The sequence below is a fragment of the Chanos chanos genome, chromosome 1, assembly GCF_902362185.1.
Source record: "Chanos chanos chromosome 1, fChaCha1.1, whole genome shotgun sequence".
Classification (NCBI taxonomy): Eukaryota; Metazoa; Chordata; class Actinopteri; order Gonorynchiformes; family Chanidae; genus Chanos; species Chanos chanos.
The window spans coordinates 14,809,758-14,881,846 of NC_044495.1; the positions used below are offsets into that span (position 1 = coordinate 14,809,758).

At 40.0% G+C, this 72,089-nt stretch overlaps 3 protein-coding genes across 3 annotated transcripts in view; 1 reads left to right on the forward strand and 2 right to left on the reverse strand.

Moving 5' to 3' along the window:
* Positions 1–17,564: 17,564 nt before the first annotated feature.
* Positions 17,565–31,703, reverse strand: LOC115804769 (CD109 antigen-like). The gene is made up of 12 exons (XM_030765300.1): positions 31,623–31,703; positions 26,316–26,429; positions 25,859–26,065; positions 25,476–25,617; positions 24,710–24,886; positions 24,341–24,422; positions 23,992–24,220; positions 22,721–22,892; positions 21,120–21,310; positions 20,317–20,472; positions 20,086–20,151; positions 17,565–17,579 (listed from the first exon to the last, which is right to left on the reverse strand). The coding sequence occupies exons 1-12, from the start codon at positions 31,701–31,703 to the stop codon at positions 17,565–17,567; spliced, it is 1,632 nt and encodes a 543-aa protein (XP_030621160.1).
* Positions 31,704–49,061: 17,358 nt separating this feature from the next.
* Positions 49,062–50,474, forward strand: insm1b (insulinoma-associated 1b). The gene has a single exon (XM_030788380.1). It carries the CDS (start codon positions 49,062–49,064, stop codon positions 50,472–50,474), a length of 1,413 nt encoding a protein of 470 aa, XP_030644240.1.
* Positions 50,475–55,631: 5,157 nt separating this feature from the next.
* Positions 55,632–72,089, reverse strand: part of ralgapa2 (Ral GTPase activating protein catalytic subunit alpha 2) — a 90,874-nt gene continuing 74,416 nt past the window's right edge. Inside the window, exons 39-41 of the mRNA XM_030783778.1 lie at positions 61,206–61,330; positions 60,111–60,170; positions 55,632–56,958 (exon numbers count right to left, since the gene is read on the reverse strand). Coding sequence (XP_030639638.1) covers positions 56,801–56,958; positions 60,111–60,170; positions 61,206–61,330 — 343 coding nt within the window. The 3' untranslated portion in view covers positions 55,632–56,800. The remainder of the gene's footprint in view (positions 56,959–60,110; positions 60,171–61,205; positions 61,331–72,089) is intronic.

Genomic DNA, 72,089 nt, shown 5'->3' on the forward strand with positions numbered 1-72,089 from the left:
TACACTCCATGGAATCAGTGGACAGGAGTTGATTAGTTTGTTGACCTTTTGAAGCACTCAAATTTGAGCCAGATCTCCTTGGTGAGAATTCTGCTGATTGAAATCTTTTTATCCTAGACTCCAAGGCATCGAGTACAGGAGCTGCAAACCTAATCTCGTTGTACTCATGCAGTGGAAATTGTACTTGGGCAATGACAATAAAGATATTCTATTCTATTCTATTCTATTCTATTCTATTCTATTCAAAGGGCTATTTTTGTAATTTGCTGAAAAATACAATAATAAAAAAGAGCATCACAACAAAGATTTTGTATTCATGTACAGCTCAAAGTTTCCTAACAAGATTAAAATTTGACAATTCTTAGGGAGAACAGAGTCAAATCATGGATTGCTTTTTCCACCCTAAACATTAGTCAAATTGTGAAAACTGTTTTAATTATGCTGCCACATAGCTGGAAGTGTACCTTCACACTTAATTTTTCACGTTATGTCATTTTTTTCCTGGAGACGTCTGTCCTGTTGTATGACTCCTTATTCACCATCAAGTTACTTTTCCCTCTTTGGTGCTCCAGTTGCCTCTCCAGTAAAAACATACCATAACAGTATGACTCTGTGAGATGAATGGAGTTTAGCCAAACATCAACTTCTGAACTATACCGTGCTCTCTTTTTTACGTTAGAATTTTTTAACTTAGTCTTGATTGACAAGTGAATAAATAGGGATGAGTATGCCCAGTGCTCTTCTACACAGGGATGAAACTTATTTTGTGACTGTAAACCACTGATTTCCAGAAAGACACTGAAATTAGCAGCTTAGTTAGGGGTATAAATGCAATTTTGGTTAAACTGTGGTAAATATCATCTGATTTACCGATTATTATATGTTAACTACCTTAGTCACATTGTGTGCATATCTGTATTACCATATTTAATCTTACAAAAGTTGTTCAGGACATTTCTACAAATATAGTGAATCAAGGGTATATTTCAGGTTGTAACTCATACATTATTTAGAGGAATACTTTTGAATTGCCATCATCTTCAGAGAGTATGTTTTATGTAAACTTGTAATTTATTCCTTGGATATGGTATTGTTGTAATACCAGGCTAACTATTCTCAAGAGAGGGTTTGTACTGGTGACAACACTTAAAGTTCCACATGTTGAAACATTTATGCCAGAGTAAACATAGTGAGTCATGCTTAATGCAGGAGACCAAAAAAATCTAAAGGCTGAATATTACAGAGCAGGAACATTGGCATGGATCTTGAAGAACCAGCTAGGTCTCTTCCTGGAGAGCAATAGTCCTGTAGGATGTTTTTCCAATTCCAGTGTGATCTGAGATAAGGATAAAGTAATTTGTTTGTGTACAGCCTGTAACTGGCCTTCCTGGAAGTTAAACATGTATTTGTAAGTTCAGCTATTTCTCATTTAGTAAACTTGCTCTTAAACAAAATTCAGTCTGTTCCTTTAACTTAATCTTTAAGAGATTTTTCACTCTTAATTTTTTTTGGCTTTGTCCTTTATCTTTCTTGACTTTTGTATAGCAAATTTAATATCACATTACCATAATTGCATTGACATTTAGTGAATATTTAAATTATTCAGTGTTATCTTAGAAGCAACTGAAAAATTTGATAACTTTAGTGAAGCAAAACACTCCAAAGCTGAAGCACTGAAGGATACATGAAATACACACACACACACACACACACAAAGAAAAAAAAAGCCCTAGTTCATAGAGCATATGTATTACAAATACGTATTACAAACAACATCTTGTCATGACTTTCCCATAAGGCATTACTGGAAGACTCGTGTGTGGATGAGTAAGCTACATGAGTTTAAGATGAATGTTCTACTGCATGCTGGAGCTTGACCTCTGTGTGTGTGTCAGTCCCAGAGACAGACATTCCAGCATTACCAGTCTTACTCAGCTCATCACTGCTCTCCAAATAATATGGCTCCTTTAATGCTCAGCAAGTTCTGATTCATCTCTGAGCCAATGTTGAGGATGACACAATTTTTCTGACTCTAACATATGGAAGGTCCAGAAGCTATGTTATCTTGTTCAATTTTGATAACAAGATGCCATAACAACTTTAAAATAACTGCATATTTGAACAAATTTTGAAGTTACAGGGAAACTTCTATGTTCTGCCAGGCCATGGTGAAAAATAGACTGAAAATGTGGAGAGGCACAAGATCAAGACTGTACATGCATTTAGCCCTGCTGATGCCATATCCAGAAAACCTTTTTTCTCTGGCAAAACACAAGGGAGTATTTCCGAAAACTGACCCCAGTGTAGGGAGGTCCAGAGGGCAGCATATGAAAGACACAAACAAAGAAAAGAAATATCCCAGTGTGATATGACCTTAAAGGGTAATTCAGTTTGTCTGTTCCCCACTTAGACTGGATACTGTTCTCAAATCTGCAGTGACACCTAGTGGTGACACTTTTGACTATTTTGTTGGTTCAGATTCTTTAGTAATTAATGTTGCCGAAGCAAGCATGCAAGCAGTCTACTAATCCCTCTCTCTTATTTTGCATCTGCTTTCCCTGCCCTATACCCAACATAAAGTTTATGGTGTGTGTATTTTTCATGTGAATCATATAGTGCCTTAAATTATGTGAACTCTGGATGTAGCGTCTAACCATGAATCAGAGAACATTCCTCCTTAAACCTCCAACTCTGTAGATGATTATAAAACAGTCTATTTTTTTTAAGCTCATAAATATCTTATATATGCAACCATCAAATTAGTTAGCCTTATCCTCAGAACTGAGAACAGAGTGAAAAAAAGTCTATTTAAGAGACATTTCTGACAATGCCTGCACAGCTCTATTTAATTGGAGCAGATGGTATCAGCAGAGAGAATCTACAATTGCTAGACTAACTCATGTACCAACTGTCATCATACTCAGGTCTGGATTAAGATCAGAAAACAGACTGACTAACATCAGTGAGTCCTCATTCAACACTAATGACAGAGTGCCAAAACTGTTGTTGTAAAATATGTGCTATGTGTGTCCTTTAGATTTTTACCCATTGCTTCATCAAATCCAATTGTTCAGCTGGTATTTGATGCACATTAGAAGTGACATGCTGTATGAATAACATTATGAATGTTTTGAGTATCTTCACCTTCGGCGTCACCTAAAAACTTAAACCTAAAAACAAATTAATGCGAGTCTTTTAAAAAAAAAAAGGAAAATGCTTTACATAAACAAAAAAACCCAGACATTAATTTCAAACAGCTTCTAACTGTCAAATTAAATGTACTGAAATAGCAGTCTACTAATATGAAATACTCTTCTCTGAATTGTGGGCAGGGGAGATTTTGGACAGAAAATTGTTAGTGGAATTCTTTCACTGAGTTCACTCTTTACTATAACACAGGCCAGATGGAGAAATATGCAACCTTATTCGAGACTTTCTGCAATTCTGCTTCATACACATGACCCAGGAGACAGAGAGTCCCAGACTATTCCATATTGCCCGTATGCTACTGCCTAAGCACTGAAAAAAAAGGAAAAAAAAAAACATTTCATTTTCCACATAAGGCACTGAGCCCTGTCATTCAAAAAAGCAACAGAAATATGCATATCATCTGTCTTGCAAAGATGTTTCTGTGCAAACGCCAACAAGGATTCATCAGATCTCTAATGTCAGGACTAGCCAGGCTTGCCTCTCCCTCCAGCCCAAAGGACGATGACTTCCAAGTGTTCCACATGTCATCATAATCAAACTTGTATGATGCCCATAATAAACATTATTAAAAGCCACTGTAAACTCCTCAAATATTCAGCATTAGGAAAAGAGAGAGGGCATCCTCACTGAATCATACTGGTCATGAGGAATGTCTTCTAAAATAGATGCGTCAACCACAGAGGTGAATAAAAGTCAGTAAATATAACACAGTGGTCTCTAACTAGGGGGAAGGACTTGAGCTGATGTCCCAAAACTACCAGATATGTTTTTCTTCTTTCCAAGTGTGTTTGGATAGTTCCACCTCTTGATGTTCACAACAGAAAAAGACTAACTGTAGTAAATTTACAGGAAGCTGGAACAAATTTCTTAGTTTCTCTTTAACTCTTCTCAGAAGAACCTGCAAGATTGATATTCAATAAATAAACAAAACGCACAGCTGTATTTTTCTTTTCTTTTCTTTTTCGTTTTCTCTTTTTTTTTGTAAAAGGAGAGAATACAGGAGTCTGATGCTTTGGTCTGATCATAAAAGACTGGAGGTGGAAGAGATTTGAATACTTGCCAAAGAAATCAGCGTTGTGTGTAGTATGTGTTCTGTATGTATATGTAAATGTGTTTGAAGTGTGTGCTCAGTTTATGTATAAATGTGTGTGGCCATCAGCTGTACTAGGTAGGCTGGGGCTCATGTTAAGAATGATGCTTGATCAATGCATGAGAAAATAAACATTGTTTCTTAAAGACACAGCAGGGCTGATCTTTGTTGGGGGCTGTGTTTATAATTTATGCTCACCTCTAAGAGAAAACATTGTTTCCCTGACAACCACAGCTACCATGACAATTATGCTGCAGTTTTTAATAGTTTTGAACATTGAACAAACTAACTTTGTCATTTCCTAGTTAAAAAAATAAACAGAACGGCACAGTGGAATGGGTGGTCTGCACCAGTGCATGTTTGTGAGTAAAACTGTAAGTTAGTATCAGACATTGAAGAGGTCCATCTGTATTGCTTTCTGCATGGTAATTATGTACATCACAAAGGCCATTTTGCTTAAGGTTACACGTTAATTGCAATCTCAACTATGAGGGCATTTCAGGATGAGGTTGCTGCCCTGGTTAAAACATCCTTTAGAAAGTCTTACACTGAATAAACACAGTACCTTAAAGTACTAAAAATCTGTACATTGGCACTCTACAAAAAGAGAAATTTAAGACTCTCAAGTTAAGGGCAGCCATGCGTGTTCATCAATACTTGTGTATACATCTGGCGTGCACTCATAAGCTTGTAATTGTTTGTGTCTGTATGTTTGTTGTAGTTGTATCTGTCTGGTGTGTTTAGTTTTATTACAGACACTGCAGTGAGCATGCATGCATATTTATAGACCCAGGCGATGCAGTGTGACCTGAGCCTTCATGTGTTCTGATAAATTTCCTCCAACAGCTTGTAAAATGACGTGAGAAAAGAAACAGAGCTCACAGTTTGGCTGTGCTGAGCTAGCTGTTCTTTGTATTGTTTAAGGGCAAAATCTGATGACATGGAATCTGCACTTTTAATGAGCGGAAAACTAAAGCCGCCGTGCAACATTTGCAGTCTCGGGTTTTGGAAAACCTTCAGGGATCCCGCCAGTAGAGCAGGGAAAGGAAGCGCAGGCTGTGGGCTTTAGGAATGTGGTGACTGCAGATGACTTCCCGCTCTGATCCTCATAAGACTCCAGCTCATTTTCACCTTTTTAACTTGGCTTTCAACAGTGAGAAACACAACCAGATGGACACCCAGGAGAGATTACATAATGTTCCAATAAAATAAATGTGTTACTTTATTTAGTGTTTATTGCAATCACAAAGAAGGGTATTTTCCATTTTGAACTTTTATCGAGACTACTTTTAAATTAGGAGCCAGCTTTAAAGTGGATAGTTTGTAAGCATTTATAAAGTAAATGACTGCAAATTTATTGCTAGTTAGGTCATACATTTATAGTCTAATTGGGCCTAAGAGTAGCTCACCAGCTGATTGCGTTGTCTCTCTGAGTGAGAGGCATGGCCTTTACCCGGAGTTCAGGTTTGAAGTCTCAACTGTGACACATTTGCAGACTGTGGCCAGAGCACTGAAACAATACTTTTGGCCTGGGCAGGTAAACTGGCCATTGCCCACAACCTCTTACTGCCCATTTTTGGTAACACATCAGACGGCAGTGAGGTCCTGGGTATTAGCACATAACTATTTCTCACCTCCAAACATCTAATTTTGCTTGATAAAACTACACAGCTTGTAGTATAGGACAAACACATGCTGTGGAGATAACAAGTCTGGCTTCCATGATTTTAGTTTATTACTCTGACCTTCCCAAATATTTGACAATGAATCATCACCCCATCAAGCAGGTATAAAGAGATCATCCGTTCATAAACTTCCAAAAACTCAGGTCTCATTGATAAGGAGAGCACTAAAGGAATAAAACAACCTTATGTAAAGGAATGAAGTCAATATCTTATCATAAAATAAGCACACATTTCCTCCGACATATGCTGGTCCTGTAAAAATCGTTCTAGTGCAGCTCATCGTCATGCTTGTTAACCAGGGTAACATCAGATCCATAAGCATTTTGTCATGCATCATAATTACAAGCTGCCGGCTAAATTTATGCCAGCTGTGATAGCTTTCAAAGAGCCACAAACGTTAACTGTGATAATTGTGAGGACATGGTCAGCACAACTTCACCTGGCTCACCTGGCAAGACAACCTTGATGAAAAGATCATTCATTCATATATTAAAATTAAAGCCTGATACCTCAAGGTAATGTTATAGAGACATATCTGTCCACAAAGAGAACAATTTCTTCCACAGGCGCTTCAGCATAATGTGAATCAAAGGGAGTCTAAACCAGTGGCATTCATTCCACTAGTTTTGTGTCAGCTATGCAGCACACCTGATAAGCTAGCGACCCATTCTGATGAAAGCTGTTAGCTAATTTGGTACGTCCGGTGTTGTAAGAAATACTGGCAGGGCATGTGGCTGTCCAGAACTGGACTGAATCAGGCTGATGAGGTAATCGTGCAAAGTACCAGTGATAGTGGATAGTATTGATCAAGTATGAAGAAATAACATAATATTAATATAAAGAGAACCACAGCATTGGTATGACCTACTACACAGCTAGACCATTACATTATTACATTCACAGCATGGTCAAAATTCTGGTTAATGTTTGCCCACCCCCTTCAAAGATTTTAATTCCACGCTGACCTTCAGATTAGAAATGATATAATTGACTAAGCAGTCCACATGTATTGTAGATACAAGGCATAGGTAAGGGGCTGCTTTGTGAGAAGATCCACATTGGAAGCTGATCATTATACTGCACAGCAGTTCCAGTTTAATCTTTTTAGCAAAGCACTCTAATTAACCAATTACCATACCATGCAGATTTTCCATGACTCAAACTTTGTCATTCCTGAGCGAGGCTCCGGACCGTCTACTGTTGGGAAGTTTTGAGGTTGGGAGACATGTTGAGATACAGATGTGTCTGTGGAGAAGCCTCCTGAGGCCTTTGCGGATAACACACTGTATGTGTCATGCATCAGAATCTGTCTGGACAAGATAATGGCCTCTCTCTTCTTTAGATCTACAGGGCAGTGATCTGTGCGCAATACATCTTTACTCTCTCTCTCTCTCTCTCTCTCTCTCTCTCTCTCTTTTACTCAGCTAACCTTTCTTTCCTAAAAAGGTACTTTAGAGGGCAACAAAGAGAGCTACTCCTGTTTCATGAATAACACACACACACACACAAACCATTCTGCAGAGGACATGAGGACAAATCTGTTTAGGTTTCCAGTGGAAAATAGGGGAGGTTTGACTGTAAACCTCACAACAGTGGTGAGCCTCGGAGCCTCGGCATGTAGAGTAGCATATCACTGGCGCTGTTGTTACAGTGTTCAAAGGCTTTGATTCCAGGATTATAATGTTGATATATTTGTTTCAGTAAACATACAGAACACAGACATTACAGCAGTTTCCAGTTTTTACTTCTGAAAATTCAAAGAAAGGTATGGAGAAAATTGTGAGCTGTGAGTTGGCTAGTGTGCTACATTTCCAATTGTTGATTTAATTATTTTCTGGCAAACAGACTAAGACCTTTCATTTATGTCTTTATTCTATGATTAATAATCATCACATAATTTGTTCCAACAATGACTCACATCTGCCAGACAAGATGTATTTTCAATCCAACACACACAATGAATTGTGCCCCACATGTGTCCTATTGCACTGCACTGTCCATTAAAAACAATGCATTAATATCAATTCAAGAATTATATTTTAGCTTTATTCCAGCAGCAGGGGAGATCAAGCTTTTCAGGTTGTCATCACCATATTTCGATGTGTTTTCATCCATCAGGGAACTTTGTTTTAATTTCCAAAGATCCGGACACAGCTTTAGGTTTCATCTGCACATAATGGCATCTGTAGCCTGCATGTGTGTGAATATTGAGATATTGCTTGTTAACATGTCCTGTGTACTGTAGGCTTGTGTGTTTTGAGAGGCGGGGGAGGTTGTCTGAGTTCTGTGCGGCCAGGATTCATGTCAGTAGATAAATGAATAAAATGTGGTGATCAGATGTTTGAAGTGAGGCATCAAAAGGAAATTCCTCAGACCACATATTTCAGCAGAAGCCCTCAGTTCCTCAGTATGTGGTAGTTCTCTAGAGAGGATAGGGACAAGCCTCTTTCCCAAAGGCAAGAAGAAACACATGTTCCAAACTGTAAGGGGTTGAGTTCAGTAACCAGGGCCACATCAAAGACAGGGATGGACAAAGTCTGATCTAATTTCGAAGCTTTAAGATTTCATTACACACATGTTGATAAAAATGCTCTTCATGACCCCCTCTGAGGTCTGACTTCCAGGCCAAAGGTTTGGGAACCTGACAGGAGTTCTTGGAAATCTGTGGCCCAGGGCTGGAGCTATCACTTCCCTTCCAAGCCTCTTACCACGAACCAACAATTTCATATGTTACATGGTTCCAATTGTAACACTTTTCATTCATTTGCCGAAATCATCTCTCTGTGGTTGGTCCGATCACCAACCAATGTGTGGCTAGGATGACAGATGGAAATGCAACAGCAACAACAACAAAAAAAACTGACCTTCAAGATCTCGCGTCATGGCTTTGACATCGCCTTGAAAAAAATGTTGGAGCTCGCAGGATAACGAATGAACAAATGATTAGACAACTGATTAAGAAATGATAACACAGACATCATCTGTACCATCTCATGTTCTAACTAAACAAAGACTCCAAACTGTCAAATGGTCTACAACTGCTGCGAGAGAGCAAGCTCATCTCATTTCTGATTTCTTTTTCAAGTATCTGCCAAAAAGTCTGCATGCAGTCACAAGCAGATTTATGGGCCTAAGATTTTATCATGCAGAGCAAAGTCTCAGGGATGGTCTGGTGTGTAAGGAGAGGGATGAGAAATCAGAAAAGCAGTGGTTGGCTTTATTGTTTACTACGATACCCAGCCTCTGTTTTTGGAAAACTTCTGACAATAATCAAAACAGAGACAATGCCTTCAGTTTCCTTTGCATAATGAATCACTGGTTTATGTCAAATCAGTGCCCTAGATGAATTATCACATGCTAAAAAATGATCACTGGCTGTTGTCTGATCTATCTTGACACATTTTCCAAATAATTATCTTAGCGATAAGATTAGGAGATGATGACTCCATAAGATGTTGCAATACTTCAACAAATTTTCTATTCTGTGCTGTAAACTAACTTGATTATATCTTCTGAATTACCAAATCTTTTCTTGTTTTGCTGGTTCATAAAGCGGACTCTTTGGATTAAAAAAACAAAGCCATCTTCACCAACATTATGATGCAGCCATTGCTTGCCAGCGTGGTATCCTGGCCCCTCCAAGATCTATTCTGTGCATGTGATGTGGTGTTGCATCACCATTAATTGTCAGACAATACAGTGATACAAAAGTTAATGTGAGTCAGAGATTAACTTTGTGAGGAAGAGCTGTACCTGTAAACCTAACTCTTAGTTGCTCTCTCTCTCTCTCTCTCTCTCTCTCTCTCCCTTTCTTATCTCAGTCAGCCTGACTGGGGACCACAGCCTCTTTTTTTAGAAATAGACATTGTGGAAAAGTTCTGCAAATATTATGCAAATGTTGTTACCCATCACAGCTCAAAGATTTCAGGAGGATTACCGTAGAGTGTAGGACTCAAGGGAGTCATTTTTCCACTGCCATTCTGGAAGGCCTGCTGATCTGTCTGCAAAGATTCAGCCTAACCATACAGAGAGAGAGAGAGAGAGAGAGAGAGTGAATGCAGAGTCTACTGTCTGGAACCATGAATTTATTTTCACACTGCTTTTTCCTCTTAGAAATCCTGTGGTTTGGAAGTCCACATTATCATGAACATACACGTCACTGAAAAAACAGCCAGCTGGAGTTTATTTTAACAGCCCAGTCATTCATCAATCGCATATTCCTTGCTACTGCGTGTGCGTGCGTGCGTACGTGCATGTGTGCGTGCGTGCATGCATGTGCATACACACGCACACGCGCACACGCACACGCACACACGCGCACACACACACACACACACAGATACAACCACACCTCATCTGCATTTAACATACTGAGGCCAGTGTGTTTTTTCTCCCTTATCTGACAGGTTAAATTGAAAGTAGCAGCTTCTACTACTGTTGGAAGGACTCATCAAACACAGATATTTTGACATAATTCATTTGAAAAAAATGAATGTTTTCCACTCTGTGTCATCTGAATGGGTCATAGATGCCTTTCAGAGACAGGTAGATTGATTTACAGTGCCATATGGCAACTCACCTGTTTCTTATTACTGTAATTGTTCATAGCAGTACAGGAGGTGTGTGGCTGTCATCTAAATTTATATTAAAATATTTGCACAGGACCAGAAGGCAATGGAAACGCTTTCAGATTCACTACTTTCTCAGTGTGGAATTATACTAGGTCTTCAAACTATGATCTGACGGTGAACTGCATTCTGCAGCAGGGATAAATGCATTGACTGTATCACTATTCAGAACATTATACAATGTGAAAGTCAAAAGAGAAAAAAATAAAAAATAAAAAGAAATTTAAAAAAAACTAAAAAGCCCATGAATTTTGTCCATCCCTAAAAACCCTTTTAAAGTAATATGAAAAAAATATAACTTAGATTTATGGTGTAGATAATGTAATATGAATAGTACATGGCAATTTAACTTTAGTAGTATACTTGACTTAATCATTTTTTTCATCTGTGATTTAGAGGAAAATAAAAATAAATGGGCTTTACATTGGCTAAAATTCTGCTTATCTTTATGTTTTTTCTCTCTGTTATAGAATATTAATATTTATTAATTAATTAACCAATTCACTAATATTAGAGAATGTCAGTTTTCTTCTACAAAGAGTGTGCACTTCGGTTTGTCCTTTGACTACATTAATTGGTTTATTTCATTTTTCCAAATTAGTTCATTTTGTGTACCTCATCATGCTAGTGTCAAGTTCTACAGCATTTTAAAGCAAAATTAACAGCAGGTCTCCTGAAGTTTTGACTGATTAAGAGCTGGAGTTTATGTCTGGTCAGAGGAGCTATTCTAGAGAATGTTAGGCATCTGTTGAGTCACCACAATTTTATACCCAGTTAAGTCTATACCCTTCTCTGTGACATGAACAACTCTGTGTCAAGCCCAAAGTTATCCCACTAACCTGTGCGTCTCACTTTGTGGTACATCCATCATTTACAGGCTTTTGGAGAACATAGGACGGGATGCTTTTAATCTGTCCTAGTGGCTTATGGTGGCCAAGTGCATTATTATTATTACTATTCATTATTATTATTATTAGTAGTAGTAGTAGTAGTGACCTGTACATTTGCAGAGTGAGCTCAGTACTAGCACATATAGTTTGGTTATATGAACTTTGACAGTAACAATAATCAGTAGTATGTTATCTTTTCTCAGTGGAGACCTACTACCTTGCTGAAACAGAATGGAGCCGAGTCAAAAAAAAGCAGGACCTGCAGCCTGTTTCCATAGTAAAGGTACAGTTCTTATGCACATCTCGTCCGCAGTTAAGTATTTGCCCAGAATATTACATCTGCACACTCAAACAATTATCTAAAGTTTGATTAAATCCTAACTTCAGTATGCCTTTTAGTTTTCAAGGTATAGTCTAACAGTTATATCTTAACTCAAAATGATGTTAGAAATTTCAAAATGTCAGTCAGCTACTGGCCCGACTCAATCCAGAGCACTCTCTTGCTTTCCACTCAGTGTGTTAAGGCTGACTTGGACTGTTGGTGTGGAAGGAAATGAGGCTTGAAAAGAGGTCATGGTTCTTTTCTCTGCACCCCAGTATGTATTAAATGTCCAGCTCACTTGGCTGAGGGGAACAGAGGTGCTAATCAGGCCTGTGGGGTTCAACTGAGGCTGTTTTGCTTTCTCATTGCATGAGACATATTAAGTACTCATAATAATTTACAGACTCACCCTTTTCCGTCTCACTTACCGCACACACTTATCTATACGTGTTGAAACGCGTTCTTTTAGATACACACCCAGTGCACTGCTGAGACATAGAATTACTGAGTGACAAAAACTTTTGAAGATGTCTACCTAATCTCACCCATATTTTGTCTTTGACGTCACAAACAGATCAGTTTAGATTAGCATGTCTGCCTCACCTGCCGTTTAACCTGTGTGGTTATATAGTTCCTTGTGTGTGTTTGGTATACTGTATGTGTGTGGATTTATCTCTCTGAAATGATTCATGCTGGGTAAAATAGGACATTATGTAAAATGTTAGAGCTGTGTAAATTTTTATGGCTGTATGGCCTTAGGGGCGGGATGAGAGCTTTGTGAATTGTCCGTGACTCTTTCTGATGACTTTAACATGCCCTACCAAGCAAAATTCAGTAGTAACTGAAGAGAAGGTTGTCAAAACACACATTTTAATGTTTAGTTCTAGAATAATCTGTTGCTCTAATATGACTGTGACACAGAATATTAAGCTGTATCCAATGACGCTGATGTCTTAACCTGAAGTATTTATTGGCTGCTTGTGTGATGCCAGGGAAACTGAATGGTTGTGGATTTGAGCATGCAGTGACTCTGCTGATGTGTCCTTGAGCACAGTACTCAGGTCAAGGCTGCACCAAAGACATAAGACCATTAAAATGTAAAAAATGGCAAGTTGCTCTTGCTAAGAGTTTCTGATATATTTCAGATTATATTTAGTTCATTATCAATTGCAATTTAACTGGAATCTGTTCAGTACAAAGGTTCTAGAGAAAGAAAAAGATTTTAGAAAAAGAGAGAGAGAGATTATAAACAAAATCTTTCAAAGTCTCATAAGCATGCATCTTGATACAGTCATTCCAAGCAGCATAGGACATTCTGAGAGGCCCTCATTGAGCTATTGAATGTAATGGAGGAATTAGTCTGACAATCTTTAGTTAGTTACTACCAGTAACCAGGCCAATATGCTAACCACTATGTTGTGTTTTCGTGCTGGATTTATTGTGGAATATTACAGTCTTAATTATATTAAATGCACTGTGTTATCAACTGTTCAAACATTTTAAATGAACATTACATATTAATAACGCATGGCAAATTAATTCAAGTCTTTAGTGGGGGGGGGGGGGGGGTGCTTTACAATGAACATGATTCAGCACACACCTATACAGCTGTTGAGTTCACAGGCCCATGAGAAATAGAATGAAAATAGAACCAAATCTTCCATCACACTAATCAATAATCCTTACATAATTATGCAGACTTCCTCTGGACCGGGTTCACATAGTGTGGAGAATCCAAGAACACAGTGTTTCGGGGGTGAGACAGGGAAAGAGAGAGTTGGGAAACGCTGAGATCAGAGCTTGAGAAATACTCTGCGGTTTGGCAAAGCACTGAATCTTCACTGCTGTCTGGGCAAGAGCTTTGTGTATGAGAGGGATGTCTGTAAATGTTATAATCACTGTGTTTTCTTAAACTTCCTGTTCTAACCTCTGTCTAAGTTTTCCCAAGTGGGCAACAACTACTACAGTTGACCATGTACAGATCTGAGTTCAAAGTCCACAGGCCCATATATGGCTGTTGATCGTGTTATGAGCTGAGGTCACAGTCCCCACTCTGCTCCTGAATTCCTATAACACGTTACTGTTCAACTCATAGTCTTGTATTAGGTATCAGGGGTAGGATAAGGAAGAATTTGGATTGGGGATAGGATAACGATTAGTGTTGGACTTATTTTTATCTTCAGACACCATGGTCCCATTATGTTTTGTTGTTGTTGTTGTCGTTGTTGTTGTTGTTGTTGTTGTTACTGTTTTTGTTTTTTAATGATGGGGGGGGGTCCCTCTCAGCTGCAATGATTTCATAAACATGACATTCTACTACTCAGTCACCAGTAGCATAAGATATTTGGTAGGCTACATATTGCAGAAAGGATAGACCAAAATATATTGTGATATATATTATATATTGCAGAGAGGACGGGATAAAATATATTTTGTACATAAACGGGACAAATTGTGCAGTATATAGAATTAAACAAAAAGAGCTGATCAAAAGTGCAATGCCAGGTCAATTAAATAAGTAAAGGAACATTTAAAACATGTTGCAGTTGTACCTAAATATAATATGAGGATGAAGGGGATAATGACTTGAGAGAAGGGGATAACACAGACTTATTAAATTGATTTTAGCTTGAGTTTTGAACTGGATTCTCTGTTCATGATATGAACCAAGAGTCTTAGCTGTTATTTATTTCTTCAGCTCTCCTTTGTCATCAACAATTCTCACAGAGTTATCAATAATCCTTGTGTTTTTTATGTTCATAATTACTTCCTCATGTGTATAATTTTACAGATTTGGCTGTAATTACAAACATTTTCCTGTGTTAGCACATAGTTTAATTTAGCATCTGATTGCAGCTTTGTGTCCTGTTGTCTCAAGTCAAAAGTTACTTTTTTTTCTCCACAGATGACATGAATATCAAGCCTGCCATCTGGTGTGCTATGTGAGGAACTGCAGTCTGATGTAGGCACAGTGAAAGTCTCCAAGTCTCTGGGTCAGTTGCTGGTTACTGAGGGATAAAATGTATAACAAATTGCCCATTTCAAAGGGATGACTAATACAATTTATAGTTTGAATGATGTAACATTTCTTTGCCCGCATAATCAAACTTTTGTTTTATGGAAATAACCGACATGCAAAACCTTAGAAAAAAAAAAAAATCAATTTCTGCAATTGAAAAAAGGAGCAGTTCAGTGGAGAATAAAAATTCTCAGTGTGGGGTAACTCTACTCCATGTGTTACATCTTTGCAATAAACTGGATAAAATGAAATGTGACAGCCCTTTCCATTTCATCAAGAGCAGCAGAGATTCATATTAACACAGGTCTGGCATGTTTATGTTTAGTAATTATGTAGCTTGGTGTTCTTTCAGTTTAAGTGGCTTTGCTTGGGAGAAAATTACATTTTACCTGCTTTCTCCACAATGTTTATGTTCCCATGCACTCTTTATGGTCTTTTCCGTGCGTGCTGGTACAGCCGATAGAGAAACATGTTTATCTTGAGATGTATGTTTGATTACAGTGAGGTCGCTTACAGGGGAAGGAAGGAGGACAAGGAAAAGGGGGAAGGACTGTCTTCAAGCAACAACTGTCCCGTGTGCCCCGCTCCCTGCACCTGTTTCTAATCCAGTAAATGTTACTCGCTGCTGTGTCTGCTTTATGATGGAAATCCTCTCCTGTAAATCAGTGAGATGTTTCTCTAGGCAAATCTACATTTTCAGTAGAGAGTGGAAAAGAGAACATATTGAATCAGCGATATCTGTGGGGCAGTCATGCATAGTCTTTATCTTCTTTGGATAAGATTTAATTCACTATGATATTAGTGCTGCTTGAAATACTAAATCCTGAGGAAATAGATGAGGTGAAGTGATGTCATCTGTTGTAATTATGTGGACATGGTGTACTATTTCCAAACCCCCGTGTGCTGTACAGAATCAAATGAGTAAATACCTAACGTGACAGATCTATAGTATGATAGGTGTAAGATTTCTGAGAGGGTAATGTCTGCTCACAGTGAGCCCAGCCCTGTCTACTCTGTTGGTAAGCTGTCATTGTGAATTCAGATATTTGTGTATTTTATATATAGACACATCACTATATCAAATTTAACACACATCCCAAGGAATACTGATGGCTGCTCTAAGATTCATATTAAAACATCTGAATGTGGCCACCAGTGCACATATTATGGTGCAGTGCCCTCTCTTTGGCACAGCATTATGTTACCAGAAAGCCTCAGTTAAGCCATGAGCACAAGGCAGGACAAGGAGAGAAATATGATCAACTTGACCTTCAATTCCAAGAGTGCACCTGCACATAGAGTGTCTCAGAATGACTCATTTCTTCCGCTCAAGAGACTTGCTGGTAGCATGACTTCAGCTGAAGTTCTGCTAAGTACTTATAAGCCTCTCTTTTAATGAAATAAGAATGAGGTTTGTGGCTTTAATCATGTGTCTGTCATTAGCCAGACTGAAAGGTGTTTGGGATGAAACTGTTCTGTTCCTTTGTAAGCATGGTGATTTCATGCCAACATGGGGATTGCTTGCCATGCATGTGTATAATTAGTCTTTAGTCTCTCTCTCTCCCTCACACACACACACATACATACACACACACTCCATCACCACCCCCCACCACCTGTAATTCTCTATAAACACCACTGTATGCCAAAGCACAGGGAACTTTTTCTCGTAGAATAAAATCCAACGAATGTTATTAAAACTGGGATGAGCTATCTGTCTGTCTGCTTTTATTCTGACGGCAAAAACAGAGCAAGAATCAGAGAGAAATTTATGCCTGTCTTTAAGAGGTGCCATTGCTAGCACTCACAAGCACGCAACATCCAGATGCATCTGGGCCATGTAGTATATCTTACTGAACTAAACCATATTGAGCTGTTCCATGATTCATTTGCAAAGTCAGGTTTAGTGCAAGCAAAATAAATCTTCATTCGCTATTTACTGCGTCTCTTCTGCTCTGATCTAGAGCATTAAGGACATACTCAAAGCATGAGGAGTTTTTAGTTCCATTCATCCTGCGGTATGGTTTGTTTCTGCTTGTTTTCAATTACATGTGTATTTTTTTAATAGCAGATGCACCAACTTTGTTCCTTTTGACTAAGAAATTTTTGGTTTGAAATGGATTTAATCATCAGTTCTTTCTGTCTAACATCCGAGCAAATACTAATGTGCCTTGCAAGACAGATCTGATTAAAAAAAGAACACTACTTTGATAATGTAAAACTTAAACCTTAGTTTATATATTCAACATTAACTTATGAAGTCATATGAAAATAGAAATCTATCCCAAAATACATTTGAAATGCATGTACGTTTTGTTTTCTTTGTTTTTTTTTAACATGTATTGATATGTAAAATCTATATCTAATCTATATATATATATATATCCCAAAATTTCTTACATATTGCTTACATATGCTAACAGTGTATTAAGAAATAGCCTCATATATATGTTTTTTAATATTTTATGGCAGCAACAATCAATTTATGAATCGATTTTGTCAGTTAACCATGTTAAAATGTACTCTGAGTGAAGCTTGACATAATTAAATGATCCATGCAAGTGCTGTTAAAAACAGATAGGCAAACCCACAGATGGCACTGTTTCCTGAATGAATAGCTGTGGAGTAACTTGTTATATTTTCTTCCTTACAAAGTCTCCATCCATCTCCACAGAAGGTCTTTGAACTGATGTTTTGCATGACAGCTGAGTAGTAAGTTCTCACTGCCCTTCGCCCTGTGAAGAACATATAGAATTGGGCTCTCAGTTCAAAGACACAAAACAATTCAGCTGGAGTTTCATTTACAACTCCCGGAAATAATATAATATGGACTTCTGAAATCAGCTGAATGCTTAATAAAATTCAAGCAGAACATTATACTGTTTTTTCCTCTATTTAAGAGGGGTTTTTTTCCCCTCAGCTGGCTTATATGGCAAATTCAGCTTATTGCTTCATTTTGTTTCAAGGAAGGACCTGAACATTTTGGTTAATGCTCAGTTTAAGCACAGGCAGTAGGGCTAAGCAATCAATAGATATGTTTATCAGGTATGATAGTGCTGAGCTAAAGCAAAACTGTGCAGCTTTGTGGGTACCCAAGATTGGAGTGAAGAGTGTTGGATTAGAGGATGCTTACGAGGCTCGTAGTAGTCAAACACTTGAACCATAGCTTGTTGAGTATGTGCCACTTTTAGGTTTCTCACCAATGGGATATAAATGCACCTTCCTCTTGTGGACAACTGCAGATAGTTTGAAAGCATAAAAAGTCATAGAAAAGAAAACCTCTGCAAAGTATATATTCATAATTTGTATACGGATTCAAAATTTGAAAAGATAAGACACATATAAAAAAAAAAACTATGATGTATGTGTTACTTAACTGATTAAATATCCATATGAAATGCAATGGCAGATAGTTAATTCATTAGCTGAGCGCTGACATTTGGCTGAAACTATTGTGTGTGATTTTATTACATGTGGAACACAAACTCACTGAAGAGAGATACAGGAACAGTTTCCTTTGTGACTCTTCCACTTTTCTGACAAAATAGTCTGTTTCTATTCCTTTCTCAGCCAGTTTAAAACCACTGAGGATGTCCACATCCATCAACACCATTCCTGTATGAGAGATCCTCCGGTTCTCCAACAGTCTTTTAGACAAATAAGATTAGATTGCTCCTTAAATATCATATCTCTACACGTAATTGCTCTAAAATGAAATGACTGGTTATTATTTAAGTAATGATGTACTAAGTTTTACATCAGAGCTCACCCAGTGCATATAGATAGGTTCAGATGATCATGATCACTTTCATTCTCCAGTACTTCAACATCCAAAGCAAAGGATTCCTTTTCAGTGCTCATATTCTGCTGATTTGATAGCACTGAATCTTCCACGTTGTAGAATATGTTCATCTTTTATTTGAAACACAATTTATCATAATTTAAACTGGTAAAAATTTGCTTAAGGTTGAATCCTAAGATCTAGTCAAACAAATGTCAGATATGAAATACAATCAACATTAAGTTCAAATATATCACATTAGCCAAAAAGACAATTACAAAAATCTTAATACAGCAGTTTATCAATAGAGAATTGTTTCATGAGAAGGGAAATTGAAAACACTTGCGTAATCTTTCTATGTATTAATGTTGAAATGGCTAAAAGAACTTAGTACTAAGTGTAATTGGCTCAAGATGTATAGCGATGTAGAGCATAAAGTTTCCTCCAGGCTGTTTAATTTAGGAAACTACACTGTTTTCAGAAATTGGCACAAAACAGGAAGGGTCAGCTTGCTTGAGCAAATGCCAGGCCTTAATTCTGCCCTGAACACAATATCTGAGATAATGTTCTCCAGGGGAGAAAGACAGAGATCTAGATGTTCAGAGTTGGCTTAGATGAGGCAAAATTGTCAAACTGGAACTCCGAAAAAATTTCATGCTAATTTGATAGAGAACTCTGTCTTCAGCAGACTGGGAAAAAACTAAAATGTTCTATTCTTCCCAGATGACTGTGGCTGATATGTGAAAACTGTTTTCCACTTAGCTGCTGCCCCTTAATAGTGGGTGACCGGTGGAGAAATATAGAGTGACATGCAACAAATGTTAACCATGTCAAAAAATATTTCTTACAGCTGCAAATTCACAAGTTAAGAAGCATTTTTCAGAGGAACTGTAAGTGACACGCATTTGCTGCGATATGCAACAGATAACCCTGAAAAATTTAACTGGATCCCACATGGCTGATCCAGTTAAATATATCATGGCTTAACCTATCATTCCAAAGAGTTACAACAGACTCAGAGGGCTATTAATTTCCATGTAGGAATAAATGCCACTGGAGAACTAAAATTACAAAATACAAATGTACAAACTAGTTAACAACCTACTGCCAGTGGTAAGTTAGCCAGTTGAGTGTCTGTTTAGGTATATGCAAGAACCTCAAAGTGGAACTGATAAGTTTAGCTCAGTTACCAAAAGTGAGTATGTATTAACGCAGACTGTAATAAATCTTCATGTGATATTTTGTTATATTCCATACTGTCATATTCAGTATTAACTGTGTTACAGTACAATGTATTTATAACTTATGCATCAAACAAATTGAATCCATCTGTCTGCTCACCTCAGAATTTCAAATCATATTGAGGGGAGTAGATAGCGGAAGCATGCTGATGGGTTAGCAATAATTGTAACGTTAGCGCTGGTCAACATAGAAATGTATAAGGTAATTTAAACAATTACCTGAAACAGAGCGAAGCCTCTTCCCTCCACAAAAATGTCCACAGATATTTCTTTTCCAGTCTCCACCTGAAAAATATGGAATACATTTCTGTCGAAGCATGGTATATGAACTACCCTCAGTACACATGACCAAAACCGTAGCAATAAACATGGCCTCCTATCAGTTCACGGGACAATTAAAGAAAGCCTTCTTGAATGTGACATTACTTTGGGACAATGGAAGATAAATACCTCCTGACTTTGGTGGAGTAAGTAGTTAGTGGAGTTGATGGTAAAGTTTGCCTCAATGTGGGAAGTGGTGAAAGTGGCTCCAATGGTGAGATTAATGGCTTGTGAGCCACTAAAGGCTGCAAACAGAGACAAAGCCTGGAGAGCTATGACTGTGTCCTATACATGGATACAAAAGAGAACAGTTATATGCAAACCTTAGACCGACTTAAGATAATATTCACCAACAAAATATTGTTGCTGTTTTACAAAATGTTGACTTATTAGTGTCAGTTTTCATGGAATTGACACCCATTGATGGAAGCATACCTAATAACCTCAAAATACATTATTACAATTACTCACAAACTGATGATTTAATAATGGCTTTTATAAAATGCAGAAGTGGAAAGAAATTAAATGTATCTACTTTGTACTTAAGTGCTATCCTAGGGAATCTGGTCAAGAATCAACCATTTTACAACTTTCAACACCTGGTACCGTCTCCAGGGGAATAATACTTGTTTTGCTCAAGTACATTTCTCCTGATAACTTTTGTTGCTTGTAACTTTGGGACACGATACAAAGTTACTTTCTCTTGGCTGGCATAGTAAAAGGTTTCCATTGTTTAAAATCTTTTGGCGGCTCATTGTGACACCCCTGATATGAAAAGATAAGTTAACAATGGCCATTGTGTTATTTTTGTTGCTTGTCTTTGGTCTTTGTGTTTTATCATGTTTAGAAAACTAATCTTCGATGAAAGATGAGATTCGTTTCTTTCTTACAATATCACTTGTTTGGTCTCTTCATCTGTGTCTTTTTCTGACCTGTGTGGAGCCAAAGCCACCCAGATGACTTCTCTGTCTGCTGAGCCATTTCATCAAAGCAATGCCCTCTACAATGTTTGCCTGCTTGAAGAGAGTAAGGAGCACATAGGAGGCCATCTCAATGCTCGTGGACGCTGCCTGCCATGAGTCTGCCAGATCAGAGTCAGAAGTAGTCCAGGATATGACACCATCTAAAGATCATCACATCATAACACCGTGTCACTGAAAGGCACCATTGATATCTGTACCTTGTTTTATAAATCGAAAGATTCATTTTTTGCATTGGAAATAAAAGCTATGTACGATAAAGGTAGAAGAATATCTTTCAACTGAAGGGAATAATCTTAAATTCCAATTATGCTACGTTCGTGATTCTTGATGCAGTTCGCTAGGAAACGTGAATTACTATTTTACAACAGTAATTTGCGCTGACTTGGGGACGGCACCTACAGAATGTAATGATCACTTTTCAATAACGTGTAATAAATGAAAGGACTTTCGACTCTTTCTTTCTTTCTTTTTCTTATTTTTGGAGGAAGTTAATACATACAGCAAAAAACTACAGGTTGCGGGTGTAAACCAGCTGCCACACCAGGCTTTTTGTCTCGCTAGCTTCCGCACCTGACTCGGAGGGGGCGACCACAGAATATAGCTATCACTTTTCAATAATGTGTAGTAAATTGAAATAAATAATGTCTAGTTAGTGAAATCAAAGTTCTATGTTTCAAACAGAATGGGCATTGTTATCTTGTGGCCATCCACAATGATATGAATCGATCTGAAGAAACATAATGGCTGACGCACAGACATGCAACCATGTTTCCCACTCCGACATACTAACGAGCAACTTCGGGTAGAAGAAATATCTGTTTTTGATTATTTGTGCTTTCCCGAATAATGTATTCGGATTCGGGTACATCTCTACCTCCTACTACGTTTACTCAATAGGCCCTCTCAGGCAAGTCAACAGACACTGTCTGAGAGAAAGGCACAGGTAAATAGCTGTGGAGTCACTCTGTGGCAGTCAGAGGCTCTATTCTCTTGACAGAGAGAAAATTCAGCTCTCAAGAAAGATTGCAAGGACCAGGAGTAAATGTACCACCAGGTAATAATCCAATTAAAAAAAAAATGAACTGAACCGGACATCATGACCAGACAGGAAGTAAGGCCATCCAAACTGGTGTAAAGCTATCCTTATACATTCAAAATACACTAAAAATTTTATTTCAGACACAAGGATAACACATGAGGGAGAGCCAGTAAATACTCATGATTCATGTGACTGTCATCTCTTTTTTTTTTTGCTTTCTTCTATTGACGTATGTTTCCAGTATTTGGAACATTCACAACAATGGAGTCTACACACTGCAAAACTTGAAGCTGTGTGTTACAGAATTAATATGCTTGGAGGTCTCGCTTGTCATAATAATCCCAACCTCATTTTCAGAGGGGAAATTGTAACCATATTAAAAGAATCCATTTTACCTCAATTTTAAAATAATTTCCACTCATCCTTTTTACATTCTACAATATAATGTATGCACTCCAACAGCTAAAAAAAAAAAAAAAAATGCAACAGCTCTGCTTTGAATCACCATTACCTGTACTCTCTGCTACTCTCCTCAGTTCTGTGAGCGCAGTTGGTGCTCTGGGGCTGTTAGCCAGAGACAGAGCATAAGCCACCAGACACAGAGTGTAGTTACTGGAGATCCCAGACCACAGCATCTCTTCTAAAAACTCTTGCGCTTTAGATGTGCTGTCCTGAAACATGTCCTGAGAAAAGATGACAGTGAAACAGTGAGAGTGGACACTCTTCCATGATGTGCAAATGTATACGTGATTTCAAGTATGTTCTCTTAAATAATGAATTCAAAGAGTTTGAAGAAGGGTTCTTGCTACACTGTAAGATACAAAAATTAATGAAGTTGAGGCCATACTGTACAAGCAAATAGATTTATAGTGTAAAGTACCCTTATCTCTATGCACTGCTTACACCAGTGAACACAGATCTACAGGACTGGGGTTTTACAAGTGTATTCACAAAAGCACAGAGGGAACACTGGATGAAAATCCTTCATCCATTATCATTTTATGTAGAACTGATGAGTTAATACCCTTTCCATTTCTCGTTTCAAAGACAGTCCGTTGATGAAAATAGTGTACATTTTATAAAAAACCTTATAACCCACCGAGGATTAAGATTTAAAATCATTTATGGACTTTTTTTATTTCTAACATGCTTCAGCTATTTGTTCCAGCAACTGAAACACTTTAGTCATGCATTATCACTTTTTTGGGGGGAAGAAAGATGTTTTATTTTTCTAATCCCATTATACAGCCTCCAGAACATTTGCCTCAGGAATTTATGTGCTCTTGAGGAGCAGACCCTTGGCTCTTTGAGAATATAGATAATAATTACTAAGACTCTTGTGAACTTGAGTAATGGACTTCCAACAAGTTTACTATCGTGACAGTACATTCTGTTTCCAGAGAGAACATTTCTGAGAGAAGTGTTTCCAGTGATGGGGAGAAATTTCAGTCATATAATACTTCACATGAGTTCTAGATGTAGAAATTAGCACAACAAACTTTTTCTTTCTTTCTTTCTTTCTTTCTTTCTTTCTTGCATTTGCCCTTAAAGACATTTGCTAAAAACAACCCCTCGTTCTGAGTGATCAAAAGCCTGATCAAAAATAACTTTGCCCTCAATTTTCTATCCTCAAACTTTATCCCAGATCAGAGAAATTTGTTACCATTTTCCCCAGGTTCTGCCTGATTTTCTTTTTCTTCCGACTGAGAATGTTAAACATGTGTAAGTGCCAAGATAAGAACACGTGAACATTCTGTGTTTTACATTGTAAAGTTTGCTGACCTTGTGGAACTGATCCTCCAGGAGGGCAATGAGCACATATGCAGTGAGTGACACATTTCCATTCAGCCCTCCCTGTAACTGAGTGTGGATCACTGTCCCTGGTTCAGTGAAACTTCCCTGAGGGGTTTGCTGACTGACCAACCAGGACATGGCCTTGGAGATCACACCCTGGTCTATCTGCATGAATGGCCTGGCCTGCAGGAAACATCTCACAACAAATGCTGTTAACCTGTCATTAGGGAAATGGTTGCAGAAAGAAACAATTTGCGAAATTACTCGATTCATGTACAAAAATTTTTTGGACAAATTATAATTCTTAAAAGCTGCTGTTAAAATGCTGTTGGCATACCATGTGCTTCCAGAGGAGTCTCTCTCTCCAAAGGCGCTGAAGGAGCCGTCTTCTCTAAGATAAGAGAGCTCTCGTTGATATCCTGCCCAGAGACACACTGGTTGTTTTTAGCATGTGATTGGAAATCTTGTGGATTAATAGTGGTATTCATTTATGGGTTTTTTTAATCAAAACATTATAAAACACAGCATAAAACGTGTTAACTCTCAAAAGTGTCCAGTCTGTGTCTCCTGCTAGGATTGGAAAAGCAGGGTGAAGACTTAGTTCATCTGCCATCAGCTCACTTTGCTCCATATCAAGTTAACATTAGCTACATTCAAAACTTTTGTGGAAGGTGAACACCATCTGAGGCAATGTGACCACACTAACCTTCCCTTATGAATGCCAAGGCTTTTCTCTGAAGATCCTCATACGTCTGTGACAGGGTAGAGAGGTACTTCAGTAAATAAACATTTGGAGCAAAATGGATCATGTTCTGTTCTCCACACCCAGTGGGCATCTGAACAAGATTCTCCAGGCCCGCGATGGATGGACCCAGGATATCACCTGTCATGCAACACGAACAGGAAAAAATAGTCCATAAATTTGTCTAGGCATTTAAGCAATCAAACAACAGCTAGCATTTTCTATTTGTACAGAAACAGCTGACATTTCAAACCAAGATGAAAAGCATTATGTGTGTGGGGAAGAGGGAGCTAATTACTGAGCACTCAGTGTATGCTTGTCTCCAATGTTTAGATGATCTGCCAATTACATCCCTATAATATGCACACCAATATGCTCATGAAAGTGTTTAATGGGTTTTCTCACCTTGACAAATTGTCTACACACCTCTCGTGTGTTTGAACATCATTCAAACACAGATGGAAATAGACAATTAAGCAGCTGTTTAAAGTGTGTTTGTAGTAAACTGCAACAAACCAGCAAAGCCAAAAAAAAAAAACCTATCGTCGTTCAATTTCCAACATTCTTAGAGTGATGACTTCTGGCCTGTCTGTGATGCCAGCAGAGTGTACAGCATCATAAGGAGCTACAGAGTGTGTCTGAACCTTTGTGATATAAACACATGGGCTATTTTGGAGCAGACTGTTCAAACAGTGAAGTTTACAGCCTTCCAGATGGATGCCACACATACCGAACACAGACACATGAGCTCTCTGACTGTCCGGCACCAGGCCTGCTGGGAGAGAGAGCTGTATTCGTCTGCTCAGACTGCGTTCTGTCGGCGGCACTTCCAGAAACAGAGTCTGAGATATGAGCTGTGCAACGCCCTCTGGCTGCAAGAAAATCCATTGAAACTTGTGAGCATAAGGAATAAACCTACATTGCCACTATATAATGTAAAGTACTTAGACATTCTGAAACATATTACCTAAATAATCCAAATAAACAGAAAATCTGCTTTGCCATGCACCTGTCAGTGTGCACATAAGCTATAAACTTTGTGTGGTTGTGTATATATAAATACACAGAAACACACAGAGTTTGTTGAAATGTGATCCAACCATTGTGACATACCTTTACATGAATTTTTCCCACAAACTGATCAAAACCTGCCAGGGCAGTTGCCTCCACTGATACAGCAATCTCTCCGACAGTGATGGGTCTTATGGGAAAGAGAACAGTGGCACTGCTCTGACCACCAGCTAACACTGTTCGACTGTTCACGTCAATGTCTTCCACTATAAATTCAAATAGTTCACTGTGCTCCAGAACCACAAATACCTACATAAGGAGAAAAATTGGGATCTAGTCAGCTGTAGTCAGTGCAATCAGATTGGGTGCAAAACAATAATTTAGTGTGATTAAATCAATTACAGTAAATTACAAAGTTACAAAACACAGCATGACATGCACTAGAAACCAAGACCAATGATCATGAACTCTGACATTGCAAGACAGAATGGTCTAATCACTCTTTTAAAGCAATTAGTGTTATTGTGATTGTGAGGGAATCCACGCTTGACAAACTCACCTCCATGTCTTGTTGCAGATTGTTGAAAAGGACAATCTCCAGAACAATTTCTTCTCCAAGTATTATGCATGTAGGGAGCTCCAGAGACAAGGAGATAGCCTTCATCATGGTCTGCTGAATGCACAATAAACAAACTAAAAATATTGTTTGTTACCCAAGGTCATTCAAAGAACCTTCATAAGTAAGAAAGTTACCTAGAAGGACTCAAAAGGACAAAGAATAAAGGATTTATAAAAGAGCTTAAGGCTGTATTAGAACAGTTCCTGATTAAAAAGAATTCTTCAAAGAACCCCTGAAGGTACTCCAGTGGGTTATTAAACCGCACATTATTTTTTCAAAGGCTGTACAGGTAATGGGTTAGCTTTTATTATATTACATAATTATGTATCATACTTACATACACAAGATATTTCACTATCATTTTTAGAATTACGGCCATATGTACTGATGTTTCTACCTTTGAATGGTACCTATTTTACCAGCTATCTTGTTGGGCACTGAAAATAAGGAAATCTTTGATCTTGTGTATCTCTGACATAAGTTAAAACTGCAGCTGGTTCATGTGTAGTTCAGAAACACATCCTCTCATCATGTAATTTAGGAGCTAGCATTAATAATCCACAGAGTGATACATAGCATGGTGGGATGATTCGAGGCTCAGGGCTATTGGTGTTGACAGTGTCTGCAGTTTTAAGATGAACCCTCAAAAACTGGTGCATTCACTTGGCTGATTCTCTCAAGCTCTACATATGAACTTATGGACTGGAAGTATAGAATGGAGTCCTAGAGTGCCACGGAGACTTCTAAAGGGAAGGAAAGGCTTAATGGCTTAATGTGGCAGTGCTTAAAGTTATAAAAAGTACAGTGTGAGGCAGTGATTAAAGAAAGGAGGGTTAGACATGTCTGCTACCTCCCGGACAAGGCCTTTGAAGGTAACAACACAAAGTTGAGATTTACTCTGAGTCTGACTTCCCTGTGTTACTGTTAGTTCTGTTTTGATAGTTTTAGATGGTTGGTGTAAATGTCAAGAGGTCTGAACATACATTCTCAGATTTAGTGATGTGATCCAAACCCAATGCGCTTGACGTAACAAAAGCTGAAGTTTGTCTGGATGTGGTTAAGTCAGGAACTGTCCGAGTATCTCCAAACACTGTTGAATTACTGCTGTGAAAAAAATAAAGAAAACACAGAAGTTCCCTGGACTGTGCAATTATAGGTGGAACAAAATGAATTTTACATTTGAATCATGAGATCATTTGTTAAACTGACTGATGTGACCTGCACCTCACCTCAGGCTTGTGTCCGGTGGGAGGCTAGTTTCCAAGATTTCTCTCCTCTTTCTCGACTTCCATTTCTCCACTGCAGTTTCATCTCTCTTCACTGTTGGATACTGAGCATTAGGCCAAGTAACCAAGTAATCTGACCATACAAATTCAAGCATCTGAACAGTATGACACACCAGAGGTCTTGAAAGTTAAACTTGAACCCCACTCCTATTCACTAGAAATATGCACCTATCAATCTAAGCATTCCAGACATACACATCCATTACACCTGCTTGCTGGCCAGAGCGGACAGAGACAGAACTGAGCATTAGCTTTTGAAATGAACAGCATTTGCTCTTGGAAATGTGGTCTTATCAAGCAGCATTACTAAATACATAGCCTAATTCAAAAATTCTGTGAGACATTGTATTAAAAAATGTTAGATTCTTTTACCCTTGTGGACAGCTTTTTATGCAATATTTTTGCTAAGCTAAAATGGAAATCATGAATGGTTGCATTCTGGGCAATTTCAACAACCAGAGTCCACAGATTTGCAGTTGTGCCCTTTAAGAGAAGTTCTTAAAAATATTTCATTGAATTTGTGTGACTGAACCAGGACATGCAGTGAAACATCTGGTTTCTAATGTTATTCCCGTAGAGGGAAAGGCTAAAGGAGGTGTATAAGTTTGTCTTTTTCTGAGAACTGAAAAGGGCCAAAACTCCACTCCCCAGGCTTCCCATACAACACCATGGACATATGTAATACCCACAACCACCAACAGAGGGGCACCTCACCCAGACACGCAAACCCTTATGTCAAATTGGTGTGGCATCTAGGGACCTTATTCACTGAATTTATTAAAAGGGGGTATTTAGCAATTCTGTATTTGGAGTAAAAATGTGCATATACTGTATCTATAGACAAAACCTTTACCAAACCTTTACCAAACCTATACATTTTTGACATTTGCGGCATTCTCGAGGGACTTTGCTTTTTTTTTTTTTTTTTAAATGTTTATTAACATTTAATGCACATATGAGCTTCATAAGTTTACTCCACTATTTTGGGTAAAATTTCACTCATCTTTTATGAATGATGTCCCTGAGTGCTTAATTCTACAATATTGTTATTGATTATTTAATGATTTTTAGGTGTTCCATAATTCAGCTATATATTTCTTGGTTTTTTTTTTTTCTTTTTTTTTTTCTTTTTTTTTTGGCATTTTGCATTCACCACATTGAGGAATTAATACAAGTGAGCTGAAAAGAGGATTAGTATGAAGAATTTTCCCATCACTCACATGTCTTGTTTGTCCTGGCAACTACCATCTGCTGCTGTATTTTGGCATCTGTCAGCAAAATGAGATTGCATATCTGGAGGTGGAAAGATATACAATCCTCTCATTCCGGTATACTTGTAATGCAATCTAATGTAATGTAATTAATTTTAGTCATTTAGGTTGAGTGGTGTGCTAGCCACATAATCTAAGAACTGGCATGAGTACAATAACTGTAGGAAATATGTTTCTGATTATTCATATAGTGCTCAAACTCCAAGATATTTTCAAGATCATTGGAAATTATACAGGTTGAATCAGCCATATGACACAACACAAATATTTAGGTTTTCTGTAATAAAGTCTGTTCATTGGGACACTGGGTGCCTTATTGGGATCTACACCATATCACTGCGGGCTATAACATGTCATACAGTGAAACTTTGAGGGAAACTGTGCTAAACTCAAAAAAAAAAAAGAAAAAGAAAAAAGAAAAAAAAAAAACATTCAGCACCCAATCCCCAATGCTAGTGTTACAGCCTTTAAGGGACAGCAAGATTATATCAAAACAAAAGAGTTCTGGGTCGATTACAACCAGTCGGTCCACTCTCCAGTTCTGACTCACTGAAGATCTGCTGATAGGATTATGACTTTCTATAAACAATTCTTCAACATGAGAAGTAGCACGTGAAATGGTGTCACTGTCTTCAAAACAACAGCACACAAATCCTTTAGGTTGCCTCACTAACACTGTCAGAGCCCAGGAGCACAGGACAATAACATATGGAGTGCCATTGAATATTTGATACTTTAGTTTACAATTTGGGAAAATGAAATCGTTCAGTATTCATGACATGGAAATAGGCTTTGAACAGTACTTGCCCTAAAGTAACATTCTTACATATTATGCTCTCATTAAGATTGGTCAGGAGTTCCCACCTCATTTTCTGTGAAGTGAACAATACTCTCAGGACCAGGAAAACCATTGTTTGCCATTTCAGCTCCAACCATTGATCCAGATTTTGATTCTGAGTTATGAAGAGAGACATGGTCCATCGCTCTTGTCTTATGTCTCCAGCTTATAGAAACCTTTAGAGTGTATAGGATCATCGTTAACATAAATTCATTTATCTAAATATTTTATCGGTGTAGTGTACCCCGATATTATTGGTCACACATCACTGGAGTGATTTTGGGATTCAGTGTTTTACTCAGACACAGAGCCATAATGCTTGGAAATCAAACTGACAGTCTAAATATTTGCCAGTCTCCCCTACCACTACAATACTGTTGCAGTCTTTTGAGCTGGATTCATATCATAGGCAGGCGTATACAACGAGATTGAGGAGTATCCAAAAATATCACAAAAGACAGTTTCTGCAAATGTCAGTTTAGCAATTAATGAATAAGCCAGAGCATGAGACCAAATCACTGCAGCTAAGAGAGAGACACAAAACACAAAAACTGTCATGTAAATACTTCACATTTTCTCTGTAGACAGTGATGGTTGTGGCATCGCTAATGATTTCTCCATTTTGGAGAACACAGAATACAAACAGGCAGCTCTGAGGAGCCCACAACTGTGAGGGGATCAGGGACAGGGAACCCAAGGTCACCTGACCTGCATCCAGCACCTGTCCTCTGGATGTCACCTTTTAATGAAAAAACACCACAGGTCACCACAGAGAGAGAGAGAGAGATAGAGTGAGAGAGAGAGAGATATGAGAATTTGTGTCACATGCTATAGATTGTTAAGACACATAATTAGCTAGAGGCATATCAGTCAATCTAAAAAGTTTCACATGCAACATTTCCAGTATGATTTCACAAGTCAAGTAGAATACCTACCACAAAGTGGAGACGACTGAATGAGAATGTGCTTTCAATGACAAACTGAATTGGGATTCCAACCTGTAATATTTTAATAAGAATAGCCACTTAACGACTGACTGTGTTACTCCAAATACAGAGGAACATAAGAACCATGTGATGTGACTGTAAGTAATGCCTTAAAAGAGTATTGTGCAGTAATGCGGCAATGTAACGAGGAAGGTTACCTGTGCAGGTTGGCTGACAGGACTGATCTGGATGTATGTACCAGAGGAGGAAGTGTGTGTCCTTAGCACCTCCAGAGTCCCGTTTGCAGATATGAATTCAGCCTACAGATTCCATCAGAATGTTGGGTCATTCTTACTTGAAATATGAGGAACGCTCTGGCTAGCATGACTAATATTTGGTCAGGGTGTCCTGCTGAAAACATATTTGCTTTTTTTTTTTTTTTTTTTTTTTTTTATTTTACATCTTTTTTAAGTGATCAAAGTTAAGGAAACAGAATGTTTAGTATCACCACAGTACTCAAATGCTCTTGAACTGTCAGCCTCAGCTCTCCAGTTTAAACTTTATAGTGAGAGAAATGAATTGGCCCCAGTAAAGACTCAGAGAAAGGCCCAGAACTAATATTTATCAACTCATTTCTTTGGTGGAGAAATTCATCATCAGAGAAATTAGATACTGTCCCAATTAATGCAGTGTCAGAGACCCTGCTCCAGTCTCTTAGATGACTGTTTAAAATAAAATGAAAAATAGGTCACTAGAGGCTATGGTGACATTGGGTATCTTTGTATGTCTTCCATTACTGAGGATGTCAGAGAGGTTCTCTATAAGCTCATATGGCCTTAAGAAAGAGGTGAAACTGTCAGACTGTCATATAGTTATGTCATAAGATACCTGTGACATATAGAATATCCATGATCTCTGGCATTTACCTTGATAATCAGCTTGTCCACATGATCCTGGACCCTGAAGCTGAGGTGGATGTTCCCGTCCTCAGGCACAGGCAGTGTCATGGTTTGGGTGACTTTGTTAACTGTCTTCCTATTTTGTTGACTATCTAAAGTATTGTTGCTAAAGGAATTAAAGTCCTCGTATTGTTGGGCTCCAGACTTCAGTTGAGTGACTGTTATTTGAATACTGTTCCTCCTATCCACTGATGTCAGTGGGCATTTGTCAATTCTGGATATTTTCAGCTGAATGGGAATAGTTCAGGATGGTGAGGTTAGTTGGTGAGTGGCACATGGGGGATGAAAATGAAGGGATTTTATTATTTATTTCTGTCCAAGAGTATTTGTTGACTTTGTGTATGAAGAAACACTAACACATAAGCATTCAGCAAAATACTGACTTGTGAGGAGAAGTTCAGAGATGGTTTCAGCGTGTTAGGATGGTTGCTGAAAGTGAGCTGATACAGATGTGTGGCTGCATAGACTGTCACCGTTTTGCTGTTCTGGTATCCTGTAAAAAGAGACTTCCATGTGACTCATTCTCTTTATGTCTTGTCTCTCTATCAATGAAAAGAATAATTAATCTCATTTCCCTTTTCTGTATCAGTGAACTGAATCACATATGACTATCCTTAGTGTCGTATTCTACATCACTGAACAGAATTACACATGACTATTTTTATTGTTCTACCATTTATTACTCTATTGCTTAGGACCTAATAACATCTGTTTTGGAAATACAAAAACAAAAAATATATAAATCCACATAAATAAAAAGCGAAATATGGATGCGTGTGTAAAATCATGAATCATTCTTTCGATTCACATACCTGTTGAAATATCTGTTACACGAGCTGTGATACAGAGGACGAGGCTTTTCACTCCATAATGAGCTGAACCATCTGGTCCTGTTGACTGAAAATGATCTAATCCAGGAAGTTCATCTCCACTGAAGAAAAACTCAGTAGACCCATTTATCTACAAAAAAAAATTGCCTATAATTGAGTAATAATGATACCAAGCTTTATAAATTTTGACAAATGAACAAATTCTATACACCATTCACACAGAAGTGTTTGCATAAATTCTGCATTACCCATAATAAGGCCACCTCATTTTAATCATCCTAGTTTTTCACAACTGATTTCTTCATATTCATCTTGTCTGTCTGTCTGTCTGCCTGTCTGTCTGTTTACAGAGAGGAGCTCTTACCCCTTGGCTTTGATTTGTAATCCATGACTGATTAGAGAAGTTACATTCATCTGATGTGAGCACTGCCATGGTAGTCAGCATTCCTCTAACTGGTTTGCCATTACTATACCTGAAATAATGTTTGTGTTACTAACGTTGCTTTACATTTATACAAAACATAGTTTATGTGTGATAGCTGCATACCTAATATATGAGTACAAAAGTGAGATGATTCAGTATACCAACAGACTGCTGTTAACAGAACACCTGGAACATTATTGTTTTGGAAAATGAAGAGGTGAAGAGTTCAGAGAGAACTGGATTGTGATACTCACTGAGCAGTGACAGTTCCTGCGATATGTTTCCCTAAAAAGACATCACAGGGCATCTCCACTGTCACCTCAAACTCTGGCTCTCCTACAACAACAACCAGCAATGGCTGGTGAGTTTCCCTGATGAATAATGGATGAAATTAATCTATCTAAAGCCTCAGTAGACTCATATCATGTCTATTTAATCCTCATTGTCCTCATGGAAGACAAGAACTTTCTATATTTACACCTATTGTGCCAAACACAAGGAAAACAGCCAAAGGGTACAACTGTTTTCAACTTTGGCAGCTCCCAGAGGTTCACAAGGTGGCAGTTTATAAGGTCATAGACTCATGTGATAACAACTTACCGCACTGACCAATAATGAACTCTTTTATGCTTTTTAACCCCTGTGGATATAACAGAAAATCAGTGAAATAAATATCTCAAAAATGGTTGACATTGCCTACATTGGAAGATATGCTGATTCAAATATGCTGCACAGGTGTGCAGCACAGCTGCTATTCTTCAAGATCTGCACTTTGTATTCCACAGAAGTGGCACATATGTTTCTGAAATATGTGTTTGTTTTTTATGGTTACAATATTTAACAACAACAAAAAAATTTTAAAAATCAGTGAATCAGTGTATAATGATGTCTGACTTAAAAAGAGATGTATCTGATCTTACATTCATAACAGCCTCTACTTCCCATAAGCCAAGAACAGTGACTGGGGAGAGCTGAAACTCTTTTGACATGACTCCCATGCTTTCCAGGGACTCCCACTTCTGCACAACTGCTCCCTCAGGATTCTGATTTTATGGGGTCAAAAAGGAGCAGGAGAAAAGAGGTTCAACATAGTGTTTCAATGTTAAATCTATAAGGAGACACACACACACACACACACACAGAACTCACCCTGATGGCCAAGTCTATTGCGCCTCTGTGAAACCTGCCGTCTAAGTCTACAGAGAGAACTGTGATGTTCACTGTGTGCCCGGGCGTGTATCTGGATTTGTCTGTTTGGATATGCACTGAGAAGCTCTTGTCTTGAACGGTCAGAGCTGTGGTGTTACTGAACACTAGCATTCCTCCTGACAGGTATCCTCTCATTACCAGCTGACATTCCTGTTTGTGGTCTCTGGGAATGTCATAAACCTTTGGGAAAGATGGATAGAGGCATGATCTCTCGTTGAAACTGAGCACTTACACAGAATGATTGCTGGGTATAGTTTTGACCAGTGCCTGTGAAAACTGCAGAGGTAGATTTTGTTGTTGTCAAAAAGGGATTATTAAGCTGAAATGGTGCTTGTCTCTGGAGTTTACTGTCTTTATCCTTTTTTTCTTTTTTCTTAGTATGTGTTTATACTCTTAAAACTAACATGATGCATTGCTCAGTTTGAGGAAACTGAATGAAGATTAAGGGACTTACTGGTGGAAGCTCTAGTTGTCCAGTCATACCTTTGAACACAGAAGAATTTGGCTGTTTACTGATGTTATTCTCTCTCTCTCTCTCTCTCTCTCTCTCTCTCTCTCTTTTAAATGTTCAAATCCAATGTTATCACTTAGCAAATTTGGCACTGTACTGTGAGACAATGAAAGTGGCAATATTGGACACATATGGCTGTTTCTCAGGTACAAATGACATTTTCTAAACCAAATATTGTCACTGGAACATCTTGGCTATGGATTTCAGTGGCTAACATTCTGATATTCTCAGTCATACTTCTTCCCCTAATTTATCACTAGTGTAAGTTAATCATTTCTGAATTATCTGTAATTATCCTTACTCACTAATCAGAACCTCAAACTGCAATTATTAAATGCATGTTACATAATATGGCGGTAAACATCAATGGCCTGAACAGTGTAAACTGGAAAACAACAAATAAAGGGAAACTGTTACCTCCAGAAAATGTTCCCTCTGTTTGAACTAATTTGGTTTGGCCTTTAAACAGCTCAGCTATGACAGAAAGAGAAGAATTTATGAGGACAGAGACAGAGAGAGATGTGCCCATCCCCATGTATACAACATGGGCTACTGAGATAAGATAAGAGGGGCTATGTACAAGAGAGAGAGATGAAAAAAGTAAGGGAGAAAAAACAAAGAGAAAGAACAAAACATTGATCAGGTCAGAGAATCACAATGGAGTCATTACGAAGTTCACTACTGAAGCACATAACACATTCAAGCAAGGAATCTATTACAGACTTCATAAATCTAGAAAAAAAACAGCCTGGCAAACACACACACATGCACACACACGCACACACACACACACACGTACACACGCACGCACATACACACACACACACACACACACACATTCAAACAGAAAATTGTGTTACCTTGGAGCATCCTGAGCATTAATAAATGTAATCACAAAAAATAAAACAAGGATGAAGTGAACCCGCTTCATGGTACTCAAGCTGGCCCAGCACGGCTGTGTTAGTGAATATAAACCACTCCGCAGTCTTCCAGAAAACTCCGCCTTACTCGTGCCTCACAGCACCTGAGTCTTGTATAAGCCCCAGACAGATCAAATTAACTTCCTTGTTCAGATCTAAAGAAAAAAAAAATTCCCACTTTTTGTCTTTAACCAGAAGACAGTGTAGTGTTGTTAAAAACTGATTTAAATATGTTGACTGCTGTCTTAGGAAACATGAATAGCTGGATCAGTTAATCAGGATATGTTGAGATGTAATTTTGCACATTGAGTTGAACTGTAGAAAAAACAAACCTTGTCTCTTTCAATTGTTTCTTTCAAACTGAAAGGTTTGTGGTATACTTATGGTGTCCATTAAATCAAGAATAACCTACTGGATCGGGACTAGCCAACATCTTATAACATGCTTCTATAACATTTGAGAGCTTCAGTCAGCAAACCTGTTTATAAACCTACAGCCAATCAATGGCTCTTTCATCCTTGTTTTAGGCTTCAATAAAAAGCCTAAAATATTCTAACAAAATATACACATAAACAATATTCCGGTAACATCATTCAAAGCTCTTCCTTTAAATGATAAATAAAATATCTAATTCTTTTATAAATAAGCTTCTATGTTCAGCCTGCCTACTCGTATATACACCAAGATATCGTCAGAAAGCTAATTAGATGTAACAGTCCAATAATCCTAATCAGTTTATCCATATTTATTCAACTATGTAGAATCTTGGTCAGCAATTAGAATTACAATTTATGCATTGAATTAATTTTAGACATGCACATGACATTCATAGTAAATGAAGCCTCTAATTTGATAACATGACATTTGCTTTGCTGTGCCAGTAAATCCTTTTGAGTTTTGTTGAAACTGAATTGAGAAAGAGCAAGAGTGAATCAGAGAGAGAGCGAGAGAGAGGTCTCCAGGCATGATGTTATCCTTTATCTTGTCTCCTTGAGTATGTTAATCCTTCTCTCTCCACGATGAAGCGTCTGCCGGATCTCCAAACCCCTTTACAGTCCCAACTCACATTAACCCAGTGTCTGCTCAGCCTAGTGCTGATTAGAGATTACATCTCTCTCTCTCTCTCTCTCTCTCTCTCTCTCCAATGGTTCTCCCATTAATATGATGATAGTGGTGTAATATTGCATAAGCTCACAGAATGGAGACTTCCTGTTTTGTTAATTAACTTGTTCCAACTTGAATCAGATAGAGTGGTTATTAGACTTAAATGCATTAACGTGAAAGTGAGATGGAGAGACTCAAAGAGAAAAAGAGAGAAGAACAATGACGGGCATAATGACTGAGATGGTAGATGAATATACATATATATATATATATATGGTGTATATATATATACACCAATATGATATATATGAAATATAACTTCACTGGGCAGAGGAATTCTAATGCAGTGTAATGGATATCTGTTTTGATTAACTCATAAAGAATATCTTCTCTGGGGGAAAATCCTCCTCCAGTGGACCGAAAAAAAAAAAAAAAACCCTGAAAATCCAGTCTCATGCTTTCCCCTCCCACTCCCTCAGAGACAGTAATGTAATTACTCTGCTAATTATCTTCATTAGTGCAAGCAGCTGTAGACAGCTCATTGCTTGCTTTCAAGAGGCTTGTTCGTTAGAAAACAACATTTTAACCCCCCCACCCCACCCCCCAAGACACACCCTTTCAATTTTATCAGATTTAACAAATGTTTCTGTATAGCCATCTGGACACAGCCACAGCTGCAATGTACCACTAATACAGAGTGACCACCATAAATGTGTGGGAAAGGCCAGTGTCTTCATCAACTGGCAAACAAACTTGTTTCAGAAAAGGGACTGAATTGCTGAGAGGACTCTGAATTGGGTGACCAAACGCCTTTATACGCATCTTTATATTCTTATAGATATATGAAACTAATAAGGCCTGAAAAAAAGGAATACAACTCAGACAAAATCATACAGGTACGAAGATGGTGACAGTTAATTAAATACTGACAGTGAGACGACCCTGTATGTGGTGGAACATGTCCTGTAAATCTATTGTTGCTTCTCTGTTATATTTTAGCCTTAGTGGTATTTATGCATCTGAGTCCAGGACCATGTTTCTAAATCCACAAGAGGGCAGTGTCTCCCACAGACTGCACTCCTGGAGCCCAAAGACTCCTGAGCTCCAAACGCTATGGAAAAGCCATCCCTAACCTTTTGCCATAGGAACCCCATGAGAACCATAGCAGTGAGTTCAGCCTAAAAGACCAGTTTGGCATTTACTGTTTCACTGATGCCATCTTTCTATACATAAATCATAAATAATTTCCCTTTGTGCATTCACTCCATATTCCCCCATATCATCCTTTACAACGCCGTGACATTACTAGGTAGAAAAAAGCAAAACGTATTTTTCACAAGCTGGGCTGTACCTTCTGAAATTGTCTTTTTTATTGCCAGTGAGTGTTAACAGTAAGCAACCTGTGTGTATCTCTGCTCAGGCGAGCACAGGGAGGTAAATGTCACGCACGGTTTGTTTTTATTGGACGCATCCATGTGATCTGCCCTTTCTGTGCCTGGGTCCTATTGTTTAAACAGGCTCTTTTAATGTGACGTGCCAGATGGGCCCTCAAACAAGTGAGGACTTGGGCATATTTACCGCTCCATGGCTCGCGTGGAACAGGTGAGTCCCTGCACCAATCAGAAAGTGGCAGATGCTGTGTTTCAGCCTGTAAAGCTTTATTAGGTCAGTGCAATTGCAGGGAGAGAGATATTAAGAGAGAGAAGAAAGGGGATTGAAACGGATATGTGTAGCAATTTGAAAGACCAGTTGGAGGCTGGCTTTTTGCTGTTCCAGCTGACTGGAATTACTACTGTAGTATGGAACTACAGGTCACGTGGTTTAACAGTCTTCTTGGGTTTTTTTAAAGGGCAACCTGAATTCTAAACCACAGATCGGTCACCATAAAGCATATTTTTGACACGGGAAGCAAAAATATACTCACATTTTCAGTCTGTGGATTCTGGATTTTGATATACTTTTCAAATAAAGACATTGTTCCAGAGTTAAATTTTTTCTAACATGAGACACCTCTACCATGGCATCACAGCCGAAGCACGAAACATTTTGTCTCACTGTTTGTTTATCTGTCACATGTCTAGGTTGTTTGGTAGTTTCTCCACTAAATGTTTTGGCCATTTTACATGTGTTGAAAGTATTCTCCGAGACGATCCATTAAATATGCTTAAAAAAGAACTTTTCCAACAAGCCAAATTTGTAAATGGCATCACAGAAAAGAACAATAGAGAAGTGGTTGCCTTTCTCCATGCTGTATTCCACTCTCAGTATCACACAGGACGCATGTGTGTTGCATTCTCACATGCATGAGTCTGAGCACCTGGCTCTCTCTCTGTCAACACAAGATCCGATTACTGTTTACGTCCCTTTGCACACCGCCCTGGAGCTCCATTCAGGCTTACAAAATGTCTTTCAGTGATTAAAACTGAGAGCCGGTGGAGCTCCAAACACAGGGCTTTTGGCTCCACAGTCCAACTGCAGATGGGTGTGTGGAGAGTTTGTTTGGAGAATTCCTCTGTGTTCTGTATTCTCCTATGGTAAATCATAGGCATGGAATAGAGCAGGCCCAAAATAATACAGTTTAAACCAAAGCTGGTTAAATTACATTTACTTTGTGACTTGTGGCCTGTTATGTCAAAAAGGTCTTTGGAGCTCTCCTCACTCCTCTACAATGAAATAAAACAAACAAAAAAAGACCGCCCCCCCCCCCCAAAAAAAACTGTATTTTTTACTGAATTTGATTGAACAATGGTTTAAAAAACAAAAGATACTGAGCTCTGATTAACAGTGGCTCTGTGACTCTTGTACACACTTCAGATTATTATATTCAAAGGGCAAAATCATGCAGGCACTCTTTTAAGTATAATGAATTATTTGGCTTAGGGTCCATATATGAGTGTTGGGTGTTTGTCTGCAAACTGCCCCAGGGAAGAAGACAATGAAGAGCTGATTAGCTCCATGCTATATCTGGCACACTGCATCAGATTTCAGCATCTAAAATGCATTTTTTCCCAATGTGCATATGTGCCAGATAAACAAAGTCACTGATAAAGAAATCAAATTAAATGGAATAAAAAATAAGATCAGTGGTTTAAGACAATTGGCCCAATCAACCTAATCTCTCTCTCTCTCTCTCTTCCTCTTTCTCTTTCTCTCTCTCTGTTCCTCTGTCTCTCTCTTCCTCCGTCCCCCCCCCCCCCCGACACATACACACACACATACTCACACACTCACACACACACACACACACATGTGCACACACACACACACACACACACACTTAAAACAACAAAATGTTTGTGTAAATAAATAATTAGAGACATATAATCACATATATCAAACACCAGATGCTTCTGAAATGCCAAACCAGGCTGACAATTGGTCCTGCCTGGCTTAGTTGGGACTGATGAATGGTGTCACAGTTGGATGAGAGGGTCTGCATATTTCTCTTTTTCCCACTTCATTCATATTGATCAGCTGGACATAATGCTTTTGTTGTAGCTAAACTTGAGCACACTTGAAATAATTAACAAAGACTTGGTTGATCGTGGACTGCCTGAATCAGGTTATGCCCCTTTTGACTATAATTGGGGGACGTGATAGAAAGCACCGCGCATTGTGTAACTTCACTCAGTTTAGAATATGAAAACATGAATCATCTTCCATAATGAACGTCTGTAAAGGATGAGAGGAGGCAGATGTTGGTCTTACTTTTTAGTTCTGTTAATGCTGATTTTTTTTTTCAGTGCACATTTGCACAACAAATGTATGAGCGTAGAATTTCTCTGAATTTTCTAAATTTCATCTCAGATTTGTTTTATATTCCAGGATCACTTATACTGCAACAATTCTTCTGCTGTTTTCAAAGCCTCTCTAACCCTCATTTTAAATACACTCTTAAGATGCTCTGATACAACTCAAATATTCTCAAAAGTAATTTAACACTGGGAAGTTTGGTGTGTGAGTTTCATTGCATACCCATTACAGGGGAATGCTATGGGCTATTTAGATATTTTGGACTCTAAAGTACCTGCAAAAAGAGCAAACTCTCACTGTTCACACATAGTGAATTTCTCCCTAATGATATCTTGGGCTCAATTTTCAGCCAGTGCCTGGCTGAGTGTAAATGGCTGACTGATATGTTTTAGCTTATTATACTAACTGGCTGTGAAGCTGGATTCCAGAAAAGAGTTAGGGTAGAAAGCTACCTTGAGCTTCTGATACACTGCTGTTGTGTAATTTGAATGAAAGGATCAACCAACTACAACTCTCTATGCTAGCAATGATCCCAGTCCACTCAATATGTTTCTCTTTTGAACAAAAAGTGGACTGATGGAACGGTTTTCCATCATGGAAGGACAATAGCTGTGCGACAGTTTCGGGTGTTTCTTTGTGCTGCACGGATTCTTTCCCAGTCCTCAACAAATTTATCTTTCCAAGGAATACTATTTCAATACAATTTTTTCAATTTCCATTTAAAATAATTTGATATTGATTACGGAATTCCAAATGCGATTCACACGCACACTTTCCATCTTGTCCAGTGCAGCTGCCTGTGACCCCTCAGAGGTGCCTGCTGGTGTTAACCATGTGCTGGGCGTCAAAGAGGTCTGTTCTCATCAGTCACAGGGACAGCTCCCACCCCTCCTCTCCCAAAACCTAATCAACCCTGCTTCCTCCTCCCCAACACCCCCGTGACACTGACGGATGGGCTCCCCCATGAACTAGAATCTTCTCTGATACATCTCTGCTTGAGTAGGCGTCTGTCAATGTCTATAATAATAGGGAGAAGTCAGCAGTGTGGTGCTCGGGTCAAGTTTGGTCTCCCCACACAACAGCATCATCAAACACAACGGAGGCTTGAGAGACGGGAGAAATGATGGGTAGACATTAGGAGCCATGGCTTTAAATGGGAGTTTCATTCACCTGTTTATGGACTGGCATCTGTATACTGTCAGTGAAAGCAGTGGAGTCTAATAACAGGTCATCTGCTGTGACATGTCAGACAAAGGACGTCAGAATAGACCACTCAGCTGACCTTATATGTCTACTGCATAAACTATGTTATATCTTAATCTGGAATGTTTATGTTTATGAGTGAAGTGTTAAAATACAAGCAAATCGATAAACAGTTGTTTATAAAAAGATATGCACTTTACTGAACAGATGGCTGGTACTGAACAGATCCAGAAAATTGATTTGGTTGTTTTCAAAAGCTTTGTTCTAATAAAATTGGTATTCTAAAGATATTGGAGTCTTTGATTCAGTTCCATAACAAATATGTTTAATGGAAAACCAGGTTCAGCCAACACAGTTGAATTACTGGGTATCTAAAGGAAGTCCGTGTCTCTGTGTGAGGATCTATACAAGCATAGCCCTTCTCAGCATCTTTCTCTCTTTCACTCTCTCATCTCCACAAACATCTGTTCGCTCAGTGGGCAAACGGCCGACCACGCCAGAGAAATACAGCTGCAAGATTAGGCCCACCTGCCAACCTTAGATACCAAAGCACACTACACCACTGACATTTCCTCCTTGACATTTGAGCAGAGAGAGAGAATGAGAAAGAGAATAAGCGAGAGGGAGAAAGAGAGAGAGAGAGAGAAAGCGAGAGAAAGTGAGAGAGAGAGAGAGAGAGAGAGAGAGACATTTACTCTCTGCATAGGGGATCAAAGACTGTGTGGCATTAACAGAGCTGCTCTTCCGTGTTGTTTTCAACCAGAGAGGATACGACACAAGGTATAAGAAAAAGACTATGGCCATCAGACTGGTATATTTTTAAAAACGAATGCCCTATTTTCTCACCAGTTAAAGGAAGCCAAATTACCCATGATCTCTTGCAAGTCTCTCCCCTCATGAAGGAGAGTGTGAACACATGCTCTCACATACATGTGAAGCATACCACTGTATGGCATCATCAATGAGGTAATACTGACCTGATGGACATCTACATAGACACATGATCATCAGTGTTCATACTGATGACTAATGATAAGAACCTTGGCTGTGAGGCCCGCATCAGGGCCACTTATGGTCCTATGGCAACAGTGAGTGAGGTTGGCGTAGCTGGGATTGAAGCGGTGAATCCTTGATGTAGACTGCATCTCTGAACTGTGTGACAGGCGCCAGGTTGATTCAAGACAACTCGGAGAGAAAGTTGCAACTCTCTCCGTGAGTTGTTTAGATTCAATGGATACATTTAAAAACAACAACAAAAACGACGCACTAATGCACTAAAACCATATGTGGTCCTAGGAGTGGTTGTCTTACGTAGTGAGCTGTGTTGATTTCGATCTATTTGTTAAGCCTATTAGTAACTTGAGGGGAAAAAGCATTTCGAAAAAGGAGTCTACCAAATGATCAAATGTAAATGTGAACACAGCTGTAGCCAAGACAGCTTAACAACAATACACAACTGAAACAATACACTTTCGAAATTCTGTAAAATATATGAAGAACCTCCACTGTTTAACATGAGCAAACCAAGACATCATTTGTACTTTTTATGTGTTTCTGAAGTTGATCCTGAGAACCCTTAAAGATTTGGATCACTTACTAAACAGATCTTTTTTTCACTCACCGCACAGTTTTGAAATAATGTAGCACTCGCTTAATGAAATAAACGCTGCAAATTTTACTGTAGCTCCCCACTTAAGATTTTTTCTTTTTAAATAGTGAATTGGGTTTTTATATGGGCACGTGACAAAGGTTTTCAACAAACAAAGGGAAGTCAATATATTAGCAAAATGAGTTTCTTATTTGATTACCTAATCATATTCTTTGTGATTCCCTATCTGTTTTAAGATACGCTGTAACCAGCACTGATCACATAACCGCCATAGGACAGGGGGAAAAAATCAGCTCAGAAGATGCTGAGCAGAGGGGCAGAGAATGGAAATGATTAATGAAGGATGAAACGATGGAGAGTTCATAGAAACAGAGCTGACATCCCAGTGCTCTTGTCGGAGCCCAAACAGTGATGATTATGAGACTTCACAAAGCACATGATTGGGGAGGGTGTGGCTTTGTGTTGATGTAAGGACTCTGTGTTGCACCAGGAACAATGTGCATAACTGACCTCTTCAAAACAGAGGGACATATTCATTCTCTGAGTCTGGAAACTAATCAAAGTAAAATGAAACAGAATCTCATCCTTGCTGAGTTTATGCAGTCAGATCGTGCGTGTGTGTGTGTGTGTGTGTGTGTGTGTATGTTTTTAACAGCATCATCTACAGTTCAACTTAGCATCTGGTTTTATATTCTGTGGTTCTATTATGTAAACCACTCCCCTGTGCCCACAGTCTAATTAGGACTTAATTAATTTGAATCCAATCTCTCATGTCTCTGTGGCCTGAGCTGGGCCTTCTCTCCATTTACAGAGTCATATTAATGTTAGTGTGTGCGTGTGTGTGTGTGTGTGTGTGTGCATGTGTGTGCATGTGTGCGTGCGTGTGTGTATGCGTGTGGGAATAGCACTGCTGCAGATGAAAAGACTGATAAAATTAATGAAGTCTTGGCTCTGCTGCTTTTTTTTTTTTTTTGGCTACACAGAGGAGAAATGATAAGTGTGATGAACAGGCTCTGATTAACCCCATTATATGGGCTAATAAGGAAGATCATATAATCACGAAGGAAGCTGCACTGTTATTATGAGGGAATGCTAATTATTCCTGCTAATGAGCTGTGTGTCAATCTGGGAAATGCTATTGTTTGGAAAATGTGACATTCACGATTTTCAACACAAGGAATTTTATTTAAAAGAGTGCGTACGTCTGTGCGTGCATATGTGCATGTGTGCATGTGTGTGTGTGTGTGCGTGTGTGTGTGTGTGTGTGTGTGTCTGTGTGTGTGTGTGTGTGAGAGAGAGAGAGAGAGAGAGAGAGAGATGTTTGTACCAAATTGTTGCCATTCTTGTTGCTTCTCGGGCATGGAACGCTCATGTATTTGACCACATTAGTGAGGCCGCTGGAGAGAGGTATTTACACAGTGCAGAGTGAGTCAAGAGTCTGTTTTCAGAACCATGGACAGCAGCCACAATTGTGTTTTGAAGGCCAGTGCTGGAGTTCCATTTAAAAAATGTTAACCTGTTTGTAGTTTCTTACATTTACTGATCTGATTTAATCAAAGATTATGCATTTTCCATGCATTTGGGACACAGATGTTAATTTATGGGCACTGACAATCACTGGTCCATTTTGTATGCCTCAGTTTCATCCCTTGACCTGCAGATCAATGGGATCTGCAGGTCATGGGTGGATTTGTAGTGGAATCATTCAATTTTTTCTTTCTTTCTTTCTTTCTTTCTTTCTCTCTTTCTCTCTCTCTCTCTCTCTCTCTCTCTGAGCTCCTTAGCAAAGGCAGGTCCAGCAGAGAGAGGTGATTAGGTTACATGCTGTTGGGGGATTTTGGCTTCTGCTCACTTTATTATCTTTAATACAACACTCCTCCTCAATATAAAGAGCTTGGTCTGACAGAGTGTACAGCAGCAGAGAGAGAGAGAGAGAAAGAAGGTGGCACATTTTATATGAGGAACATCATTGTTCCAGGGAAAAGCAATGCCAAAGTAAAGAAAACATCTAAATTTCCTGAGCATTCCTGTTGGAGATGGACTTCTTCACAAAACTAGATGCATAAATTTATAGACAGTCAAGTACACCCTCAGTTGCCTGAGACTTTTATAGGATCCAACGAGATTAAGCCGTTAAATAGACAAAAATTGCATGTGTTTCTATACACACACACACAAAAAGGCTGAGTAAAACACCCACAAATATAGTACATTTCATGTGTCTTTGGTGCTCTTCACAAAAAGTTCTTTGCAACTCAAGATTAAGATCTGTACGTTCAAAAATCAAGCACCTTTAAACCTAAAACTATGCTTTGGTGAAATATTTCAAAATTGTTTGATAACAACATAACTGGATTTGTTGTCCACATAGCCTCTTTGATAGATTGGAGAGGGGGAGAAAAACGGGCAAAATGCTTTATCTACATTTAACTTGTCTGCTCTCATTCTGTGCTAAAGAGCAACAACAACATTTACGTCAAGTGAAATGCCTGTGAAGCGATGAGATTTTCTCATTGACTGAAAGCACATTCACACATTGCATGAAAATCGTGGCGCAGCCAGATTAGCTATGGGTAAAGGTATTCACTCAACTTTAAATGAACGCTGAACCTGATTTATGCACACACAGAGAGAACACGGTTTTAATACACTCAGAAACATGATTAACGTCCGAGAGTGGGTCCTGTCGTTTTATTTAAATTCACGATAAATTAATATAAACGAGCAGTTTAACAATAATGATTGTATCGTTTCCAATTCGTTTACAATGTTGGCTACACTGAGCGACCCGAGAGAACTTTGACAACTACTGCAAGACGTTTCATTTTCGTACCTATAGGGGCGCAGTGCATGTACAGTTCTTTTACTGAGGTCCTCTTTCGTGTGTGCAGCTTACTGTTCCGAGACACAAGAACAGGCTTCTTTCTCTTGTATCTCTGTTGGGATATGAGGGTATAAAATTAAAAGTATGTTTATTTTAGACTCATAAATTAGGTGCTAAGTATGGGTCAGTATCGACGGCACTGTTTATTATTTAATGTTGAAGCTTAGGTTATATAGCTTAAAAAACTACGAGCAGTAGGCTACTGGGACTTCCCATGTGAACAGTTGAATAGCATAATGAGTTGAATAACAACTGAATAACTAATTTAAATGTAAATAACTGGACAACACGTAATAGTCGTATGATATTTTAGTTGTAAATGTAAGTGTAGGAGTGTAAGGCTGAATATTCAACTACGAATAGACATACCGGTCTGTAGGCTAAGAGAGAGAGAGAGAGAGACAGAGAGAGAGTTTTCTTTGGGAAGAAAGCCAGCAGCTGTATGCAAATGACCCGCCACGCCGATTCTCCTGTACACCCGCTCAGAGGAGAACGCGCCAGAGCACACATATACACACACACACACACAGAGGCCAGTGCATGAAAACGCAAGGTACATCACGGTTAAATACCAACCAAGTATTTAAAATTGAATATATCACTTAATGCAAATGTCTTTGCTTTTTATTCAAGTTCAATTTCCGCTAAATCTCAACAACATGAACAACAACAACAACAACAACGACAATAACAAAAAATTCTCGTTTATTATTTGTGTTAACGGCAGACCTGCAAACAAACAACAGATCACTGTAGTGCTATGGCTATGTAATCATTTTTAAAGAGCTTAAATATTCACTGCTGCTATTTCTATTTAATCAAAATAATGCGCTATAAAACGAAAACGTCACATTAGAACAAACCCATGACAAAACCCCTCATTGCGCCTGAAATAAGTAAATCGTACCCTAAAACTTGATCGGGTAACCTCGCCTGTAGCGCAAAGATGGACAGAAGATGGTAATAAGATGAACGTTGCGTGCTAATAGAAATTGATTCAAACTGAGGTTCTTTGAGAAAGGTGTGTAGACTTTTTAATCTGTCGGTTTGGCATGGGGATCCATATAAAGTGCAAAGTTTAGAAAGGCAAATGCGCAATGCAGAGGGTAACTTCACATCAGAAATGAAAGCTTCAGTTACAATAAATTAAGAACATACTGATTTAGACAAGAAATATTGTAATATATTCTCCCTTAAAAAAGAAAGAAATACTAGGGGAGAGTCACAAATAGCCTTTTGCCTTGGTACTTGATATAAGTTATTTAGCCCTGCATAAAATGATCGGTTATTTCTTCATAACGATGATATTAGTTTTGATTTTATCAAGGCAAAGACAATGGTAACTATATTTTATTTGAAATTAATAAATAAACTTTACATTTAAATGATCGCACTCCTGTTAAGATTTGTATGATTCATTCCTTGTAAAAGGAAAACGGCCAGTTTACTCTCAAGTCTTACATGCAGGCTACCTATAGCCTAGTTGTCTCCAGATGTAAATATATGGGGACAATTTACATAAGAAGTATGTGATGCCTGATAACTGATATTCGGAGAGAAATTTAAATTATGATTTTTCGGATATTTTAAAAACACCAAATCCCATCCATTGTTACCCATTCATTGATACGTCAACACTAACATATCAATAACAAATAATAAATACACCCGCTGTGATGACAAACAATGGCTGTAATATTTTGCACGGTTGCAAATCCATGCTCGTTTGTGAGATTTATCTGCGAGTTCATCCTTTGGACTGACCCCTTCGGCTAATGCTCGCCTTTGTTGAATGCACTGATTGCGCCCAGCACGCGCCTATCTTTTGGCCAGATTGCTTGTGTGTCCTGTCTCGCGGTGTAGAGGTCAATTCGCTTTTCAGACGCAAAGAGGCCTGTGACGGTCGGGCAGACGTGGCCATTGTGTGGTAAAGATGTGAGGCTCTCCTTATTACTTATGTATGCTTCAGACAACTGAATTAGGACTCTGCTTTAACGACCGAGACACCCACGTGCCACAGTATACAGGAGGTTGCAGTGAATTGCTTATATTTTTGTAAATTATCATTGAGAATCGCAAGGTAAAAGACGTAGATGGCATTGTTCACATTAAACAATTAGATTAAGTCAGTTAAAACAGATTCATTCACATTTGTAATGTTTTGTACCCTTTTGTGGAAATCTATTTAGTATTACCATCCTATTCACAAGTATTATTTATTTACCCCCATATAAATGAACAAGCATCTCATTCCTCACACTAGGGAACTTTCAGCATTAGAGCTTACAAATTTCGAGAAGTTTCATAATGAAACAATTTACAAGAACTTCTTTTTGTTTCTATTAGAAGTCTTCTCTCGCTCTCTCTCTCTCTCTCTCTCTGTCTCTCTCTCTCCCTCTCTCAATCTACACGCGCGCACGCGCGCGCACACACACACGCACACATTTGAAATTCTGATGATTATGGGAATGAGGGACATTTCCTTTTAGCGGATCAGTGGCCCCTAAAGGTGCCCCTCATCGCCACGGCACGTGTTTCTTTCTATTGAGAGCCAGCAGACCGTTAACAGAGGAGGGTTTTGGCGTGTGCCTTGGTGAGGGAGGTGCCCCGAGAACGCATTAATATAATAAAACGCAGGTACATCTGCTTAGTTTTTTCCTCCAGAGCATCCAGCCCAATTCTTTAAACCCTCCCACAGGCAATTCCACCGGGATCTTCGCTGCGTCTGATTGGATGGGGATCCAGCGACAAGGGGCGAGAACAATAGCACCGTTGCTCTTTAAAAAGAGTGCTGCTATGCCTTGGAGGCGAAAACATTTTCCTAAAGGTTGGTGTCAAGAACTGCGATATACGGTTGGTGTCCTGGTTCCCAGTGTGTCTGTGCCAATCTCCAGCGCCCTGGATCACGTCCAAGTCCACATCCTTCTCCGCAAAGTGCCTTGTTTATATATCAGTCAACATGCCCAAAGGATTCCTGGTGAAAAGGAACAAGAAAGCGACTCACGTTTCCTATCGGATTCGTGCAGACGAAGACGAACAGGAATCGACCCCGGGATGCCAGAGTCAAAACGATGCGTCTCCACCTGTTTCCGTAGCCTCCAGCCCGGACCACGTAGCAGCGTCACCATCCAACGTAGCAGACACGCCGGTATCAATCCAGAGAGCAAATCCTGTGCAGTTTGGCAATCCAGAGACTGTGTACCAAGCTCTGTATAGCCCCACCCGGCCCATCAGCAAAGATCACGAAAGGAGATATTTCGAGAGAAGTTTTAATCTCGGCTCTCCTATTTCCGCGGAATCGTTTCCCACCCCAGCCTCCATAAGCAGTTTGGACCATTTACTGTTCGCTCCGATAGACTTGAAAATCGGTACCAGCAACAGCAACCGGGATGAAAGCACCAGCAGCGCTCCCACTCCGTCTATCAGGAACAGCACCAAAAGGCCTTCCTCCGACAACGAGCGCAAAAGTAGGCAAGGTGCCAAGAAACCTAAAGCGATAAGGAAACTTAACTTCGAAGATGAAGTAACAACATCTCCAGTGCTTGGTCTTAAAATCAAAGAAGGGCCCGTGGATCTTAAGCCAAAGCCACCCTCATCAGGAGGAAACAAGCCACTGGGAGAATTCATTTGCCAGCTTTGTAAGGAAGAGTACACAGATCCGTTCTCCTTGGCTCAGCACAAGTGCTCCAGAATAGTGAGGGTGGAGTATCGATGTCCGGAGTGCGACAAGGTGTTCAGCTGTCCGGCAAACCTAGCCTCCCACAGACGCTGGCACAAACCAAGACCACAGAATACACAGGGATTACCAACCGCACAGGCCACTAAAGCTGACAATACTAAAGTACCGTCTGTCGTGAAGTCTCTTTCTGAAGATATTAAAGATATGAGAGCTGAGCTTTCAAGTGACAGGGACACCCCAAGTCCCGGTTTGTCAGAGTCCGGATCCGAAGACGGTCTGTATGACTGCCAACACTGTGGGAAAAAGTTCAAACGCCAGGCATACCTAAGAAAACACGTTCTAGGACACCACGCTTTGCAGAACCATATTCTTGCAGACGCCTTTCAAAACTCACAGAGAATGGGGAGCCCAGACCACGTATCCTCCTCCACGGAAGACAGCCAAAGTCAGAGTCCCCTGAATCTGAGCCAGGTCGACTGCCTTCTCTGTCCGGTCTGCGGGGAGAATTTCCCCACCAGAGCCAGTCAGGACCGACACCTGCGCCTTTTGCACTCGTCCCAGGTATTCCCCTGCAAGTACTGCCCGGCTACTTTCTACAGCTCCCCGGGTCTCACCAGGCACATCAACAAATGTCACCCTACAGAAAACAGGCAGGTCATTCTGCTCCAAATGCCTGTGCGTCCCGCGTGCTGAAGAAATGTGGAAGCTGGTGGAGAGATTGAACCATACCTCTGTCATGTTAAACAGCGGCCAAATATAGCTACTAGTGAATTCGCTGCCTACAACTCAAAATGATGACAAACATAAGCATCTTCAACAAGCCAGCGTATACAATTGGCACAGATTCATGAAAGAAATGTTCTATTTTGTGAATTCCCATTCAGTTTGTCATGGGAAAAATAATAAGTAGGTGAACTGTATCTATAAAAAGATATTTTTCTAAGACTGATGCACAGGTGATAGCTTGTAGACCTAAGAAATGTTTGACTTGGTAAACTGGAAAAGCCTTCAATTCACTTGCTCGTCAGTACTCATTAGGCTTTAGCTTTAATAGCTTGTGGATTGCAGGGAAGAAAAAGTCTCTTTGTTTGGACGTAATAAAAGTCATTGCATTCCCCTTTAGCATAGCCAGAAATGCCTTTAGAGAAATAGTAGCGTACGTCAGAGCACCCGCTGTGCAACTGCCTTAAAAGAATTCATCTTAATATAATGATTGTTTTGATTTTTGAATGTCCGCACATAATCTATTTACTATCATTATATGTAATTATTGCAATATGTTTAATCGTAATATTTGTATTTATTTATTTATTCATCTATAATTGTTGCCTGTAAATTATTGTGTTGTGCGAATTATTCCGTGTGTCCTAGTGTCACATGTTGTAGCCAAATGTTTTTTGTCATAATTCTGAGTTGTCATGAATGTTGTGAATGGTCTCTAAATGTACAATCTTTTCAGCTCTTCAAAACATAAAGCTCTTATAGATGCAAATCTTTTTTTGTATAAACAGGTTATTTTCTTAAATGTTTGCTACTAGCGCTTCAAATGTATGTTCAAGCCGTGCTGTCTATCTATTGAAATAAAATATTTTCAAAAAGAAACTTCTTTTGCACTTTTACATCTCATCATCGACATAAGATCCACAAGAATTTGATCTCGCCTACTTCCAAACTTTTTCACAACTCGTCAGGACTAAATTATTATTATTATTATTATTATTATTATTATTATTATTATTATTTTAGTGGTAGTAATAGTAGTAATAGTGGCAAAAGCAACAGCAGCAGGTGGAGTAGTAGTAGTAGCACTATTGAACATCATGTGATAAAAATGTCTGATCATGCATTCCTAGAGTTACTGATATCAAATTTGGGAAACTGTTTAAGAATGAACAAGGTATTTACTTCCTCTTTACGATTATATTCTTCAAATACATAAGCTCATTTGCCCTCAGTGATGAAGCACATTTCTTGTTAAAAAGTATAAATGTATAAAGATCAAAAAAGGTTACAAAATGCTCAGTCAAAAATTAAGCCCAATCCGAATAATATCCCTCATGTGATTAAAGCATAGAAAGTGACTTACATGATCTACGATCATTACTGCCTAGAGTGCAGTACATGAAAAGCATCTGTTTACCATTAGCAGATTTCTCTTCACTGTTTGAGCACCGTGAAGTCGGCTGCTTTCAGAGCTGAACTATTGATTATAGATTTGTCATGTCATTCTGAAGTCATCCAGTGAGACCAGGACAAGTGACTCAGGCGTCTGAATCTCAGTCATAAATAAACACTGTATGTGGCAAACTGGAGCTAAGCAGCAAGGTTTTGAACCCTTAATGACCACAGAAACATAAGCAATGTTTTTACCCCCTCAATTTACTGTTAGAAAGCTCACTGGTCACATATCGTTTGGATTGTAACGCTCCATGTTTCATTTTATCACTATCAACACATTTAAGTGTCAGCTGGTGATCGCAGCTCCTGCTCCGGTCTTAATCAATGGGTCATACTCTACTCCGGGAACTGCATTTACCTCAGACAATAGCTGTAATGTTTATGGAGACTCGGGCCTCCTTATGGGTGAGTTGTTTGTTTTAACCAGAAAGTTATGTAGACTGCCCTGCTCATAAACAGAGGTGTAAAATGGAGGCACATAAAGAATACAAGTGACACATTCAAGGGAGATTCCATATTAAAATAATGATATGGTACAAAAGCACGTGGTCTGATATAATAATTTAAAATTGATTGAAATGTTGTGCAATGGTAGAGACCTACCAGGGTTACCGATTCCCAAAAAGCAAATGGTCTGATCTTTAAACCACACAGAAACAGTCAGACAAATGACATTTTTCAGAGTGAAGGAGCCTGATTAAAATTCATTGGCGCACTGTTCATGTATATGAGATCACAAAAGTCACTATGATGAATTTAGTCCTCTCCCTCTCGGTTTTTCATTCTTACACCCGTTAAATAAGATTCACATTTTCAGTCTGTGGTGATGCTTTGGAGATGCTCCATCTTGAGGTAGTGAGACTCTGCTGTGGAGTGTATGTGTGTGTCTGTGTGTGGTGGGGGTATATTAACCTCAGCCCTTCAGGCCTGCTGAAGAACAGCAGGGGGGACAGATGGGAGCAGGGTCAGGTTACCCTGCCTGCTCCCTGAGCTTCAGCTAAAAAGCAAGACAACCTCTAACCCCACTCCTTACACACACACAGACACACACACACACACACACCACCTCATATAACAGTCTCCTCCCTCTAGGATTACTGCCAGCCTGGAGATACATGGGATCTCTGCAGAACGCTCTGTCAATGAATAACGATATTACGTGTCATTTTTTAAAAGTTAAACAGTGCTCTAATTCCTTTGGATGTCTTTTATATTGAAACATGGAACTGTTCAATTTTAGGTATTTTTGGAACTTGGAATTTCTTTCTATTGAACACAAAAGGTAAAGAAAAAAAAAAAGAAAAGAAAAAAACCCACACTAATCATCACATTTGCAAAAGGACCACCAACACAAATGTATATATGAATGCCTCAGAAATAGTGAGTGAATGAAGGCTCGGACGAACTCAATTACATTTCTTACTTAAAATTGTTTAATATCAATTGCATTAATACAATTTTGAGAAAGTGGTCATTTTTCTGTGTAAAAAGAAGCTTTTGTTTTGTATGTGAAATGATGAATTATAGGATTGAACAAACACAAAAGCAACACTGAATTTTAAACAGATTTAATGAACTGCATTTTGATTTTCACATATCTAGTAAAGATAACATGATTCCTTTTTTTCATTAAAAACAGGTTTGATATGTTTGCGAAGTTTTGATGAAATCTTCAATTTTCCCCTTCCCACCAGAAAAAAAAATCTTTTACAAAGATTATATTACAAGCATTAATATATTTATATCCTTCAGAATTCACAGCCCTAAAAAAGACAAAATGTACAGAGCCAATCACAAGTCTAGGAGAAACATACAACTCTGCCACATCACTTCAGTTAGGGCCAGTGTCTGAAAGACTTCACTGGCCGGAGCTAATCGGGCACCTTATGTCCAAAAACACCACTAGCTGCTAAACATCATCCTCCAAAAAAATCTACTGGACAAAGAAATTCTTCACAAACTTCGCACAGTTCTCAGAGAAAGCGAGTAGTGGGAATTCTACTCTTGGGAAGATAAAATGGCAGATCTGAAAGTGGGGGTGATGTCACTGCTTGTGTACATTCCTTAAATATTCTTCATTCAAAGTCATCAGGATCATGCCTCCTATACTACAACTCAGTGCTTGGAGAGGAAAGGAGAGACAGCAGAATGAGGCAACAAGCAGAATGAGGCAACAGGAAAAGAGAACAGAGACATGTACAGGTAAGGCAAAATAGTGCAACATCTGCCCTGCTGCCGTGTGGGGTGGTGCTTACAGAGCCTGTGTCACCTGGTCTTCATGGAAACAAGGCTGGGTTACTAGAGGGACAGAGGTGGGCGGGGCTGTACTGGCAGCGCCAGTCTGCCAGTTACTAAGGGGAGAGAGAGAGAGAGAGAGAGAGGGTGGAGGAGGAAGAGGGAGAGCAGCGCTGGCATGGCAAAAGGTACCAAAGGGGCATGAGGAGGAGCAGGTGCACTGACAGAGCCTCTTAGCGTCCAATCAGAGTGCAGCATGTATTCAAGAGCAGAGCCCATACCAAACACCTTCAATCTGCTCGCATAAATGACCAGAGGGATGTCAAAACACTTCTTCACTTAGAGAGAAGGGTCCTTCCCTCCCTCTCTTTTCAATCTCCCTATAGCTCCCCACATCCCTCTGCCCTCTCTCTCCTTCCAGTCATGAAGAGGAGAGTTGTAAAAGCAGAGTCACTCTCTCTGTTTTTCAAGAGCACGCATCAAAACAAGAAAGAACAGGGACAAAGAACTAATTAAACAGTACTGACTTACAGCCAGATAGAGGGAGAGAATTTGGGCAGCTATTACATACAAAAGCACTTACACACACACATACCTAACACACATGCACACACACAAACATACATACATACATACATACACACACACACACACACACACACACACACACACACACACACGTGCGCGCACACACACACGTGCGCGCACACACACACACACAATCCAGTGCATTTAAGTCACCTGAGGCTTCGGTGGCTTTTTCATCTAGTCAGGTCTGACGCAGAAGAGTTTACATCACTTAATGACATTGCAGAAAGAGCGTGGCAGATAGTACTTAGTATATACAACACAAAACAAACATACAGCATCAAATTACATTTAAAGCAACATCCAACTCAGGAAAATCAGATGGAGAGAAAACCAATCAAATAGGCAATTCTTCACTCAACAGAGTGTGTTACAAAGTCAGATACACACACTCTCTCTACCTAATAGAGCACTGGTGCACAACAATTACAATCAATCAAATTCACAAACTGGACAAATGTTGGTCTGATGTATTCATTCATTTTCTTCTTTTCTACATCATGAAAGAGCAGAGCAATTAATCAGCTGGATGGAGGCTTTTCAATCTAACAAAAAAGTTGCATATATCAGCTGAAAAAAAAAGCCCCATAAAATTCATATCAGTACAAAAACGAAAACAAAAAGACACAAACAAACACAAAACCTTAAATCATTTCTATGAAGCTCAGTAGGGAAACCCTTGCTGGCTGCCAATCTAGTTGTAGTCATTCACTGAATCTACACAGACACTGGGAGTGAGGCACTACATTTACCCTCCATAAGGACGTCAAAAGACCCATTTCAAACTCTCTCTTACACTCACACACACACAGACACACAAACACACAGACAGACAGACAGACAGACAGACAGACACACACACACGCACGCACGCACGCAGACACACACAAACAGGTAAAGGTGATAATATGAATGCTTTTTTAGGTACTTGTATGGCTGTTTCCATAAAGAAATGTTTTCATACATACTGTGTGACAGAATGCATAAGATTCAAATTGTCTTTAGTCAGTGATTCACAGTCTAAACAGGAGCATGTTCCTCTATGCTACAGTCACTGGATTAAAACAAACTGAAAATTCTCTAATAAAGTCCATCTGTCTTTCCTGAATGAGAGGGTCATATTAAGGTGAGAATGGACAGACAACAGACCACAATCATCATCATTCCTATGAGCAATATTTCACGTCAGTGTCTTTGAAGAAAATGGGAGGGTGTGTGTACAAACGCATTCTTTCACAGAACACAGAAAACAGATCTTATGAGCAAAACAATGAGAACTTCAAAATGTTTTTTTTTTTCCCCCACTGTACACCTCTACTCTATGCTGTCCCAGCTGGTCTCAGTTTCAGAGATGGGATGACTGGAAGCATGATGAGCTTCACACTGAACGAATCAGACAGACAGAGACAGAGTGTATAGTTCTCACTGTTCCTTCACTGCTTTCAAGCAACTTCCCATTTTGCCATTTAGAGTTAATGAGAAAATAGAGAGACAGCTTTAAAAAAAAATGTCTGTTTTCTCTCTCTCTTTTCTCATGTAATGTGTTTTAGAGAACTGCAGTCTGAATGCTTACAGGAATCGCAGTCCACAACTGGCATAAAAAAAATCAGACATCTTTGCATTCAAGTTAAAACAATTCAACAACTTCCAGCACAATGTCTTTCATCAAGTTTCATGCGTAGTAAGTATATAAACTGATAAAGAGTTTGCTGAATACAATTAGCTGGGTGAGCACAGTGAGGCAAAGATACAGTTTTCTCTTCATGGTGTCCAAGCACCCTCTTATTTAGTGTGATAGCAATTTCACCTCTGATCAGCAAAAAATATATCAAATGGCAAACAATTTCAAATAACAACAACAATCCTTTTTTCTTAAATTAAAACAAACAAAACAACAAATAAACACAATCATTTTCCAGTTATTAGCGACAAACATAAACAGCCCCACCCAAAACAAAATCCCAGTCTTTTTAGCAGTGGACGTTCTGAGGGTGTGTGTGTGTGTGGATGTGTGGCATTCAGTTGGATGATTTGCTGATAGCGCTAGCTGATCGGCGTAGTTTTCCAGAAACGCGGTGTTTTGAGGCACGAGGCATTGTGGGAGATGGCTGCTCTGTGGAGTCGCCAGTTGCCGTGGTAACGGTGAGCTCAGTGCTCGTACTGCCGCTGAGAGACCCTAGGAAAAAGAAGAAATGTTAAAAACAAAACGTCCTATCTGCTGATCCCAGATCAGCTCGCTTCACTGACTTTTCCTCTAAAACCATTGGGATTTAACCAGCACTGATGAGCCGTCCTAGATCAGCCATTACAGCTCAGAAACACCAACCAGAAGATTCGCAATAGTGGGTACGGTTCTTGCTTACACAAGTGTAACAGTGTGGAAGCTGGGCCCAATAACAGTGCAGCATTTCCACTAGGTGTGCAAGGGGCAAAGGCAGGCCATGCAGAATAACTGATAGAACATCAGTGACAACATCAGGACAATTTATTAAAAAAAAAAAAAAAAAAAAAAAAAAAAAAAAAAGAAAGAAAGAAAGAAAGTCATGGGTTTACATGTGTAAAAGACAAGACTGTCGCTGTAAATTCTACACCAGCGTCTAAATTAACCAAGCCCATGGCTCAGACCAGATGGCACCTACTTGCCTGTTTCCTCTCTTTCTCTCTCTCTTTCTCTTTCTCATATGCTGTTTTTAGGGAAAAGCTCAGGTTTCTCCCAGCAGATGGACTAAGTGACACAGCATCCTTACACTGACAGAGGGAGGAGAATCTTTGTGCTTGAAAAGAAGGGGGGGGGGGCAGTAACCCTTCTCAGATCATCTCATCATCTGCACAGACACTGATGTTATCCTGACAAACTGTTAGACACAACACAAAATGAGGAGTTGTCATCCGGTAGCTCCTCCCCCTTTATGATTGACAACAGAGTGCAGGAATGGGTAAACTTTTACTGATTACAACCTAAACTTGTGCCTCTTCCTTTACATCTAATATATAATAATACCAAATATCTGCCACTCCACTTGACAGAGAGAGAGAGAGAGAGAGAGAGAGGGAGAGAGAGAGACAGAGACAGAGACAGAGACAGAGAGAGAGAGGGAGAAATGCAGATCTCTAATAAATCATATGGCAATTTATCATATTGAGGGTCTAAACAAACTCAACACTGTGCTACTCAAAACAAATAAATTTGGTTTAGAAATAAAGTGAATCTCATCGCAGTCGTTGGCCACAAAATAAACACACAGTCTGTCTTAATCTCTTCGTTGTCTTTCTCCATAAAACAAACAAACAAACAAAACATAAGAGTCAGTCCTCAGTAACGCAACAGCCCGGAGCACAGTTAACAGCGATAAATATAAATATACACTGCATCATGTGTGCAAAGAAAACTCTGTGTGCGAGAGAGAAAATGATAGAGACAAAAAGTGCATTTGAGATAGATGGAGAAAGAGAGTGTAAAACAAAAACACTGCCGTAAAGTGGGCTTCCTCCCTGTTGGTTTCCTGCAGCCATTCAAACAAAGCCTAAGTGACAAAGCCATTTTCCAGTAGGGCAGGTGTTAGTGTCAGATGTGGCCCCAGGCAAACAGGCGCACGCCGGATGACAAAAAAGGAAGAAAAAAAAGAAAGAAAGAAAGAAAAGATAAAGCAGAGACATGCAGGAGAGGACAGAGAGAGAGAGAGAAGTGTATATATATATATATATATATATATACATATATATATACACACACACACACACACATACATATATATATGTGTGTGTGTGTGGAGAGAGAGAGAGAGAGAAGAGGGAGAGAGAGAGAGAGAGAGAGGAGGGCTGTCTGTGGACTGTTCATGCGTTTCCCATGTACTGCTCTGGCTTTGCATATCCCATAATGATCAGCATAAACCCAAACCACACAGTCTCTGTATTCCTTTAACCAGGCTGACAGAGGTCTGATAAAGGAAGCTGGTTAGTAGAAAAAAGGAGAATTGAAGGATGAGTAGACCAGCCAGAAAGGGCAAAGGCGTTGTCTTTTTAGCGGCATACGAGCTTCAGGATAAAGGGGGAGTGGGTGCTTACCTTCATCAATAACTGTTATGACACTTTACACATTTTAATCTAAGAGAGGAGAGAAGACAACAAAGGAACAGGTAAGACACACACACACACCCCTATAAAGCACAGAGATGTGCGTGTGTGTGTGGGGAAGGGTTGTTTTCGTGTGTGAGTGTGGATATGTATGTGTATGTGTGCGGGGGGGGGGGGGGGGGGGGGGGTGTTTAGTAGGAGGGAGGGAGAAACAGGGAAAGAAAAGGGCAGGAATGGAAGGGTAGGCAGAAGGCATTTGGGGGACCTGAATGTTGTAGTGGTGTGTTAGTCATTACCTGTGTAGGGAAAAAGTGGGACATTATAAAACACGCAAACATAAACACACTCACACACATACACATACACACAGACACAGACAAGGACTCACACACACACACAGACACGCACACACGCGCACGCACACATTACTTAACAAATGTATGTTAAAAAAAAAAAGAAAAACATGGGAGGTTCAGTCAGTTTGGGCAGCTTTAGGATAGCTGAATAAACTCTTTAATTCTTGTGTCTTCAAGTTTGTGCAAGACTGTGCTATCACAATTCTACAATTTGGTGAGTATTTTAGACACACAAATGGAGCATAAGCTCACATAAAGGCCAGTGTGACAAAGCATTTTGCAGTCCAGGTCCATCTGTTTGCTCAGTTATGGCTGGGGAGAAAGAGTTCTATTTTTATGAGTGACAACATCCACAAATGTCAGAAAATATGAACAATTTTTCTGTTATAAATAAGAAAGACAGATAAGCAAGCACAAAAATCAAGAGCCAAACTGCATTCTGACAGACAGAACTCTACATCTCACCATTGTGTGCTCCATCTGTGCTCTTGCGTGGACAAATGAAATGCAAGCTATATTGCAATGGTACAGTAATGTAATTATCTCTGTACTTTATCAATACTCTATCTCAACACTGGGTTTTGCTGCCTTAAGTCAAGCCTGAATCCTGACACCCAGAACCTGACCTCTGGTGCAGAGACATTTCTGCGTGTTTCTACCATGTTTGCTTTGTATGAGTAACAGCTAAGCGGAGTCAGGTACATGACTGAAATAAACAGAGCAGCATTCTGAATGAGAGATGGCTGTGCAGAGTGTGTAGACATTACTGGGACATGGTGCTGAGGGTACATGCAGGATTTGAACCAAATTGAAGGTGTTTCACAGAAAAAAGGGAGGACAGTATTGGGGTCAACAGAGGTCACATGCCTAACATCAGAGAAATGAACAGAAGTCTTACAGTCCAACTTGGCCCAAACAGACTCCACGTCCCAAAGCCTCCCAGGCCAACGCCTCCACGCTGTCAGTGGTGTGTGAGATGTTAGTGACTCATGGAATTAGAGCTTCTCTCTCTTTCTTTCACACACACACACACACATTCACAAATAGCCAGACCAGAGGACACTGATATGTGTATGCACACACGCGCACGCACACAAACATACACACAGAGCATTGGACTTGTTAGCTGATAAAAGTTACATGTAATTGTTAGAGCAGAGGAGAGTGACAGCAAGCTAACAGTGAGACAGGCTTACAGGGAACCCCAAAATTATTTAAAATAACAGAGTCTATGTAAAGTCAGGACTATGAATAATTTATGAGTGAAATATATATTTAAGGGTATAACAGTCCTGTTGTTTATGTTGAAACAGTTGCCACAGCTAGTGGAGCACTGGTGGGTTTATGTGTAACAAGCCTTCAGCTAAACAAGAAAGAGAACAACCCTGATTCCACCTGGGCAACTAATAGCTTTATAACATATTTGTGAAGTTGAGTCTGTGTAACACACTCACACACACACACGCACACACACACACAAACACACAAACTTCATATATACAGAAATTCAAATGGCCTGTTTACTTACTTACCTATATAGAGAAATACAAGTGGCCTATTTACTTATTTACATATATAGAGAAATACAAATGGCCTTTTTACTTAAAGAAATGAGAGCTGTTTACCCCACTGATTTTAGGCAGAAGCTTTGAGCTTATCTAAGTTGTGAGGAGAAATGCTTCTCTCCTCACTCACTCACTCACTGTCCAGCCCTAATCCAGGATGATGGTTTCCTAGCAGCATAATCCACCCTGAATACTGCCCTTCTGCTGTTTCTCTGATTTCACTTGCACACACAGTAATCAGTGATGGGGCCATAGCGATCAAATGCACAATTTCTATGAATCACACCAACTAAACCGATCACAGAGGAAACTCAAAGCCTGAACCAGAGGAAGGAGGATTCTTATTTGGCCTTTTGGTGAGGAGCTGAAATGGAGAGTGATCAAAAGAGATGAGGAGGTACTGGGAGAAGATAAATAAATGGTCTTACCTGTCCCACTCATGGGGTAGTAGTTAGGGGAAGGTGAGAAGACCTGAGCAGCAAAGTCCTCAAATGTCATGACCTCTCTGTGATTCTGAATGACAGCCTCCAGATACAATGCCCGTTCCTCGTAGCTACAGCCTTCGAGTTAAGGTTAAAATAATGGAAAACACACATTCGCAAACACACACACAGAGCACTGTGCATATTCACACAAAGACAGACACGGTGCTAACACTGTGATCCTCCCATGATTCATCTTTGGACCGATTATTTTTATTTTTTCTGAAAGCACTTTCTTCAGAACTCCTCACTGAAAACTCCTTTGTTTATACTGTTGGTGAATTTTCCCTCATTCCCAGTTTAATCAAGAAAAAATGTGAGCCATCAGAAATTCCAAACAGCACAGACTACAAGCTCGCTCTGGTCTACCACAGGACAGTTACATTCAAACAGGTGAGAAGAGACCGAACAAAGGACAAAAAGAAAGTAGGCCACTCTCTGGAGGAGAAGACATGTAATGATTTTTATAGGCAAGAGGAACGCATTTCCTATCACTGCCTGTCTTTACCTGTCTTTACTTTAGTGGCAATGTTTCAACAACGCAACACAGCAATCACAGAAGCGTCTCATTAAACTGTTCCATTTGAAATAACAGAGAGACACGAGTAGAGGAAATGAGTAACATAATTAAAGCAGTCTTAAAGGAAAAAAATTCAGCTAAGCCTACGAGTGACCATCACAGAGTATCTCCTCTATTTTAGATGGGCTATTTCAGAAATAAAGTGCATGACTTGAGTTACAGTGGGCGTCGGTTAACGGCCAAAACAAACGCAGGAGCAGGTGTTCTGTGAATCTGTGTGCAAATCTGTCGCTGCAATCTGATGGGAGAGAGCCCACCCCACCCCCTCCAAAAAAACTCACACAGCACCTGGATTTGAAACGGTGCTGCAGTGGATCACTGACATACACATGCATATGTGAAATCATGTTGGAGACACGACGGTGAGGAAAACGAGTGTCTGATGAGCGAATGCATAAGAAGAGGACAAGGATCAGTATAAACAGGAGCATCTGTGTTTTGTTTTTTTTTTTGTGTGTGTGTGTGTGTGTGTGTGTGTGTATGTGTTAGGCTGTGTGTATGCTGGCGTGAACTGCTGATGAATGAGCGTGTGTGTATGAGTGTGAGTGAGAGAGCTCTAATGAATAGGTGAATGATGCAGGGCAGTGCTGTGTATTACAGTAGTCAGACACACTCACATTTGGCCTGCTGAGATTCTGAACAGTCACACTGATGCCATTGGGCTCTCATTGGGCAGGCAGCAGGGCCTGGCCATTACTAAGGCCTTTGCACTCCAGCATCATCATGCCTGTGTGAGTGTGTGTGTTTTTGTGCATGTGCATGAATGTGTGGGAATATGAGTGTCAGAGAGTGTGACTGTATGTGTGTGTGCATGTATGTATGTGTGTGTGTGTGTGTGTATGTGTGTGTGTGCCACGTGCCAGCGCAGCAGCGGCTGAAGCAGCCGTGACAAATCTCTGAGAGGGTTAGTCTGAACCCAGCACGGACAGGCACCTGAGACTGAGAGAGAGCAATCTGTTCAAATCAAACATGCACTTTGGCAACATGAAGAAAAGAGAGCAGAAAAAGAAATGTAGGCAAAGGAGCAACAACTTTCTGCTCTGCAATGGGCAGCACTCAGACAACGGCTAAACTGTAGTTTTTAAAAATTTACAAAGATCAAATATATAACTTATCAAGAAATGGAGCAACATAAACACATGTAACAAAAAGATAATCGGTGATATGTTTTATGTCAAAGTGACAGAGTTTAATTAGAAATGTGTATTAGACAAAACAAAATGGTTGTATTCTCTGGGACTCTGTAAGGATCTTAAAAGAACATTGCTGGCTTTGCTGCTGCCATGGCAACCTGGGCTGGGCCACATCACAGTCACTTCTGATTTTAAGGGGCAGACACAGAGAGAGGGTTAAGAATAAAAGGGGGAGAGAGAGAGGAAAAGAGAGAGAAGGAAGGGACAGAGCGAGAGAGAGAGAGAGAGAGAGAGAGAGAGAGAAATTATAACACTGGTCACACTAGGTCAACACTGCCATATGGAGGCCCATTATCAGGCGAGCGGAGGACTGAAGCCTGACTCTGGTACTGTGATTCCTAAAACAAATATTGACTGAGGGTCCACCGCCTTTACTCAGACTACACTCTACAATACAGGGAGAGATAGAAGACAGAAAAAGTCTTTCCCAACGTGGCATTTCTAACTAATTACTTTATAAATAGGCACTTGAGTAACAACCCCCCTTTCCCCTTCTCTAAATGTAGTGAATAGTGAGTTGTAGTGAAAATTATAGTGTACAGGCTGCTCCGCTGTGTGTGTGTGTGTGTGTGTGTGTGTGTGTGTGTGTGCGCGTGCAACACTCACAGAATCATTAACATGCAATAATGAGGTATAAATATGAGGGCATTTTTTTCTTACTATGGTTTGGTGACTTATGAAGAGAACGTATCCTAAGAAACTCCAGGAAAATGATGGAAATGCCAAAGTCCAGGGATGAGGAAAGCAGGAGTTTAAACTAATGTCTGAGAAGAACACTACAGACTTAGGCAGGCACCCACTCTCTTATTGAGCAGTACAGTCAGTTCAAACCTTTTTTTTTTGTTACGGAGAAAGATGACAACTGTTTAGTGCCCCGCCGGTTATGGCACCAGTATGGCTGTTCTGAACGATTAGAAAGCTAAAAGAAGGTCTGGGATTTCCCAAAGACCACTGTAATCTGAGTCACCCTTCCTGAAGCATTCGGGGGGAAAGAACAAAATCACTCTGCACTTCAGTCAATAAGCAATGTGTGAATAGGGGAATTTCCATGCACTCGTATGCCTCGTTCAACCTGTCTATAAAAGTTCATAAAAATATATTAATAATGAACGTCCTGTTAAAAGGCAAGAAAAAATTTCTATGAAGCGAGGAGAAAGATTTTAAAACCACTATACCGTGTATACTTATAAAATAACATTATGACCTCACCTCAGCAAAGGGCAGACTTCAGAGAGATGGACAGTGGGGAATCAAAGAAAAACACAATAGCACTGTAATGGGGGGAGAGAGAGAGAGAGAGAGAGAGAGAGAGAGAGAGAGAGAGAGAGAGAGAGAGAGAGTAACAGTAACTTAAATCCACTTACGAATGAGAACGTTGCCTAAGCATTTTGTAGAGAGGGGTTTTAACAGATAATGGGCCTTTTTCACTTTGCCGTTCCCTCTTGCCATCCCGCAGTGCACCAGGTGACAAAGACAGAGAATTAGCAAGCAGATAGACAGAGCAAAAGCCTCTGGTGACAGCAGTGACACACACAGACACAGACACAGACAGACAGGATGCACACAGTTTTTAACATGTCCCATTCATGTCTTTAAAGCTCAGCCCAGATAACCTGAGCTGACACATACATTATGTTGTCCAGGCACTGTAGAAATGGTTGTGTTGTGTGTAGAGGTATTGTGTGGGTGTGTTATAGGCAGTGGAGACGTGATGTGGGTAGCAAAGCCAAACATCGGTGGGTGTGGTGTGGGGAGCAGGGGCATTGTGTGGTCGATAATTAGAGGCATCGGTTTGTAGCCAGTTGAGGTACTGGAAGTGGTATTGTGGACAGCAGGGACGTGGTGGTCAGTAGAGACATGTTGTGGTCAGTAACGATGGTGTGTGGTGGTCAGTAGAGACGGTGTGTGGTGGTCAGTAAAGACGGTGTGTGGTGGTCAGTAGAGATGGTGTGTGGTGGTCAGTAGAGACGGTGTGTGGTGGTCAGTAGAGACGGTGTGTGGTGGTCAGTAGAGACGGTGTGTGGTGGTCAGTAGAGATGGTGTGTGGTGGTCAGTAGAGACGGTGTGTGGTGGTCAGTAGAGATGGTGTGTGGTGGTCAGTAGAGATGGTGTGTGGTGGTCAGTAGAGACGGTGTGTGGTGGTCAGTAGAGACGGTGTGTGGTGGTCAGTAGAGATATGTTGTGGTCAGTAGAGATATGTTGTGTGGTGGTCAGTAGAGATATGTTGTGGTCAGTAGAGATGGTGTGTGGTGGTCAGTAGAGATGGTGTGTGGTGGTCAGTAGAGATGGTGTGTGGTGGTCAGTAGAGACGGTGTGATGTGGTCAGTAGAGACGGTGTGTGGTGGTCAGTAGAGATGGTGTGTGGTGGTCAGTAGAGGCATGTTGTGGTCAGTAGAGACGGTGTGTGGTGGTCAGTAGAGACGGTGTGTGGTGGTCAGTAGAGATATGTTGTGGTCAGTAGAGATATGTTGTGTGGTGGTCAGTAGAGATATGTTGTGGTCAGTAGAGATGGTGTGTGGTGGTCAGTAGAGACATGTTGTGGTCAGTAGAGACGGTGTGTGGTGGTCAGTAGAGACAGTGTGATGTGGTCAGTAGAGACGGTGTGTAGTGGTCAGTAGAAATGGTGTGTGGTGGTCAGTAGAGATGGTGTGGGGTGGTCAGTAGACATATGTTGTGGTCAGTAGAGACAGTGTGTTGTGGTCAGTAGAGATGGTGTGTGGTGGTCAGTAGAGATATGTTGTGGTCAGTAGAGATGGTGTGTGGTGGTCAGTAGAGATATGTTGTGGTCAGTAGAGATGGTGTGTGGCGGTCAGTAGAGATATGTTGTGGTCAGTAGAGATGGTGTGTGGCGGTCAGTAGAGATATGTTGTGGTGAGTAGAGATGGTGTGTGGTGGTCAGTAGACATATGTTGTGGTCAGTAGAGACAGTGTGTTGTGGTCAGTAGAGATGGTGTGTGGTGGTCAGTAGAGATATGTTGTGGTCAGTAGAGACGGTGTGTGGTGGTCAGTAGAGATATGTTGTGGTCAGTAGAGATGGTGTGTGGTGGTCAGTAGAGGCATTCAGCTTGAGAAAGAAGAGGTGCTGTGTAGAGATTCTGTATTGTGGGCAATAGAGGCACTGTATTAAGGGCAGTAGAGACACTGCATTGTGCGTAGTGTGGACATCATATTGTGGACAGGAAAGGCCCTGTGTTAGAAGCACTAGAGGCACTGTGTTAGAGGCAGTAGAGGTGTTGTATTTTTGGTGTAAAGATGTTGTGTTCTTGGCAGCAGAGGTGTGATTCCTGTCACAGATCACTTCACTTCTTACTGAATTATCATACCGCCCATCATGAATTAAGCTGATGAGAGCCTATTTATCAGTTGGCATGTGTGTGTCAGAGGGGGCAAGACTAAGTGTAAATAAGTGTGTGTGTGTGTCCGTGTGGGTTAGAAAAGGAGAAGGTGAGAGACAGAATGTGTATGTGGGTGTGTGTACGTTGACCAGATGGTTGGGGGAGGTCAGTGGGGAATTGAGGGGTCAGGCCTTTTGGAGGATCAAAGCCAAGGTCAGGTGGCAGTGCCGACCATGTTCAAGGTGCATTGGGACTGACAGTGGTCTCAGATGGCCCCTCATTAGCAGTCTGCACAGGGCCCTAGACCCCCGGGAAAACCCATTGAACCTGTCACAACACACACACACACACACACACACACACACAAAAAAGAGTTTGGGCCACAGGGGAGGGTCACCACATACACCATCCATACAGGGTCAGAGGGTCAGCCACACTATGCACACAAAACTGTCATTAATATGCACACATGAAAAATACCATCACCTCCAATCACATATGAGGCACACAAAGACCAGAATAAATACTGGGATTTACATTTCAATGACACACACAAATTAAGCTATGTTAAAAACAAAACAAAAAAACCATATTTGTTTCTCTACTATGAAACACCATAGAATATTTGCAGTGTTCCTCTATTTTAGACAAAAAGACTCCAGTTTGCACCAGATAAAAAGAGTAAAACTTTCTCTAAGTAAGAAAGAATACAGACCGAACACATGTTAACATGGGCCATTTTACAGAGAATAATATGAAAATATGGGCTGCTACTGGTGCATTAGCAGGCAATAACAAAGGCAATATGGATTTGTATAGCCATCTCAGAAATCCCTGGCTTTAAGAGCAGTGTGTTTTAGTCGGCTATGGTCTAATTTAATGCATTTTTGTCTAGTTTAAAATGGTTTTGGCCAGTTAAAGTGGTTTGGTTTGGTTAGGCCACATCTGTCTGGTATAATTTGTTATGGTCTGATTCTAATCTTGGTTTGACCCAGGCTGGTGCGGTCTAATCTTGTTTGGTCCGGTTGGATGAGAGAAGTGATTAAAATAATAGGATGTGTTACAGGTGTAACCTGAGGGAAGGACTCTTGTTACTCCATGTCAACACGAGGGTTTGATTTGTCTAAATGTGTTGTTGATAAACAGAGATATTAATGGTGGGAAGCTGCTCTAGGCAAGTCTTTTCTGCTGTTACCAGCTGGTACAACCAGTTTAAGTCAAGCACCACAGGACAAGTAACTCATGACCATTTTTAGTCTGCAAATATAGTAGAATGACAGTGTCAGATAACAACATATTCTTCAGTGCCTTTTCCACACATGCATTCAACTGACGTAATGCTGTATTCCAATTATTATTTACACTGCACATATCATACAATAATGCAATTTCATATCCATAAATGAACATTAATGCAAAACCAACAATACAGCCTCTAAAATTCGCACTAGTTTATGTACTCTGAAACATTATATATATATGAAGAAAAAAAAGGCAACTGAAGAGGTGAAAAGGCTTGCTTTGGCCCTATTTGACTGTGGTCACAACAAACATAAACTCAAGGTTAACAACGTGCATTTCCATTGCCTGTACCCCCCCACCCCCCGCCCTGCCCTCGGTCTCTCTCCCTCTCTCCCTGAATAGGCTCTTGTTGTTGGAGTACGAAGTTGCAGAGGAGGAGAGCGGTTGTGCAAGCTTGACCCCCACTCCAGTCAAGCACCAGCCATTAACCTCAGCCAATCAGACTGACCTTGCAGCAGGGTGGGTTAGAAAGGGGGGGAGAGGAATCACTGGTAATTGGGTGGTTTAACACAAAAAAAGGGCTCTGGCGTTTTTAAGATTCTGTCGTAGTCAACATGCCATGCGCGTCTCCTCTCTGAGAATGGAGGATTCTGGGCGGTCATTATGGATGCCACGCGCTTCTAATGAATTTCACTTCACTGGCACTGTCCTAATGAGGTGGTAATACCAAGAGCTGCCACACACACACACACACACACACACACACACACACACAGACACAGACACACACACACACACACGCGCGTGCACATGCACACACACACACGCACGCGTGCGCACACACACACACACACACACACATACGTCATCATTGCGCTGATCATTCCAGAACCACAAAATAAGAATCAATTCCCAGAGCACTATACAAATCTAAGTAAAGTTTTAAATTCATATTCTGCACAGCAGCCATGCAGGCTGACTAAAAAAGGACCACATTTTACCAATAAAAACACTCAGGCATGACTGTCAAAGCAGGTCTGAGAAGAAAAAGAAGTGCAAATATGTGAATGTTGTGGCGGTGTTTCTGGAGAGAAGGATGAACGGAAGGCAGTGGAGTGAGAAAGGAGAAAAATGAGAGAGTGAATAGTTAGAGAGCAGAGTCTCTGTGTCCTCACAGTCTGACTGTATGTCCATCAGATAGCACACACACACAGATGCGTGCATGCGCCCCTGAGGTGGCAGGTGTTGATTGGTGGATTTGGGGGCTGCTAGTGAGAGGGTACCTGTTGTCACGGCACCGGACTGAGGCGTGAAGCTTGTCCCAGCAGAATAACCCAAAGGAGGTGTGAAGTGATTATGGGATGGGAATGAGGGAATGAGGGAGGGGAGGAGAAAGGGAGAAAGAAAGAAAAGAGGGAGGGAGGGAGGGAGAAAGAAAGAAAAGAGGGAGGGAGAAAGGGAGGGAGAGCCCAGAGATCTAGAGGGACTAGTAAAACAATGCCACTGATGTACTTGTCATTAGTCCAAGGCCCTGGCGTCTCATTAGGCAGCTTGTGCGAAGACAGAGGAGATGATTACTGGATTACTGATTGAGTGAGTGAGTGAGTGAGTGAGAGAGAGAGAGGGAGAGAGACTGAGACTAAATCTCTGCCACACAGGGCTCCACCACATCCTTCTCACCACTTACAATAGTCTTTCAGCTTGTGGAAGGTGTGTGCATGGTGTAGGGGAGTAGGATGGGGTTGGTTTCTTTCAAGCAGCTAATTAAGCCCAGTGCTGAGTGCTGGTGTGTGTGTGTGTGTGTGTACACGCTTGTATGAATGAGTGTGCGCGCGCGCGTGCGTGTGTGTGTGTGTGTGTGTGTGAAAGGGTAGAGACAGGTTAATTGAACCTTTAGGGGGATGTTCACTCCCTCTGTATCTCACCTCACCAACATCCATCTGAGAAGCAGACACTCGGATGGGGAATTATGATTGTGACATCACAGCCAACACACAAGATTCCCATGAAGAGTTGCCAGACTGTGCTGACTGGAGGTGAAATTTACAATGGCACTAAATAAAAAGCCTGCCATTTTCTCAAGAGGACCTAAGCTTAGCACACAAACTCTCTTCTTTCCCCACAGATCACTGAGTATTGATCAGACTCTTAGGGCCAAAGGACAGGACTTGCCTACATGGGCTGGGGAGATAAAAGGCCAACAGGTTTAAGCGTATTTACAGCTCCATCTCAGAACTATAGAGAACGCTGACAACTGAGTCAGAGCCCAGAGGGCATTGTGTGCTCTGTTTTAAACACATTCTCATATGGGCTTAGGTTGGTTTGTACAAAGATGCTGTGGATAAATTCATAAATTCGAATCGTTGATATGAATATCAAAATATCAACACATCATTTAAAGCATGCAACATAAAAAAGAACCCATTCAGACCCATTTTTCACAAATAAGAGTCTCAGTAGAAAGAGCAGATAACACCATCAACGATGAGATAGATCATCCAAGACCGACGCTTTTCCATCAAAGGCATCAAAACAGAACCAATGCCACCTCTCAGTTGGCCATATACTGACAAGAGCCAAACAGGGGATTTATTATTGGGGGAACAATCAAAGAATCAAACATTTAGGCTGAAGCAAACCTAGAAAAGCAGCCAGTCCATTAGGCTGAAGTTGTAACGGGCAATATGACGTGTTAGGCAATGACATTACCTTATGGACCTCCTATGTAAAAAGCCCTAGAGTAAGAAAGGTGAAGTATCGTGAAAATACGGCTCACTGAACTATTCCAAAGACGTTCTGAGCTTGGCCTGTGGGAATGTGCCTGAGGTGACACCTGCTGGATCACTCATGAGCTAACTAACCCAACTAACTCCCAAAGTGACCGTTACAGTTTTAAGACCAGAGCCCCTGGCTGTGTCTGTGAACGCTGTCTACAGCAGCATTCTGCATGAATGTTCTGCACTCCAGGCAGGGAAAACACAGCCAGAAGTTCACAGACAGATAAGCTGTCTAGCTTGCTACAAGAGCGAACTGATTGGCCAGCAAACAAAAACGTAATTTCAGTCTGTAAAAAATATCCACCTGAAAAGCAAGCACAAATATGTGTCCCCTAAATTAGCCCTGAAGACAAAGGAGTGTTGTTGCCACGATCGTGCTGGCACTCTGCATGCGCACATACTCACACACACACACACACACACACACACACACACACAGTCAGTGTGGTGCTGAAGACAGCTCCTCTGAGCTGCAGGATGTCTCTCTCCAATCTCGTTTTCTCATTTGTACCTTGTCTGTGTAACTGTGTGACAGATGTGTAACCAGTGAAATTTACACAGAAAGCTGCCTTAGGAAAGCGCTGACACCCCTATACCACTCATTAAGATCAATAAGGCAAAAAGGCCAGAAGCACCTGAATGACACTGAGTGTGTGGAAGAGTAAGATGATAGGCAGTGGGACTGGGCACTTGGATGAATGTTACTGTACAGAATTTCAATGTTTTTGACTCAAAGGGATGTGGCATTACGCCCACTTCTAGTTTTATAGATAACAGGAAGACTAATATCTGTCAGAAAAAGAAAACTGACAAATAACTAAAAACACTTCAAAAATGTATTCCTGCTCATTCCAAATCTTCACGGATTGTCCTAATGCTAGAATATAAGACAGTCCTTTAATGGCACCATTTGCTATCCCTTTGCTATATGTTGCCTTCCTTTTCTCTCAGCTAAAATGCTTTTATCATGTGACCCAATGAGAAGACCCTAATTCTAAAACTTGTTTCACTTCAGAAACTTTCTCACTTGCAATTAATTTCTTATCCTAAATATTTATTCCTGCATCACTTCCTTCACCTGTTTTCTCATGCCCCATCATTGCATCTATTAATCCCTGCATTTCATCAAAAAGGACCGAATCCTAGTTCCACCTGAAAACGGCAAGAGAGTAAATATATTATGAAAAAGCAAAAAAATGTGGGAAAATGAACATTTTGAGTTGGTTACAGCCCCCCACCCCCTCCCCAATTTATTTTCCGTAATCTTGCCCTCGAGGGCTTCTGTGCAGTCAAGCGCACTATTACACGCTAACAATTAGACTAGGGGGCTGGAGGCCAGCACCTGGTCCATGGTATTCACGTGCTTTCCAGCAGCAGCTGACTGTAAAGCACCCCAAAACGCACACACACACACACACACACACACACACACACACACACACACACACACACACACACACACACACACACACAAACACTGACACACACACTCACACACAAACACTGACACACACACTCACCAGGTGGTCCTCCTCCAGTGATATTACCTAGTCACTCCAGGGTTAATCAAGGGCCCGTCTTACCCCCAGTCATGCCGCGGGGAGCCCATTCACCCGCCCTCAGACAGGCCACTCTTTCATGGGCCACGGAGACAATGTGCTTTCAAACTTCAACATAAAAAAATCCTCTGAAAACTCTGGGCA

Bases quoted from the DNA above. Each gene is read 5' to 3' on its own strand.
- insm1b (XM_030788380.1), top strand. From the start codon at position 49,062: ATGCCCAAAGGATTCCTGGTGAAAAGGAACAAGAAAGCGACTCACGTT.
- LOC115804769 (XM_030765300.1), bottom strand. From the start codon at position 31,703: ATGACACTGCCTGTGCCTGAGGACGGGAACATCCACCTCAGCTTCAGG. The intron at 24,887-25,475 runs GTATGTGTGGCA...GTTGCATGACAG, and splicing joins AGCTCATGTGTCTGTGTTCG to GTGATATCCTGGGTCCATCC. The intron at 20,152-20,316 runs GTATTTATCTTC...CATATTTTTCAG, and splicing joins TACTCCACCAAAGTCAGGAG to GTGGAGACTGGAAAAGAAAT.